Source organism: Corylus avellana, chromosome ca7 (genome assembly GCF_901000735.1).
Source record: "Corylus avellana chromosome ca7, CavTom2PMs-1.0".
Taxonomy (NCBI): Eukaryota; Viridiplantae; Streptophyta; class Magnoliopsida; order Fagales; family Betulaceae; genus Corylus; species Corylus avellana.
Genome location: NC_081547.1, coordinates 1,889,154 through 1,957,078, shown reverse-complemented (window position 1 = coordinate 1,957,078; position 67,925 = coordinate 1,889,154). Strand labels below are relative to the sequence as shown.

At 36.4% G+C, this 67,925-nt stretch overlaps 10 protein-coding genes across 16 annotated transcripts; 5 read left to right on the top strand and 5 right to left on the bottom strand.

Annotated features, from left to right (window-relative positions):
- Positions 1-4,245: 4,245 nt before the first annotated feature.
- On the top strand, positions 4,246-5,103 carry LOC132186490 (ethylene-responsive transcription factor ERF087-like). The gene has a single exon (XM_059600468.1). It carries the CDS (start codon positions 4,246-4,248, stop codon positions 5,101-5,103), a length of 858 nt encoding a protein of 285 aa, XP_059456451.1.
- Positions 5,104-7,046: 1,943 nt separating this feature from the next.
- Positions 7,047-11,671, top strand: LOC132187424 (serine/arginine-rich splicing factor RS41-like). Of its 2 annotated transcripts, none has more exons than XM_059601729.1 (6): positions 7,047-7,176; positions 8,075-8,214; positions 9,864-9,976; positions 10,457-10,689; positions 11,055-11,318; positions 11,444-11,671. In XM_059601729.1, the coding sequence occupies exons 2-6, from the start codon at positions 8,109-8,111 to the stop codon at positions 11,478-11,480; spliced, it is 753 nt and encodes a 250-aa protein (XP_059457712.1). In that variant the 5' UTR covers positions 7,047-7,176; positions 8,075-8,108; the 3' UTR covers positions 11,481-11,671. The 2 variants fall into 2 exon arrangements, with proteins under 2 accessions (XP_059457712.1, XP_059457713.1); XM_059601730.1 differs by lacking the exon at positions 7,047-7,176 and adding an exon at positions 9,441-9,681 and having other exon boundaries at positions 8,126-8,214.
- Positions 11,672-14,824: 3,153 nt separating this feature from the next.
- Positions 14,825-18,520, top strand: LOC132187035 (vacuolar protein 8). Of its 2 annotated transcripts, XM_059601186.1 has the most exons (3): positions 14,825-15,398; positions 15,571-15,684; positions 16,603-18,520. In XM_059601186.1, exon 3 carries the CDS (start codon positions 16,639-16,641, stop codon positions 18,322-18,324), a length of 1,686 nt encoding a protein of 561 aa, XP_059457169.1. In that variant the 5' UTR covers positions 14,825-15,398; positions 15,571-15,684; positions 16,603-16,638; the 3' UTR covers positions 18,325-18,520. The 2 variants fall into 2 exon arrangements, with proteins under 2 accessions (XP_059457169.1, XP_059457170.1); XM_059601187.1 differs by lacking the exons at positions 14,825-15,398; positions 15,571-15,684 and adding an exon at positions 15,715-16,307.
- A 1,992-nt stretch (positions 18,521-20,512) lies between these two features.
- Positions 20,513-24,344, top strand: LOC132188554 (peroxisomal membrane protein 11C). 3 transcript variants are annotated; one of them, XM_059603044.1, is made up of 9 exons: positions 20,513-20,615; positions 20,803-20,951; positions 22,392-22,608; positions 23,029-23,103; positions 23,182-23,256; positions 23,352-23,432; positions 23,544-23,618; positions 23,741-23,914; positions 24,094-24,344. In XM_059603044.1, exons 3-9 carry the CDS (start codon positions 22,417-22,419, stop codon positions 24,127-24,129), a joined length of 708 nt encoding a protein of 235 aa, XP_059459027.1. In that variant the 5' UTR covers positions 20,513-20,615; positions 20,803-20,951; positions 22,392-22,416; the 3' UTR covers positions 24,130-24,344. The 3 variants fall into 3 exon arrangements, with proteins under 3 accessions (XP_059459027.1, XP_059459029.1, XP_059459028.1); XM_059603046.1 differs by lacking the exons at positions 20,513-20,615; positions 20,803-20,951 and adding an exon at positions 20,958-21,051; XM_059603045.1 differs by lacking the exons at positions 20,513-20,615; positions 20,803-20,951 and adding an exon at positions 20,958-21,059.
- Positions 24,345-25,692: 1,348 nt separating this feature from the next.
- On the bottom strand, positions 25,693-30,491 carry LOC132188655 (F-box protein At4g00755-like). Of its 2 annotated transcripts, XM_059603174.1 has the most exons (6): positions 30,418-30,491; positions 30,014-30,198; positions 28,946-29,347; positions 28,689-28,861; positions 27,080-27,198; positions 25,693-26,108 (listed from the first exon to the last, which is right to left on the bottom strand). In XM_059603174.1, exons 2-6 carry the CDS (start codon positions 30,138-30,140, stop codon positions 25,874-25,876), a joined length of 1,056 nt encoding a protein of 351 aa, XP_059459157.1. In that variant the 5' UTR covers positions 30,141-30,198; positions 30,418-30,491; the 3' UTR covers positions 25,693-25,873. The 2 variants fall into 2 exon arrangements, with proteins under 2 accessions (XP_059459157.1, XP_059459156.1); XM_059603173.1 differs by lacking the exon at positions 30,418-30,491 and having other exon boundaries at positions 30,014-30,298.
- Positions 30,492-31,909: 1,418 nt separating this feature from the next.
- On the bottom strand, positions 31,910-36,807 carry LOC132188841 (F-box protein At4g00755-like). 2 transcript variants are annotated; one of them, XM_059603404.1, is made up of 6 exons: positions 36,735-36,807; positions 36,130-36,301; positions 35,029-35,448; positions 34,759-34,931; positions 33,158-33,276; positions 31,910-32,239 (listed from the first exon to the last, which is right to left on the bottom strand). In XM_059603404.1, exons 2-6 carry the CDS (start codon positions 36,254-36,256, stop codon positions 31,951-31,953), a joined length of 1,128 nt encoding a protein of 375 aa, XP_059459387.1. In that variant the 5' UTR covers positions 36,257-36,301; positions 36,735-36,807; the 3' UTR covers positions 31,910-31,950. The 2 variants fall into 2 exon arrangements, with proteins under 2 accessions (XP_059459387.1, XP_059459388.1); XM_059603405.1 differs by having other exon boundaries at positions 36,130-36,305; positions 36,735-36,797.
- Positions 36,808-40,176: 3,369 nt separating this feature from the next.
- Positions 40,177-42,492, bottom strand: LOC132188842 (F-box protein PP2-A13). The gene is made up of 3 exons (XM_059603406.1): positions 41,551-42,492; positions 41,322-41,440; positions 40,177-40,820 (listed from the first exon to the last, which is right to left on the bottom strand). The coding sequence occupies exons 1-3, from the start codon at positions 41,860-41,862 to the stop codon at positions 40,394-40,396; spliced, it is 858 nt and encodes a 285-aa protein (XP_059459389.1). The 5' UTR covers positions 41,863-42,492; the 3' UTR covers positions 40,177-40,393.
- Positions 42,493-47,426: 4,934 nt separating this feature from the next.
- Positions 47,427-49,047, bottom strand: LOC132188169 (mitogen-activated protein kinase kinase kinase 20-like). The gene has a single exon (XM_059602574.1). It carries the CDS (start codon positions 48,802-48,804, stop codon positions 47,578-47,580), a length of 1,227 nt encoding a protein of 408 aa, XP_059458557.1. The 5' UTR covers positions 48,805-49,047; the 3' UTR covers positions 47,427-47,577.
- Positions 49,048-56,767: 7,720 nt separating this feature from the next.
- On the top strand, positions 56,768-61,143 carry LOC132186911 (probable methyltransferase PMT15). Its single transcript, XM_059601028.1, has 6 exons — positions 56,768-57,639; positions 58,651-58,861; positions 58,977-59,274; positions 59,750-60,142; positions 60,396-60,473; positions 60,743-61,143. The coding sequence occupies exons 1-6, from the start codon at positions 56,953-56,955 to the stop codon at positions 60,993-60,995; spliced, it is 1,920 nt and encodes a 639-aa protein (XP_059457011.1). The 5' UTR covers positions 56,768-56,952; the 3' UTR covers positions 60,996-61,143.
- A 349-nt stretch (positions 61,144-61,492) lies between these two features.
- On the bottom strand, positions 61,493-66,067 carry LOC132186912 (plant UBX domain-containing protein 8-like). The gene is made up of 11 exons (XM_059601029.1): positions 65,924-66,067; positions 65,150-65,211; positions 64,625-65,048; positions 64,456-64,539; positions 64,261-64,374; positions 63,683-63,823; positions 63,375-63,569; positions 63,179-63,298; positions 62,334-62,477; positions 62,166-62,222; positions 61,493-61,884 (listed from the first exon to the last, which is right to left on the bottom strand). Exons 1-11 carry the CDS (start codon positions 66,005-66,007, stop codon positions 61,777-61,779), a joined length of 1,533 nt encoding a protein of 510 aa, XP_059457012.1. The 5' UTR covers positions 66,008-66,067; the 3' UTR covers positions 61,493-61,776.
- Positions 66,068-67,925: the final 1,858 nt, after the last annotated feature.

Genomic DNA, 67,925 nt, shown 5'->3' with positions numbered 1-67,925 from the left:
TTGGAGGAAATTAATAAGAGAGCCCCTACTATTAGGTCTATTCTAATAACACATTTTTTACAACCTCCAATTACTATGTGACACACCATCAATTTAAGAAAAATGCAAAAAATAAAATTGAGAACAATCACACCAAATTAGAGAAAAAAAACCCGTAGCCAGCAAGATTAAAGCCAGACCCACGAGTTTGGCCGGCGGTGAACGCCTCAAACCCCGCCGGCCGTAACTCGCCCCAAAACTTATTTCTAATGCATCAAAACCCGTTTCTAATAAAAGGTTTTCTCTATTAATAAATGTACTATTTTTATTTATTTTTTTATTTTTTTATTTTTTTCAGTTGAGTAAGTCTTTACTTTAGCGTCGATGAAGATGATTGATAGGGCTGGGCAAAAATCCTCCCAACCCGCAAACCCGCCCCACCCCGCGCGGATTTTAAGTGTTTTTTTGCGGGTGCGGGTGGACTTTCCCCAACCCACGCGGGGCGGGGCAGGTTGTGGGTTTTAAAATTTTTTCCCGCACCCCGCCCCGCCCAACCCCATATAAGTATAAAACAAAAAAAACCTTAACCCTAATCATTTTTTTCTTGCGCCATTTCTCCTCTCTCTCGTCTCTCTTGCTCTCTCTCCATCTCTCGTCTACTTCTCTCTTCGTTTACGCCGCCGCTTGACATCCTCCGGCCACGGGCTACTACGCCGCTCCCACCTCTAGACCACGATCTAGGTTTTTTTTCTCTCTCTCAAGAGATCTCAAGTTTTTGGTCCAGATTTAATTCCAAGTTCTTTGGTTTAGGTTTGATTTAAGGGTTCTGATGTAGGTTGTGTAACTTGTGTTTGTTTAGGAGGAGAAAAAACCTGTAGAAGAGATGAAACGAAAAAGAAAGAAAGAAAGAAAGAAGAGAAGCCGGCGGAGGAAAGAAAGGAGAGGATCTGAGAAAGAGAGAACTCAACCCGCACAACCTGCCTCGATATACCCCACCCGCAACACCCGAACCCGCGCGGATTTTCTTCATTGTGCTCAGGTGGTGGGTTGAAATTTCCAGAACCTGCACTGCGCAGGGTGGGTGAGAAAAATGGCGATACCCGCCCCGCCCCAACCTATGCCCACCCCTAATGATTAAGATCTAATTAGATCAATCTCAGCTGATCATTTTGAGAATGGACCACGTCGGCCAAGATAGAAGACATAATGAAAAAACTTCAAAAAAATTATGGTAGGGTACCCGCTTACATGGGTTTGACTCCTCACAATAAGCATTATTTTATTTTATTTTATTACCAATCCTACATATAATATATTCATTTGACTATCTTCAATTAAGATTAATGCAGGCATGGGCCGATCGAGTAGTTCTATATGCCCAAACCACAAGCCCCTACGAGGCGAACAAACCAACAAACTAACTAATCAGACAACCACGAGAGATACAAGGCAAAAAATAGTTGCCCTTCGACCTCATTCTAGCTATCCCTTTAGTCTTGACGAGAAATGGTCGTAACCTATCAGTAGGCAAGAAATTCGACACCACTCCTTTGTCAAGACCATACCCCCATCAGCGAATAACACCTAAAAAAAAAAACGTATCTCACTAGAAGACGTGAATTTGACATCACAACTGGTTAGGGTTGAGCCCAATCAGAGGGCAACACTTCTTTCATTATATAATTATTAATCTATCATTCTTGCATTAGATTATTCTTCTACCTATCACGATCTCGTTCTCTCTTTTACCGGCGTTAATTCGTTATCTTAGGTTAGCCGTACGGTCGACTGTGTTCGGCCTGCGCTCTCCGGCTCCAATTTCTACTTGGTATGGTGATAATTTGTCACAATTATGACAACTATAATGAGAAAACTTCCATCAACCAAGATTAAACGAAAAGGCCGTACGAGATGAAAAAGCATAAAAGGTTTTTTTTTGTTGGCTATTATCGTTTATGGACGCATGTAATAAGTCTACTTTATTATATGCTTTGGGGAAAGTAGGTAAGATGCCGTTTGGTGAGTGAGAAAATGACCAGTCAAGTAGAAGATTGATTCAACTCGATCCGCAGCTCACTTATGATGACTTGGTCATTTGTTGATATCATCGATGCAATCATTAAATTTGCTACCCAACGTTAATTAACAAACAACATCACTTGGTGGGTTGCTAAACTCAGTTTGCCTCAAGTGGAACACTCTGCCTCTTTCTTATACATATTTATTATATATAATTAGCCTCTAAAATCCATTTTGAAGCATAAATAGGATTTTTTGGATCAAAATATGCAAAAATTTATGGCAAATTTATATCATAAAAGGGATTTTTAGCAATCTTACACCATGTAAATGGCCAGAAGACTAAATTAGCAAGTTGCTAATTAAGTCAGTTAACTTGAAGGAGAACATGCTGCATGCTTATTCCACGTATATATCTGATTAGGCCTTATACAAAGCTCTTTTGAAGCATAGGATTCTGTGGATAATCACCTATTTGGATCATAAATTGGTTCCACGTGCCATTCCACACGTGTCTTGTGCACAACATCCACGTGCTAAAAGACAAATGTCTCAATTCCACCTTGAAAGGAACGGAATTTTCAATTTTGGGTATCAAAACCCTCATGATTAGGACTAAATAGAGTGTTGGGATCTTTAGTAATTTAATTTAGGCAATAATTGTGAAACCAAAAATTATACGAGATCTAGTGATCCACTTGTCCGAATAAATATTAAGCAATCCAAAATTTATTTTGGCAGATGAGCGGGCTTCTTATACGTTGTTTCACAATTACTGTCTAAATTGTCGGAAATATTTTAATCTCATGATTAGCAAAACAAATAATAATAATTAAAAAAAGGGTACTTCCAATCAACCCACAAAGCCTTAGCAGTACATGATTTAATGTTAAGAATTGCTTCAAATTTAAGGGATGATATTTCATTATTTCACTAAGAAAATGCAAACAGCACAAAGGACACGGTACGAAGTGTTGGAGCCCACAAATCATTCTATCTCCAACGACTAAAATCCAACGGTTACCTCCACGTCGCAACCATTAAACTAAACTTGCCCGCCGGGTTTTAAAAAATTCCGATGGCAACGTTACAAATCCGTTTTTCATTTACTAGCCGACAAACTTTGACCGCCATTTTGTGTCGGCTTCTCTCTGTATTTTTCCATGTTCGGCCCGTTTGGCTCGGGTCTGATTGCGCCGCGGCTTTCGAGTTGCTCCATGGTCGATCGCCTTGGTTGAAGGATGAAGAATTTGGTGTGCGATGGAAATAAGTACAAATCATTTTTCCAGAATCTTCTTTTCACAAGTTCGTTTCAATTCCCACGTACATAAACAACCTCCTGCAAAACAGAAAAAGCAATCATCATTAAATCATAGAAAACATTACACTATGTAACAGAGAATTTAGGTGTAGTTTTAACCAACGAGCCAAGCTTAAGCTCATTGAGCCCAAGACGAGGCAATTTGGAAGTACATTATGCACACGATTGAAGCTTAAAAAAATGGTGGTTGAAGAGTTAGAAAATTAGAAAGAAACAAGACATGATAGAGATAGGCATCTGCCTGCATATAGACTGCATTTTTCATCACTCCTTGCAGCCGTCTAATACTTAGAACAGAGCTTACGCGTATCGGGCCAAAGCTAGCTAGGCAACTTGCAAGTACATTATGCACACGATTGGAGATTTAAAAAGTTGTTTTATAAACTTATTCTAAAAGTTTAAATCAATAAAAAACAGTTGGTTTGGTTTGATCATGTAGGTGATGACATCTCTCTCACATGAAAGTTTATTACTTATCCAAAAAGCTCTCTCATATGAGAGTTTATTACTTACCCAAAAGGCTTTCCGTTACGTGTGGATTCAAATTTTTCTTTAATAAATGAAGCTTAACACGTAAATATTTAGCAGAAATGAAATTCGAACTCAAAACTTTTGCTATGAAACTAAGCTAAAATTTTGAACTCATAGCAAAAGAATGATTTAATTTAGTTGATATTCTAACATGAAAGATTAAAAAATAGTAAAGAAACAAACTAATAATAATAGAGATGGGTATATGCCTGGATCCATTCTTCTTGGGGCTATCAGCTACCTTATATATATATATATAGCGCCAGATGATACCATCTATACCAATGAGCTTAGTTTTCAAATGCAATAACAAATTCCTCTCTTAATCCTTGCTGATCAACGGCCAGAAGAAAACTAGTTAAAAGCTAGCTCAGTTTATTGCGATTTTTGTGTCAATGGCAGGAGGTTCTGAAACCACGAAAACCGCTAATATTGCCACCGCCACCAACAGCAAGGTGCAATCAAGCAAACCGGCACTCCGTAGGTTTGTCGGAGTTCGACAAAGGCTGTCAGGGAGATGGGTGGCAGAGATCAAGGACTCGTCTCAACGAGTAAGACTATGGCTCGGAACTTACGACACCCCAGAAGAAGCGGCTAGAGCGTATGACGAGGCGGCTCGAGCCCTACGCGGGGAAAATGCCCGAACCAACTTTGCATCGGTTAACCCAAATTCGAGCCTATCGGGTTCGTCATCCCCAATCAACGGGGGGTCGCCGTCACAATCTGAAGGGAGGCATGGGCTCAGCTTCTCTTCGTTGAAGGCAAAACTGAGCAAAAATCTGCAGAGTATCATGGCAAGGAATGGCGACAATAAATCCTCGAAAAGTAGGGTAAGTGATCACTTCACTTTTGCTAAGATATTTCACTTCAGAAACTACCAATTCCAAAACCAAATGGACATCAACAGCGTTGAGAAAGTGGCGGTGCAGCCAAGCATTATCGTGCCCCATTTCGGGAACGAGGCGCCCTCTTCTTGGGAAAGCTCTACTAGTGTTTCGGAAAGCAGCGCTGAGTGGCTCGGTTTCGGCCGCCAACATGGGCTGGAGTCAGATGGGTCGGATATTGGAGAGGTTAGTTTTGGTGAGAAAGGGTTCATGGAGCGAATGATGGGGTGGAACATGGATAGCCCAGATCAGATTGGTTTTGATGATGTGGATCTTGATCAGGGCACCAGGAGTAAGCGGTTCAAGGTTTCTTCTTCTGTGGTGGTCCCTCCAACCTTCAGCGGCTCCCCATATAATGGAGAAAATTAAAGCCAGCTAGGCATGGATCACCATGGATGCTAATCTGCAGCAATCAAGTGGTTGCTAATCATGTCTTATGTTGTATAAAACTTATATGAAGTTGCTGTTGCTTTCAAGTGATACTATAAGTTCTTCGCTTGAAGAGAGAAAGAGAGAGATAGAGATGTGACAACATATATGTTTTTTTTTTGTTGTTGTTTTTTTATATATGACATTTTCCATTATTATGGTACACAATAATAATCGAAGTCCTAAATAATTTTTTTTTTTTTAGTAGAAAAAAGAATTGGCCGATTCAATTTTTTTTTTCAAGAATAGTTAGGCCACCTTCAAATAGCTGGGTTGGGTGGCCAAACTTCTCGTAATAAAAAATGGTGGTTAAATCACCACAGCAACAAAATCACCCATTTTCTCTCTTGTATATGTTGGCCGGTATTGCACCGATTTCAATTTCCCATTGATGTTTTCATATTAGCTCTCTTTACTGAGCTTGGTAATCATTATGGAGAGTGAATTGGTGAAATGGGGACAGATTTAAAGTTGACATTTACACTTGAAAGGAGGCTGGAAGATCTAGTTATAATAAGAGAAATTAAACAAACAAAGAAGAAAACAATGCAAACTACAAAACTAGCTTGTCTCTCTCGACAAGTTTGCCCACTTGTCTCTGGTGTTTGGATTTTCCATGAACTTCATGAAACCTGGATCAATCGTAATCATGGTTGATAATATTATATTATTGGGATCTAATCAAAGTTTGGTACTTCCCCAGCAGATGAGAAATGATAATCAATGCCTAAGCCGTAATCAAGTTGAAGAATGTAGATTTGTAAGTATATGAAATAGTTTTTTTTCAAGATTTTTAAATTTTTAATTTTAATTTTTTTTGGAACCATTACTTCTTTTGGCCGTTTTATGGGGAATCATAGCATGTTGTATAGGTATATTCAATACTTTTTAAAAAAAAAAAAAAAAAATTTATGTAGATATTAGGTGAGCATCCCACCAACTTGCAATGGAGGTCGCTTTGCTAAGCCTTGGCCCATGGCCATGACTCAAGAGGTCTTCTTGATTACACGTTGACCCCATCCAGGAAATATATGTTGGAGTAATCATATTTTTTTATTCTTTTAAAATTTATGTTAAAAAATAGTTTGGAATTTTTTTTAAATAAAAATAAAATCGATGAAAAATTAGTTAGATTTATGGATTATTTTTACATTTTCAGATGTTAGAATAATAATCATAAAATTTTCGTTCCCAATGAGTAGCTCAATTGGCTGTGAACCACATCTCATGAAGCGGAAGTCATTAGTTGGAATCTTTCATTTCTCAAGTCTCTCCATTCCCTTGTATGAACATGTAAGAAAAAAAAAAAAAAAAAAGATTAGTGGTTTACTTGATTTTAATTATTTCTATAATTATCTCTATGAACTCAAAGGTCCCTGAAGTATGTCAAAATGTCAATATAGTCTCTACAATCAAATTCCGTCTACTAATTTAACAAATTCATTTAGTATGACACTGACTTAAATAGTACAAGTATCACAATTATATTAGCTCTAATATTTTACGCTATTAGAATCTGTTAAGTCAGTGAACGGAATTTGACTGTAGAGATTAAATTATTTTTTTGGCATACCTCAGGGACCTTTGAATTCATTTTAATACCACAGGAAATTAATTGCAAATCAAGTAAACCACAAGGACTGAATTTTCATTTTTCATAAAAAAAAAAAAATAATAATAATAAGAATAAGTTTTTTCAGGATATATATACGCAAATTCATTTTTTGGCGGCTTAGTATACATCTCCCGAGTAGGACAAGACAATCCCTATGACCAAACACTACCCCAAGTGTAGATTGTTGCTTCAAGGACGCCGTCGTTTTACTGACTTTTTTTTTTTTTTTTTTGGCCCTTTTATCTCTGATGGTATGTCTCTGTCCAAGCTGTTTTCGAACTAGAAAAGAAAAAGACATTTCTGAGCCACATTTTGTCCAATTACACCTAGGGTTTCTCTGAGACCTCCACCCGCCTCCGTCGCAACGCTTCGTGGGTGCGAAACTGAAACCTTTTCCGGTAATATCAACGGATCCGACTCTGTTTTTTCAGACTTCCAATTCTTTTGTGGTTTATTTTCATTTTAGTTCGTGTGCTATAAACAATTATTTCTGTTATCTGAGCTAGTTGTTTCGATCTGTTTGCTGTTGACTTATTTTTATTTAGTTGAAGAACTGAATGGCGTAGTGCTTGTAATTATGTGCAAGCTCGGTGGGTGAATGTAGGATCAGAAATTGTGTGCTTGTCGCTTTGTATGGATCTTTTGTCTGCAGTTGTAGATTGGGTAGCTAAGTATTGCGTAGATACTTGGCTTTGCAGCCGACGGGTTTTGAACCCACAACTTCACCCTCCACTCTGTTCTTACAGTGAGGAGGTGCTGTTTTAGCCAGAGCTCATTTCAGCGATTCAGATTTTTTATTTTTGTGTGGCATGAATTCTTCTTAAGAAGGTCCTTTTTGTTTTGTTTTCTAAGTATTGGGAAAATAGGATTTAGAAGACTGATCATACTTGTACCTTGGAGTTGATGATTTACCTAATGGGAAGGCATAGTTCATTGCTTGCAATTGCGTATTGCATTAGAATGTATGGTATCAGCATTGTGTATTATTGTGTGGGTTCTTTCACTTGAGCTGTTTGTGTATGCATATGCAAGTTTGATAACTGAAAAATCTATTTTAAGACGATTTCAATAGGATGTGCTTGTTCCTATGTTTGTAGATCAACTTTCTTAAGAATGACTAAGCTTGCTAGGTAATTAAGTAAACCTTTGTATCGTCCTCATTCTCCCCCCTTCTTCTCACATTATTCTTAGCAAAAATAGAAAACAAGTATACCTTTTTGCGGTCCTTTTTGAACGTTGTTTTGATAAAATACTTGTATCCTTACTCCTTTTTCTTCCACATGTTTTTCATTAAAGGGTTAAAAAATTTGATTCTTGGAACTTGAGGAATATGAAGCCCATCTTTTGCGGTAACATTGAATTTGATGCACGGCAGTCTGATCTTGAGCGACTTTTTAGAAGATATGGCAGGGTTGAGAGGGTGGATATGAAGTCTGGTAAGATTTTTTTTTTTTTTTTCCCTACAATGTTATTGTTAGTGTTTTGATCTTGCATTAGTCCAAGGTGACATTTGTTGTTCAGTTACTTGTTTTGTTATTCTTTGTTGATCTACCTAATATAGAATGGTTAATTACTTCCCACTGGCTTCTTTTGTACACTTCTGTTCTCTTCTGTGGATGTTGAGCTCACATTGAGTGGTCAAGCTATTAGAAAAATGAAAGATTCTTTGGGCTGTTGGTTTTGGTGATTTCTCTTGATTACATTTTTATATGTGGGTTTCTGAGCTATGATGCCTAGTATCTACTTCTGCTTCCATCAGTGTGATAAAGGTTTGCTTTACATTGATGTGGTGAAATCTGGAAAAGTGTCGTTACTGAGTTATCCTAGTTCCTCATATTCTGTACGGGTGAGTATATATTGAAGTTTAAACACATGCATTGATGCCTAGGTTGATTTTTATAAGTATGGTAGAATACAGATTTTATGTTCAGAAGTCCTGATGCAATGGAAAAACCTAACAGCAACTATTTCCCTGAACAAAGGTGGGCATGAATAAACGCTATTCGGACTACACAACTCAACGATGAAAATGTCCTGTTATGTTGAGTCATAGTGGGGTTTTGACATGTTTAAGAAAGGGTAAAATAGCATACACCCATTGAAAATGATAATATCGAAAGAACTCATTGACCCTTTTTGTATATCAGTCATAGGACCCAACAATAATACTGACCAGTTACATTATCGATTTATTTCTTCTCAGTTTGGTCAGCTTTATTATTTATCAAAACAAAAACAAAATTTTTTTGTCAGTTTTATTGCCAAATTACTTTTTGCTACTATATCAAAATCTTGGCATGACATAAATGCCTTTTTCCTGTCAGTTGAAATATTATAGTATTTAGTTTAAAAAGAGACAGAAGCTGAGTTTGTGGACGCAGAGGGTGCACATATGTGATGGCACCTTCATGTTTAATCAATTGAGCTCTTTCTTCTGGCTGTTTGGAGTACCCTTAAAAATGGCATTTAATGTCATCTTTTCGATTCTCATGAAATTCATGATCTGATAGCTGTTAGAAAAAGATAGCTGATATTCAAGAGGGTCAATATTTAATTTTTTTTAAATAATCATTTTCAAATGGGTGTATATGTTATTTTCCCTCAACAGAAGCAAGTTTCATTAGAGTGTAAACCCCCATACTCAACCATTTCTTTGGCGCAGGATTACTTGGAATGTCCATGCTCTTCTTGGGTGGATGTACTTCTCTGCATTTCTTTTCTAGCATGTGCCCAAGCTTCATCTTCTTGTATTTTTCCAGAAGAATTAATCTGATCTGCCCTAGCCCTGCCATCCTACACTACCTCAGATACCATTGCTTTTTCATTCCTCATGATTTTTGCTCAGTGTTCAGTTTCCGACACGTTTCAACATAGAAATCATGATGATTTTCAGCCAGTGGCAGGTGTTGTGTTACTTTCTGACAGTTTTTTTCTTTTTCCTTGTAATATGAATATTTTTTGGTGCTTGACGAGTCAACATTTCCCCATTTTCTAAACTGTCCACGAGCAGAATTTTTTGCTTTTGGCAACTTTTTTACATAACTGAAAATTTCCTGCTCTGGTTCTTAACATTCTGGTTTCCTAGGGTTTGCTTTCGTCTATATGGAAGATGAACGAGATGCTGAGTATGCAATTCGAAGACTTGACAGGACAGAATTTGGTCGAAAGGGCCGCCGACTTCGTGTTGAGTGGACCAAGGTGATTTAAGATGCTTGTGTTGCTTGGGTCTGAACATTGATATGTGATCATTTTACGATATTTGTGTCGCATATTTTTGGAGCATGTTTGTTAGGCATGCTCTCTCTCTCTCTCTCTCTCTCTCTCTCCCATACACATATCAGATTTGCATGAGTTATTTTTTAATTAAATTTATCTTAAGGTTCACAAATGATTCATTTCATAAAACATCACCACAGAAGACTTCACCTCAACGGTTATGATGGTTTTGGTTATTACATCTCCACATACCCTTCCCTGGTGGTGCATGCTCATGCTAAGGCACACACTTGTGAATGTTGCATTTCTCTTTACTCTTGTCAGAAGGATAGTTTTTTTTGTATTAAACATGATGAAATCATTGAAATGGACAAGCGTTATACCCATTTAGTGCCCAACAGTTGTTGGGTGTTTTTACTCCAAGTGTAGCCTTCAAACCAATCACCATATATTGTATTGCAGCATGAACGTGGCATTAGAAGGCCTGGTGGTTCAAGATCTTCAGCTAGCACGCGACCATCAAAAACCTTGTTTGTCATTAATTTTGACCCAAGTTATACGAGAACAAGGGATCTAGAGAGGCACTTCGATCAATATGGAAAAATATTGAACATAAGGATTAGAAGGAATTTTGCATTTATTCAGTATGAGTCACAGGATGATGCTACCAAAGCATTGGATGCAACGAATATGAGGTTGTATTTTCCTTCAGCAAATGCTTAGACTGGTAGTATACTTGATCAAGAAGTTATTGGATATCAATATAGTTGCTTTTCAAAAGAGCCCTATGAAATAAAAGAAATGCTATGGATAACAAATTTTTTACTGAGAGATGAATATCAAGGAGCTTATTCATTGGTACCCGTAGCATTTTTTTTGATTAATTATTTTGATCGTTTCTAATGAATAAGCTCCACATCATTTTGGTACTCATATCTTGGCAAAAGATTTGGTACCGCTACCATTTCTTATGAAATAATTAGTTTTATGGGTGCCTAACACTTATTTGCAAATCTGCTCACTATATTAACTATGGCTTATTCATATTTGAGGTGTGCAGTAAGTTCATGGATCGGGTCATTTCAGTGGAATATGCAGTTCGAGATGATGATGATAAAAGAAATGGCTATAGTCCTGATAGAAGAGGCCGGGACATGTCTCCTGATAGGAGAAGCTATGATCGTGTGCGATCCCCAAGTCCATATCGTAGGAATAGGGATAGCCCAGACTATGGCCATGGATCAAATCCAAGTTCCAGACCTGAAACAAGGGGAAGTCCCAAGTTTGAAAGACCTGAGAGCCCAGTCAATGGGAGATATGACAGGTTCAAACTTCAAATCTTTCTGAGACATTTGCTTTTCTCAGTTGTTTGTCCGTCTGTTCAACCAACCTTGTACGATATGTTAATAGATGATACTTGAATCTTGACTATACTATTTGACAATGCAGCCGTTCACCACCACCACGGGAAAGATCCCGTTCCTGAACAGAGGCAGAATAAAAGTTCCAGTCAGATGGTTGGTAGGTTTGCTTTTTCTTTCACTTTGTAGTCTGTTGTTTGGTTGCAGACATTGCAGGGCTCAGTTATCTACTTGTTATTTGTATTTTTGTACGGTAATTGTGAACTTCCATATGCTTTTGAATTGGTTAGCAAGTTTAACATAGTGGTCACATCAAGCCCTCCCCCTTCTCTCTCTCTCTCTCTCTCTCTCTCGCTCTCAGGAAAATAAACATTCTCAGTGGTTACGCTGCCCAAATTTCTTTGCTTTTGGGAAATGTTATTGGGCTCACCTCTTTGCTTTTGTGAAATGTTATTGAGCTCACCTGTTCTGGACAGTCTAAGAGGTGGAATCTACTTGTCCAAGACAGATGGGCTCTACAACATCTTCTCTTAAGTTGCCCAAATTTTATACGCTGTGAGTTTATGATGTGTACACTCAAAGCATGTAATTTTCATCATCTCAAAAACCGTGCTTTGCAATCAAAGTAGATAAGAAATGATAAAGTTGGTGGGAACTAAGGAAAGAGAGATGGTTTTTTTTTTTTTTCTAATTGAATAAGGAAGAAAGGACTACAAGAGAGGATCTTTCTCATTCCTGATTTGAATGGAAGAGAGAATAGGAGAGATCCTGTGAGAATGCTTCCAAAAACAAGATTGGAAAGAGAGATGGTTGAACAAGTGTACAATTTCCCCATTTTTGGTTGGGTATGAGTAATGCAATTTAGTAGATTGTTATACAATTATAATGAAGTGGTAGTGAAACTCAGCTCATGTTTTTATTTTTTATTTTTTTTATTTTTATTTTATATGCTGATCTAACGGTTTAGTTTTATTGTGACATCATTAAGTTGTAAGGTAATTGTATAACAATTTACTAAATAACATTATTCATTGGAGATTCATAAGGAGAGATCTTCTTTGAAATGTATAATTTACCCTTTTTTATTTGTCTGGTGGTATTTATCACATTACGAAAAAAAAAAAAAAAAAAAAATAGAAAGCTCTTGGGTTTATTTATTTATTTATTTGAGCATAACAAAAGGTTTACTATTTTTCCATCACTTCTCATCACGTTTGGTGACAAGTAGAAAATAGGCCCTCAAGGAAGCTTTCCATTTACTATTTCTCCTCTCTGGTTCTCTTCCTACCGCCGCCTTCAATCCATTTTGAGTCATTCAATCACTTTTATGCCCTTAAAACTGTCTAGCAAATAAATAAAGTTTTCATACTTCTAAAGGGTATACATGTAACTCAGCTTAAAACCAGGAAATAGTATCTAGGGCAAAAAAAAAAAAAAAAAAAATCTATTCATTATTAGCCTCCAATCTCCCTCATGTTTTTTCAAAACTTATGTGACCAAAAAATCATAAAGATCTTCATGTACCAAATGCTGAGGGGACCATTCTATATAGGCTTTAGGAGGGGTGAAAGAGAGATAGAGAGTGATGTATACCCTTACTCCTTTTACGGTGCATTCAACTTGTAGATTATATGTGTATTTCTTATAAGCAAGGTTAACAATTTTTTATAAGACTTACAAACTTAATACGAACTTAATATTAAATTAACATGTTATGGTTTAGTAAAATAGAATTAAAGTCAAACCGCCTTGATCCGATTAAACCTGATTAATAAACAAGTCAATTTTGTGTCAACTTGCTTAATTCATGATTCACTTGCATAATTCATATATATATATATATATATATATATATATATACACATGGGTCAAGTCGAGTTAATTCCACACGATTTATATTATTAAATGGTATTTTGGGTCGGGTTGTATCATCCATCCCTATTTTAATGGCTTGTGTCATAATTAAGGTGAACTCAAATTTAAATTAATTTATATAATTTTTTATACTCATATTTTTAATATTACTCAAATTCAATGCAAGTGGTCGAATTACCACCGGGCTACGGCCCTACTTGTAAAGTTGAAAGCAGTGGGGGTTGAAGGCAAAGTGGTGGGTGGATGCAACATAGGCCACCACTACTCGGAAATACAAAAAATAAAATAAAATAAAATAATTCGGGAAAATTGTGCGTAGTCGACAGGCAACATCGTCACGTCCTGGCTACGCAACGCCAAAGCCCCACCCGCACCCTGACCATCCTCACGCGTCCTGGTTCACTCACCCAACCCTCTCCCTCATATATTTGATTATATTATTATTGTTGCATGGAGCTCTTGTTTGTTACCGCAGCCATTGGGAAGTACATCACTACCTCGCCCACTAAAAACATATCAAAGAAAAAGTGGGTACAAATTCAACAATAAAAAGGGATAAGTTGAAAGAAATGAGATGGGTATGTTTGTCGTAGAGTCAATGTACTAGTGGCATGGACCAATTGGTTGGACACTTTGGCTTTTTATACTGATAATGATATGTCAACTAGAGATGAAAAAACATGACTCTCATGAGCCATTTAATCATTATTTTCCTTGGTTTAAACATTCAAAATGCATTAGCTTAATCATTCGGTGTCCACATCTTCTTCTTTCCCACTAATTACGAGATCAATATTATAACATCACACTATTTGATTCTTCTCAAGCTCATGATTGCATTCTTTAGTTCAAAACTATAACCCATTTGTCACTTAATTCAAAAGGTGTTTTCTTGGAGTTGTAAGATGAATGCATATTATGCATATTTGTTGAACGAGTGACTTCCGTTTCATGAGGCGTGGTTCACATCCAATTAAACTATCATTTGAGGCTTTGAGAATGCATATTTGCATTTGATGATCGAGAAAAATCAAAATATACTAATTAAAAATAGACTTGTTGTCACATTATTTGTTCTTTTTCAAATGCAACAAATTCAGGTTGGTCCACATTTGCATTTTAATTTTTAAAAATAATTTAACAATTACACGTTTAAAACACAATATTATGGAGCGTTCATAGGCCGGGCCCTATATATTGCTGGACTCTCCACAAACGATCCGAATTCAAAAAAACATTACAAGGTCAAATAGGTAAATCCAACCGTCTGAAACACACTTTCCCATGATCTGTTTCCCTCGCACGTGGTATCTATCTCAATCCTCAACCTATGCACCACTTTGAAAAGTCATAAACCGTTCCACCGCACACGTGGCAGCCACGGCCATCTCTTCACATTGGTAACGTAAACTTTCGAAAAGCATATTCAAAATTTACCCAATCCCAACGGTCGGATACTCTGTCTGAACCTCAACCACAGCCGTCTGATCTCTCATCGTGTTCGGCATTTACCTTTAAAACATGCACAGTAAAATAATGCGTTATTTTACAGAGAATCTGAGGGAGACATTTCCTTCCATTAACCCACAGAGACAGAGACAGAGACACAGAGAGAGAGAGAGAGAGAGAGGAAGTTTGATTTTTGAATCTAGTTGCGATTGTTATGCACTATTTCTGTGTGTGTCTTATAGTGGAAAAAGCTGAATTTCTTTAGGAGCGTTTTTCAAACTTGGATCTCTTCCTATTCTTCCAGGTGGAAGATTCTTCTGCATATTTTTCTTGGGTTTTTTTTGTTCCTTTTAAATGATTTCGACCGTTTGATGTCAGTTTCTTCGTTAGGGAACAAAAATTAGCCCTAGCTATATCTGATTCTGAGAAATTGTTTTCCGGGTCAGTGTCGTCTGAAAGTGAGAGTGAGAAGAGAGTTTTTGAAGATCCAGCTGTTTTTTGATCGCTGATTTTGGAAGCATTTCTGGGTTTTCTTTGTAGTGAGAGAGAAAGAGAGGAGAAAGATTTGAAGTCAAGGTATGGTGGGTTGCTGATTCCTTGGAAGCATTTCTGAGTTACAGCTTAGTGTGAGAGAGACAGAGTGAGGTTTGAAGATGAAGCTATGTTGGTTTGCTTTCTGCGTGAAAAAGGGACACCTTCTGAGTTACTGAGTCTTAAAGGTTGGTTCTTGAAGCTGATTCAGCTTCCTTTCTTTGATGCCTAATTCAAAAAAGGCAATTTTGTTTTACTCGTTCTTCTCTTTTGTTTTATATTTTGGAATTTAGTTTGTTTTCTGCTACTATGGAATTATTGCTCATTATGTATCATTTTTATTTTACCTTGCTCCTACAGAACAATTCACAGAGAGAGAGAGAGATAGAGAGAGAGAGCGAGAGGGGCACTGTTTGGTGGCTGTTAGTGGTGGAAGAATCCTTTGAAAGTTAAGGAAAGTCAAGTCAATTCGAGGTAAAATTTTGTATTTCTTATTGATTGCTTAGAATTTTCTTTCCATTTTCTTTTTTTCTGTGGGGATTGTCCATTTTGATTAAATTAAATACACTCAATAAAATACACCTGTAGATAGAGACTTCTACCTTCTCTTCAAAGCAAAGTCTCTCTCTCTCTCTCTCTCTCTCTAACCAGGAAGCTCCATCTATGTGAGAAACATGGAAAATACAGCTAAGGTTCCAACTTTTCCCAACCTCTCCAAGAAATCTTGACCGTTGAATACAGATCAGGATCAGCTTTGCAAAAACTCAGTAGATAAACCTGATAAAAGATACAGTATTCAGTATTCACCACATTCTGGTTGGAAAAGTAAAGTTTGTAGCTTTAGTTCATACTTACCAAAATACCCTCATAAATTAGTACATCCCTTAATTTTAAAGGGCTATTTTGGTGATTGGGGAGAAAAAAAAAAATCGTGCCGACGGCTGCTTAAATCTTAATTGGACGGCACTGCTTAGCCGTTAAAAGTAACTTCTTTCATTTTCATCACAATACTTTGAATAATCAAATCCAGTTGTGTTGGCATTAAATGAGCACTTGCATTTACAGAGCAGTGGAAAGGACTCGTGGGGCATCTTTAGGTACTTCCATTTGGTTGGTCGGGTATTGTTTTCAGCAAAAAAGCTGTGTGTGATCATACAAGATTCTCGAAGCTCTTGATGTTGTCCCATTTGTTTTCTAGTTTTTTTTAATCCCTGATTTTTTTATTTTTTTTATTTTATTACAGTCTTAATTTATAATTCATGTGTTTATGATTGCAACTGCTCCACTGCCATCTAATTTTCTATGCAAATATCATATCCTTTCCGAGTTTTCTCATCTGGGGTTGTTAGCTTACAACAGGCCTTGGTTTTCTCTGAATTCCATTTCTTGTAGCTTCCGCCAACAAATTGGATCGAGACTGATATTGAAATGATGGTGGAAGAGAGTGGAGCTGAGGTTTTAGCAGATACTCAGACTGCTGAAGAGTGCTCGTCTCATGCCCAAGAGCTCGTTCCAGTGGCACTTATTAAGGCTAGGGAGGTGAAGGGGTTCCCTGGTAGGTGGAAGATGATAATATCAAAATTGGAGCAGATCCCATTGCGTTTATCAGACTTGTCGAGCCACCCTTGCTTCTCAAAGAATGCACTTTGTAAGGAGCAATTGCAGGCCATGTCGAAGACGTTGAAGAACGCGATAGAATTAGCTGAGTTGTGTGTGGGGGAGAAGTATGAAGGGAAGCTTAGGATGCAGAGTGACTTGGATGCTTTGTTAGGGAAACTGGACTTGAATTTGAGGGATTGTGGGCTTTTGATCAAGACCGGGGTGCTTGGTGAGGCTACTTTGCCTTTATCTGTGGTTGGTTCTTCAGCTGAACCAGCGGCTGCAACTCATAGTAATCTAAGGGAATTGCTTGCGCGCCTTCAGATCGGGCACTTAGAAGCAAAGCACAGAGCTCTTGACAGCCTTGTCGAAGTAATGAAAGAAGATGAAAAGAATGTTTTGGCTGTTTTGGGGCGGAGCAATATTGCTGCTTTAATTCAATTACTCACAGCAACATCTCCTCGTATCCGGGAGAAGACGGTCACTGTAATTTGTTCGCTAGCAGAATCAGGGAGTTGTGAGAATTGGCTTGTTTCAGAAGGAGTCCTGCCTCCTCTGATTAGGCTTGTTGAGTCAGGTAGCTCAGTGGGCAAAGAGAAGGCTACAATCTCTCTTCAGAGATTGTCTATGTCACCGGACACAGCTCGTGCGATTGTTGGGCATGGTGGCGTTCGTCCACTGATTGAAGTCTGTTGGACTGGTGATTCTGTTTCTCAGGCTGCAGGTGCTTGTACTTTGAAGAATCTATCAGCTGTCCCGGAGGTGAGACAAACCCTAGCCGAGGAAGGGATTGTAAGGGTTATGATCAATCTTCTTGATTGTGGAATTTTGTTGGGTTCCAAAGAATATGCAGCAGAGTGCTTGCAGAATCTCACTGCCAGCAATGACAATCTAAGAAGGTCTGTTATTTCAGAAGGTGGTGTTAGGAGCCTGTTGGTTTATCTTGATGGTCCACTGCCTCAAGAATCTGCAGTTGGTGCATTAAGAAATTTGGTTGCGTCGGTTTCCATAGAAGTCTTGCTTTCTCTTGGTTTCCTGCCCCGGTTAGTTCATGTGCTTAAATCTGGATCATTGGGTGCACAACAAGCCGCTGCATCGGCAATTTGTCGGGTTTGTAGCTCAACAGAGATGAAGAAAATGGTAGGTGAAGCTGGGTGCATTCCTCTGCTTGTCAAGATGCTTGAGGCTAAATCAAACAGTGTTAGAGAGGTTGCTGCGCAGGCAATTTCAAGCCTGATGATCCTTTCACAAAACTGCAGAGAAGTTAAGAAGGATGATAAAAGTGTGCCGAATCTGGTCCAATTGCTCGACCCAAGTCCACAAAACACTTCGAAAAAGTACGCCGTTTCCTGCCTTGCATCTCTATCCTCAAGTAAGAAATGTAAGAAGCTGATGATCTCTTATGGAGCAATTGGGTATCTTAAAAAGCTTACAGAAATGGACATCCCGGGTGCCAAGAAGCTACTGGAGCGGTTGGAAAGAGGAAAACTAAGAAGTTTGTTCAGCAGGAAATAGATAAAACTTTCCAGTGTCTTCTGTATAATGATGTTTTCCCTTCTATTTTTTTCTTTTATGTTTTGTATGATCGCTGTTTCATAGTCTATATGAAACAAAGTAGTTCCTGATTTGAACTGGAATGCGCAAGCTTATTGATCTATGCAGTGAATGTACTATTTATTCAATATATGGTCTCTATATGTCCCCTTTCATATTTTCCTCTCTTCTCTATGCAACACAATCCTCTTGCAATCAAATTTCTTCTTCCTCTTTGGTGGAGTTGTGTGATCAAATTTAAATTTCGAATTTTATACTGTTCATAAATGAATATCCATTCTGCTACAATGTCTGTGAAGCCATAATAATGGCAATTCCCCGCGTACATCAAAAGCTAGCTGTTAAGCGTCTGAATCAGGGAAAGATTTTACAATTTATAGAAGATTGTTCATGTGCTTCATAAATTTTCTTGTCTTTGTGCGTGGTATATGATTCACCATGGTCCATCTTTGTTGGTAGAGAATTTAAGGATTTAAATAATTGAGCATGACAGCTGCCAGCTGGTTTTTGAACCTTGATGGCTTCATTGCTGTGCATTTAACTCTCAATTCCGATGGTTGTACGGAATTAACCTTGTTTGGACAGGAGTTTAAACAGTTTGAGTAAGTGTTAAAGCTCCTAACCGAACAAGATGGATAGGGCATACAAATAAATTAACTTTGCATTAAGGTTTAATAGTAATAGGATGTTTCAAAATGCTGCTTTTGAGCTTCCCTAAAATAAAAATAAAAAAAAAAGCAAACATTTTATCATTCATGTTGAATGAGAAAACTAGTGACAGGGAATGGTGCCAAAATCCTATGTGTTAAACCTTTGGATATGACGTTGTAAAGATTTGTTATCTTCCTTGATGATAAGATAAAGTAACATGACATCATGGAAGATTTAGTTTGTTTATGCAGCAGGTAGACTGCTTTTAGGTCTCCGATCTCACAACTTTAATTTTTCCTTTTATATCAAATTTAAAACTAAAGCTTTAAAATATATTATGAAAAAACTAAATTGGAGAATGTTTGTTAATATGTTTCAAACTATTCTATGTGATATAAAAGGAAAATCTGTGTTTTACAAGTGTTTATAGTGAGGTCAACATTTGAGAAAATATTTTTTATAAAATACACCTTCTTATAATGTTGAGAAACCAAAACAGAGCTTTACTCGTAAAAAAAACTATAATTTTCATTTTCTTTTAATTATTATTATTATTTTAAAAAAATTAGGATGACTAAGCCTAAGTGTATAAGTACCATTTACCACCTATCAACTACCATCGAACTGTTATTAACTGACAACCGACTTCGGTAGTTGGTAGGCGGAATAAAAATACAGTTTCAACATCGGTGCGGTTCGGTAAGTGGTAGAATTTCTTTTTTGTCGGTTAACCAACTTAATCTATTTTTTAAGTGAATTTTGAATTTTATTTTGTATGTTTTCTTACTGTGCTTGTCGAGCTGATTTGTGGTTATTTTTTTAGTGTATGCTCTATGAATTTACTTTTTATTTTCATTTATAAACTAATAAAAGCATATCTTTTGTACTAACCGACTACATATTAATTGATTAACCAATTAACTAAAAAAGTCGAAACTATTTATTGTCGGTACGAAGTCGATTAATTAACCGACTTAACCAACTTTCATGAATCAATAAGTAAAAATGCTCCAACCGATACCGACCAGACCGTTCCCAGCCCTATGAGGGATGGCTGTGCATCCAAGCCAACTTACCCTTTTTTTTTTTGAATTTTTTGAATAATAAGTTGGCTACATGTTTTATCCAAATATTCAAACAATAAAGAAAGAATACAGATTTATAAAAAAAAAAAAAAAAACAAAATATTGAATTATTTGTTAATGTATAATCTAAAAATAGAAAAAAATAATAATAATAATAATAAATAAATAAATAAATAATTAACAAAAGACTTCTGAAAATAGTTTTAAAAGCAAAAAAAGAAAAGGAAAGGAAGAATCAAAGAAAACCAAGTATAAGAATTCCATTGTGCTTGTGTCCAAGCACCTCCCTGCGTACGTAATGCTTGTCTGGGAAACTTGTCCGAATGGAGTAGTGGAGTGTCAACAATCCAGATAAGGATGAGAGATGACAAATCATGAACGGTCCATCTATATCTTCCTTAAGATACGTGCTTGACCAAAATATTACTATGGCACCCCGAAATTGAATCATTCAGGAACCAGATACTAGAGATCTCATCACAACGGCGTAGATAATAATTTGCTGAAGCGGCCCAGGTGATGATCCATTGCCTTCATAAAAATACTGATATCGAACGGTCAAGAATAAACTTAAATTATATATTGAATGTACATTGGAAAAGCTTGTGTGTGTGTGTGTGTGTGTGTGTGTGTGTGTATATATATATATATATTATTTTTTTTGTGGGTATAAGAATTATATTATTTTGTTTGTTTGTTATAGGAAAGAAGGACCAAAGAAACCCTTATCAGAGCCTATCAAAGAGGAAAGCTAAACGATTCACAGAGAGAGGTGACGCCAGAGAAAGCTTCTGAGGTTCACGGAGAGCGGTTTTACGCTTTTCGAGGCCAATTCATCGGCCACTTGCTTCGGTACCTTTCTCTCTCTGTCTCTGTCTCTCTCTCTCTGTGTGCATATATAGAATTTAGAATTCCCAGACCCCAGGTCTTTTATCGTTGATTTGCACTTCAGGTACACCGGTAATGGGAAATTTCATTTTTGTTTTTAAATATTTGAGTATTTTGCTTTTATAGGCAAAGATTTGAGTTTTCAGCTGGGTATTCTTTTTCTGCGGAAATGATTCTTTTTTTTTTTTTTCAGCTGGGTATTGCTTGCTATTTGGTTTCATATTGGTACTTTTGTGTTACTGTGGATTGAGATATTTTAATTTGATTAATTTGGTGAATTCAAAATCGTCTTTATATCAAGATTTGTTTCCTGTTTCGCTTTTTTTCTTTTTCTTTTTTGTTATTGTTGTTATTGTTTTAGAGTAGAAGTTAACCGGGAAAGCCATAGCCTCGTATTATCCGGAAAAATGAAGGAATTTCTCTCTTTTGGTGAAACCCAATTAAACAGAAAATTCTTAAATCCGAGTAATTGATTTGATTCATTCCTCATCCTACTCTTTTTCAGCAACGAAACAGACTTTAATGAATATTCCCAAAGACAAAACAGTTTGGTTGGTCTTGGATAATGTTTTTCATACTACTGTCCTTGTATAAACGGAATTGATTTTCTGATTTCAGTTATTGAGCAAGATTTAGATACGTTGTATTGATTTCTGAGTTTGGATAAGTGTACAAATGTTCCTGTTCCTGTAGTGGGTGTTGTAGTGATTCTTTCGTGGGAAGACGATTTTGGGACTTTCCTTTCTGCATTGTTTAGTGGCTGCTAATAGGCTGTTATTTATGTGCTACTGAGGGTCTGCTTGGTTTAGCAATTTCAAAACATGCAGTTTGAAAAGTAGCAATTTCAAATTGCAAGTAATGAAAATGTGATTTTTAAAGATGCAGTTAAGCGTTGAAGGTAAATCGCGGTTTTGCCTTTAAAATTGTGCGTTTTAAAAAACACACCTTCTTACCTGCAATTTGAAATTGTGACTTTTTCCATGTTTTTAAACCATCATTCTTTTTTCAAGCCCATTCCCAAATGGGACACTTTTCGCAAATTTGTTTAAAAACACACGTTTGGCTTACGAAATCGACTCTTAAAGTGTTCACTTGACATACTATTATATGGAAGTTTGAAATTTTGATTCTTATAGTGTATCTTATTACAGAATTTATTTTGTCGGTTGATGTCGTTACTTCTAATTGACATGTTATAAATAAATCGTTGGTATTGGTAAGAACTGTTACTTAGTGACTTTTCATTGCGAGAAGAACCTGTTCTTCCCCTTCCTCATGTATATAAAGTTGATTATTGTTCTTCTTATATTTTGGTAATATAATGCTAGAACATGACCTTATGGTGTTATTCTTCATTTTATTGGTCAGTTACAATGAAATTAACTGGGACCTCAATTTTTTTAGGTGTATTCACTATTCAGCATAAAAGATGAGTACGCTGGATGTAGCTAGGGCAGAACTTGCTCTCGTTGTTTTGTATTTGAACAAGGCAGAAGCCAGGGACAAGATATGCAGGGCAATACAATATGGTTCCAAATACTTGAGTAATGGAGAGCCTGGTACAGCCCAAAATGTTGACAAATCAACCAGCTTGGCACGGAAGGTCTTCCGTCTTTTCAAGGTTTGGTTTTACCATGTGAACCAACTCTTTCTATTTAGTTTCATTTGGAATTGTTGCATAATTTGATACTTCTTACTTTTAAGCCCAAGAAATTTCTTGTGTTCTGTCACCTACCTTTTTGTTCATTTTATAGATAAATGTTTATCTATAAGCTTTATTTAATTATCGATGCTTTGTTTGCTTCCTAGAAATAATTAGATGAGAGAATCTCCCCTTTTCCCTCCCTGTGGGGCTAATTACTTACTTTAAAAAAAAATAAAGAAAAAGAAAAAGATGAGAGAATATATAATTCATAATAAGGGAAGCTTTCTTGTTGTAAATTTTTAACTACTTTGTGCTACATAAGAAATCTGAGACTGATTTTTCTTTCTAGTAGTTTTAAGTCTGGAACATCTTATGGTTCACTGTGTCGATTTGCAGTTTGTCAATGACTTGCATGCTCTTATCAGTCCAACTCCGGCAGGAACTCCCCTTCCCCTTGTTTTGCTCGGAAAGGTATGAATGAGTCTTTTCACCTCTAAGATCTTGTTCATACTCTTCTTCTTGGTGACCCTATTTTAATGCTTGCTACAGTCCAAAAACGCGTTACTGTCCACATTCTTGTTTCTTGATCAAATTGTGTGGCTTGGGAGGACAGGCATTTATAAGGTATGGAGTGCAACTTTCTTTCTTTTCTGTTTCCAGGTGTTCTATATTGATTTCTGATTTTTTTTTTCTTAATAAAGATATTTGGTTTGTTGTAGAACAAGGATCGGGCTGACGTGATTGGCCGCATCTCTCTTTTCTGTTGGATGGGTTCTTCGATTTGTACCACTTTGGTTGAGGTTTGCTGCTGTCTGTTTTTTTCTTAACAATTGGCTTCTATCCCCACTCCCCCCCACCCCCAAAGAACTGGAAATATTGGTATTATGTGTTTTTGCCCCATCTTATATCAGCTTGGGGAGCTTGGAAGACTTTCTGCATCAATGAAGAAGATAGAAAAGCAACTTAAGAAAGACGATAAATATCAAGTAAGTTTACCATTCCTTTTACAATGGATTGCTCATCATAATTTTTTTTTTTTTAATTGCCATTCTGATTTCTGTTCCAATGAACCCCTCCCCCTTGTATGCTTTGGTCTCCATGGATGCAGAATGAGGAATACCGTGCCAAACTTAAAAAATCAAATGAGAGGTCTTTGGCCCTAATTAAAGCTGGCATGGATATAGTGGTAGCTGTTGGGCTGCTTCAATTGGCACCTAAGAAAGTTAACCCCCGTGTAACTGGAGCCTTTGGATTTGTTTCCTCGCTAATCTCTTGTTATCAGGTGCTTATCAATTCTTTGCCACCAATCTTGTTCATTATTAAAGAAAAAAAAGGAAAAAGAAAATCCATTATGATGAAAAAATTAGCTTTGATATTGATGACATTAAGCTTCTCTAGCAACTAGTGCTTGCAAATCTTCCATATTTTGCTGATGTAGATTTTCTGGTTTCTGCTATGCAGTTGCTTCCATCGCCGCCAAAGTCCAAGGCATCCTGAAATGAGAATCATGCTTTCCTCAATGTGCTCCAATGTCATTCAAATAATTATTTAGACTCATGAGATAAACTTGGTTTGAGCTTTAAGCAATTTGCCTCTACTGTAGCACTTCATTGTGTTCTTTCACAATCGAAATATCACATGGTCATGTCTTGTTTCATAGTTTAACTAATAATTAGCTGCTGGTAATTGCATGATTATATCAGCTTATTGTATGGTGGTTTTACTAGTGATCATACAAACTTGCAAATCCATAATGCTTGATCATATTTCTATATCGTATGGTAGGAAGCATCCTAACCCGGTGCAGCCTAGTGGTTAAAGTGCCCGGCGAGGTGGGTTATGTATTCGGGGTTTACTGCCCAGGGTAGGTCTTGCCTTGGTGAGGTTTTACTTCATCAAAAGAAAAGCATCCTATAATTTTCTAATTAACAAGATTAACCCTTATGAGTGAAACTTTTGAATCATTGGATGCTGCTGGATTGCTATATAGGTCATTTTCTTGTGTGTTTTTATGCAAAATTCTACAAATTATACATGAGCCTCTTGGATTTTTATTTTATTTTATTTTTCCCTTTATATAATTGAAAAATCCCACAGCATCCTGAGAAACGAATCAAACGATGTGCAGTATATAGGAAGATAGGATCCCAAACTTATTTGGAAATATTATTTACCTGTGACTACACACTTTTGAGATTTTTTGGGGGAGTTACAAGTGGGTCTTTCCGCTTACACTTTAAGATTATTAATTGAAGAAGAAAGACTTTAATATAAAAAGTTGTCAAATGTAAAACTGTTATCTTTTTCGGAAATTCAGATTAAAAAAAAAAAAAAAACCATGAAAAGTTTCATAAGCAAATAAAAAGCCTCTCCGTGAAAAACTTTCATTAGGCTGTCTAGAGCAGTGGCCGGACATCATTTGGCCATCAAGCTATTATCATATAATGAGAACCCTAAGTTGCCTTTTAGGCTCCAAATTCTGTCGATTTAGAAAAGGGTGGCGATTCATGTTTGCGTGTCACATTTGAGTCGTATCGTATCAAGGTTTGAGTGTGTAAAACTATTAATAATTGTAAATGCTCATCTTTCATTTCACTCTCAATCATCGGGTTGTAGGGACAATATTTACTAGCACTTGATTTATTTTTTATTTTTAATTTTTAATAAAGATTTATCCAAAAACTAATGGTCACATCAGCCAAGTGGTATAAGAGTAAGATAAGAGGCAAGTATATAACATTACTCTAAGACTATATATCTCAACTTTAATACAAGGTCTAACCCCTCAATCCTAACTAACTAATTTCATGTTTGATTTGCAAAAGTCATGCAAAAAATTATCAATCCACATCACCTTGATGAGGCAATGATACAAGACTATATAGGTCAAATTTAACCCGTCTTATTTAATTAAACGGGCAAACTCTCAAACCATAACAAGCTACTTTTGTGTTGAATTTGTGTCATGTACGCGTAAATCGTGTAAAAATCTGTCGGGCCTACATTTCAGCCCTATGACTAAGGGCTGCCCAACCCAAAATTTGAAAATAGACGCTCGACTCTAATGGGAAAATAAACTTATATTAAGGTAATACCACTACACAATCCTTCAAATGAAAAGTTCTAAAGAGGTGAGGAAACTGGCTCCCCCGGTTAGGGGGGTGGCTGCTCATCAAATAGACGAAACAATATAAAAAATTCAGAGAATATATTCTTCCTCAGATTTGTCTTCTTCCTCACCCTACTCAAATCCATCAATTGGATCTACTAAATTTCCCTGCAACCTATTCACAATTTGCCACAAATCTCCGGCACTACTCCGCACGATATGAGCGGCGCTTTCAACAGGGTCGTTCGGTTGGTCATAAAATTTCTCCAGCTTGTTGTGTAGCAAGATAAACTTCCCAGATGGTTCAAGATTTTCCACACCAAATGCTGGAGATAAGGATCGCCCCACAACTTGAACATAAGTCATGCTGCAATTTGAAATAAAGTGCATTAGAAATACCAATTTTTACATTAGAGTAATGCTACTCTTTACACTTATTTCACACTAATGGACGTGGTGTGTTTTAAAGTAGTTTTCCTTTGTCTTACAAGCAGCACACGGAGATTGAGATGCATTAAATAAGGAAAGAAAAAAAAAAGCCCGTATACAATATCATATCAATAAAAGTAATACTACTCTAATACTTTTTATATTCATTTATCACACTTATTTCACACCAGTTGATGTTACGTGTTTTAAGTGGCTTCATAGTTAAAGATAAAAAAGAAAAGAAAAAAAAAAAGACATTTAAAATATGCCACGTTAGCTATGTAAAATGAGTGTGATTGATAAGTATGAAGGGTAGTATTACTCTACCAATAACTTTGAACCAAAGTTCATTCGTACACTCCACAAGTTCACATTCCACAGAAACTAAAAGAACCAAGCCACCAGCTAATCCAGACCCTAGTCATTTCGACAGAAGCATAGGCTAACATTAAAAGGAAAGTCAAAAAACAAAACCAGATCTCCAAGAGCATGAGCTGTTACTATAAAAATCTCTACATATGGAACGAAATAAATTTCCAAAAATTCCTAATATATGTCAGTGGCCGAGGTGCACCAAGAGCAAACTAGTGACAGAAAAGATACGAATCTTCTTGTACAAAAAAAGGGGCATGTATATAAACCAAAAGCAGTAAGACAAATACATCAACTTTTGAAAATTATTTAAGCCTATACATAATGGTACATACAATATTATAATTTATAAAATAGCAGTGCAGGAAAACAAACATGTTTTTTTTTTTTTTTTTTTTTTTTTTTGTATTTTGGCCTTGTAATACTGATCTTGTTGATCAGTAAAATTAGTATTTCAAGGCTTTAATAAGTCATCCATAGAATAACCACAAATGAATATGAAACAAGACTAAAGAAAAAAGAGTTTATCGAACAAACCATATATAGAATAAGCCATCCGCTTTGTTTCTCTGAACCCTACCCAGGAGCTCAATCTGCAAAATTCCACCAACGCAAAGAACAGGTTCTGGAAGCTTGAACTTTTGAATGTCACTTTTCTGTTCGCGAAGAAGCCATTATAGAAGTCAGCTTTTTCTAAACAAGCATAAGTTCAAGAGAGAAGTATCATTCAGATAGTGCTCAGCTAAAAACTATTGAGGAGATATAAATAGCAAGAAAGAGTAAGTGACTAAAGAATTTATCTTATCAACCTAACTTATCATCAAAACCAAAAAAAAATTAAGAATTTGTCTATGTTATCTTAGACCAGTCCACTTTCCTAAAACAGAAAATTAGTTCTTAATGTCTGGATAAGAAGGGCACCTCTCACAAAAGGACGTAGTTATGATGGAGATAATAACTTCTATAGGGACTTGGCACAAACCAAGTCTTTTGTGCCCCCCATTAAGAGGATAATACATCAATATGAAACAACAAAAGTGAGTGTTATGAAAACACCAAATCTTTATTTTTCTCTTTTGATTTCTTCTTTATTTCATGTTTTTTTTTTTTTTTGAATTTTGCGGAAAAGTGACCGATTTGATGTTTCCACAACAATTGTTCCATGCTAATGTGTCACCTCTTAATGGAAGGCACAAAAGACTTGATTTTTGTACGAAGTCCTTATACAAGTTATTTTCTCTGACGGAAGGATCCATAATGTGAAGAAATCCACTGTTTTATCCCACAAAAGGGTGTGCGTAAAATCCATTATGTTATTTTTGTGGTATAACAAAAATACAAACAAACTGAAACGCAAACAAAAATTGTAGGAAGTAGAAGATTCACAGAAACATATATTTCTGTGTCACTATGCCTTAAGGGAATTGCAGTCTCCAACTCCATTTCTGTATGAGATGCTGATATTAATGTCTGCTTCATAGCTTGTGATTGATTGTGAGAAGCCCGAATCAGGTCTCACAGAGCAGGAATACTGAGGGAATCATTAAATTGCATGGAATATCCTAGTAGCTTCAGCATTAATTCTACTGACTAAAGCGAATACGTCACATATGCGCAGATATCAGGGAGGCTCTAAACTCCACTGTTGAAGCTTTGCAGAGTGGAATGTCACATATGTGCAAAAATCAGGTTGACTCTAAACCGTTTTGTTGCTGAAGCCTTTGCTGGGGATTTCATTTGATGACTGCTGTCAAATCCAGATTCCTCTCGCTTCAGGTTCTTCATGCAACAAAGGGGGGTTGGGGACAGGCGGCCTATACTTATAGTTGCACTCCTAATTGGCAAGTCATACCCACTATCACCTTTTCAATTTTGCTGCAATCATATATAAGCATGAACAGTGTTTCACATAGGGCAGCTAAATCAAAGGAAAAGCATATTTTGTTGGCAAAGGACATTGCATTTTTAGCTCAGTGTTGACAGAGCAACTTCTGCTAAAGATTCCACTTCAGCTTCTTACTGGTTGTAATGAAATAGATACCCCTGATCCCTAACAATCCCCTCAGCCCAGAAATCGGAAAAAAAAAAGAAAAAAAAGAAAAAAAAAGTGGAGTAATATAATATAGAAGTTAGTACTACAACACACCTGAGCCATTGGAAATTCTTGTGAAGTGTAGGTCCAAATGAACTTGTCATCAGCAGAAGGGTATGAGTAAGCCAGACGACCTTTCCCTACATCATCAGTACTGGTTTTGGAATAACCCAACCGAAATCGCACAGATTTGGCTGAATATATAGGTGAACCCGATTGAAAGTAAGCTGAAAAAATAAAAATATTACGTCATCATCAAAAAATGTTTAAACTGGAAAAGCACATATTTTGCAGAAATTTTGACCCAATACCTTGGAAAGGGCAAATATTGATTTCAGTAATAATACAAAACTTGCTGACCAACTCATATGTTAGTGCCTCAGGCATTGCAGGATTGCTTTGTCCTTTACTTGACCAGTAGAAAGCTCTACATGCTGACAGAGTATTCTCAACTCTTTTCCCTGGATAACTATCAGTGCTAGAAGCACAAATTGCTCTTTGAATGCAACCGTAGACGTGAGATGATCTACAACCTCGAGCTAAAAAAGTGTACACCCTATGATCCTTTTCCAAAGTTTCCAATTCCACTGAATAGCTAGATCCAACTGCAGGCTCTATTTGTGCGCATTTGTTCAATTCAATAACACCAGAAACTCTAGATAACTGAGGAAACATTCTCAAGCACAACTGCTGACAAAAACCATTCGCAATTACTGCAGAACATTAGAAGGAGGTCAGTATCTTTAGATCCTGCAGCAACTGAAACCCTTTGAAGAAGAGCTTTCAATTATTATCATTACTTAAAAAAGTTCAATCACATTGGGAATGAAGTAGTGATTAACACAACTTTCAGAGTTCTCAAAGTATCAAATTGATGGAAACACAAGGCCTGCAAGAAGTATAACATATCAAACCAAAGGATTACACCATAGGCATGGTATCCGGTAACACGCCACCTACTATTTCAAAGCTGTAATCAGACTACAACTCTAAGAGCAGAGGTTAAAAAACTGCGTTTTCAATGCCTTTCTCATTCTCTTTCTTATTATGAAGAAGATGTATACTAACACCACATCATGATGGAACGCTCTCCTAATCAAAATTCTACCACCCGTAATCCATCTGTTCTCAACCCATTCTTACACCTTAAATCGTCTATTCCCCTAATCTAGTAGGTTACCTACCAAACCAGTCATCTTTCTAATTGTTTCTACATGTTGCAAAGACTACCCATATGATCAAGTTTCTACATACATCTTTATCATATGGTAATCACTCATAAAAACCCTATATTAATTACTTGGGTCAAAATGAATTAGGGTTATGTGTTTTAGAAAACTGAGTCCATGGCATTCATGACAGCAGAAGTTAGAGCTCACCAAAATGTCGCCAAGACCGTGAGACGGAACTAACACGGACAATATCAGATGGATCCTCCAAATTCATTAGAATCTTCGACGAAAGGTCGACGCCGAGCCGATCCAAGAAATCCATACAAGCTTCCATATCAAGCAACCACTCCAAATTGTAACCCAAACCCAGTTGTCCGTTCTGCCTTCAAAACCTGAATTGGCATTGTAAAACACGATCTGTTAAAAGCATACAGTGATAATTCAGTTCCCTAGCAGAATCACCCAAACTCATCATAGACCCTTATCGGTATAATATAATTACTTCAATTTGTCATTATTCACGAAAAAAAAAAAAATCAAAAATAATAACAAAATAAATAAAAGGAAGAGGCTAAAAAAAGGATTGCATGAATAAAGGGCAAGAAGCGTACTTCGTTTTGCCGCAGAAAATTCAAGCACAGAAACTCCGAGATAATATATATTTTTACAAGATGTTTAATTATTTCTCTAAACTTGGGTTTACGAGATACAAACCCAAGGAGAGTTTCTTTTTTAAATAAGGGTTAAATACCAAATACCCTATGGGGTTTGGTAACTTTATTTTTATCTCTTTGGAGTTTTATTTTTATCACAGGACCCCCCTAGGGTTTTGATAAAAGATCAAGTTAATCCATTCGTTAGTTGACCGTTAGGACTGACACGTGTACCAATCAGATGTTGACACGTGGCACATATTTATTTATTTTTAAATTAATTTTTTTTAAAAAAAAAAAAAAAATTTGGGGGTGGCTCCTTGGCCATTTGGGGGTGGCTCTTTGGCCATGCACCATTGGGGGTGGTTTCGGCCACCCCAAGGCTCCATGGGGGTGGCTCGGCCACCCCCAGTTTTTACAGGGGGTGGTTTCGGCCACCCCCTTGGAGCCCAAAGCCACCTCCAATTTTTGTTTTTTTTTTTTTTTAATTTAAAAAAAAAATTAAATATGTGCCACGTGTCAACATCTGATTGGTCCACGTGTCAATCATAACGGTCAACTAACGGATGGACTAACTTGGTCCTTTATCAAAACCCCAGGAGGGTCCTGTGATAAAAATAAAACTCCAGGGGGGTAAAAATAAAATTACCAAACCCCATGGAGTATTTGGTATTTACCCCTTTAAATAAATATAAAATACCCAAGATACTTTATTTAAAAACTATTCTTCTGACTTTTTATTTTATTTTTAATTCGAAAATAACAGGAAAGACGCAAATAATAAACTTTGATTCATTCTCTACTTCAATTACAAAGAATTTGAGCAGAAAATGAGAAAGGAGAGACCCTATACTTTGAGGTGTCCGGCAAGTCAGCTTTGCACTCAGGCTGCTTGAGAAATTACCGAAGCACTTTAAGGTTGACGCCTGAAGGTCCCCGGACCCCTATCATGGATTCATGGGAGTCAATGTAACTGGTAGGAGTAGTATATTTAGGAGTCTTTATATTAATTGTTGTGAGGTGTCGTGTGAATTTCTGTTGTCCTATCCACTTAAATCAACAAATTTCTTTCTCCCTTTAGTTTTCTATTTTCAAACGAAAAAAAAAAAAAAGCACTCTTCAAAGTATATTAAAAAAGGGGAGGGGGGGAGCCCTCATCAACAAAGCAGATACGAACAATACATGTATTCAGAGATGAACAGTGATGACTGTTTGTCACAGCATGCACACTCACCTTATATAGACGTAATGTCTTGACAAAACATCTAACAGCAAAGAGGCGGTTACAATAGTACAGGAGAAGAAACAATATTCAAGGCTATGCAACTCTTGATAGAAAGACAGCATTGGAAGAAAGAAGGATTTTCTGACATAATCCTTCGTACGGAAAGGCCTTAAGAGACAAGAAACTTAGCGAAATTCTGTTCATTCAACAGCCCCCACTCCCCTGTTTTGGAGGTTGCGATTAAGTAGATACAATATATGACAAACTCAGAGATGATCTGCTTCCAAGGCTTCGTTGTTCTCTTCACCAAATTCATATTCATCAAGATCTTCTACCACATTTCCCTGCAACAGATTCACAATACGCTCCAAATCCATGAGACGTCTCTGCAAGTGATCAGCATAGATTTCGCCAGGCTCTTCCTTAGGTAAGCTTGGGTGGGTATGAAACTTGTGCTTCAAGTCATTCTTCAAGACAAACTTCCCAGATGGTTCAAGAATTTCTACACCAAATGCTGGCGATAAGGACCGCCCCACAACTTGAACATGAGATATGCTGCAATTTGCAATAAAGTGCATCAAACTAGAAACTATATACAACTTTCAGCCTTTTGTTTATTTGCAGCACAAGAAGAATGTCATGCAAAATATTAATTTGGAAAGAAAAAAAAAATGCCCCCTGCAAGCCCTTCTTTTGTAGGATGCTGTGAGGGCAGAAAGGCTGGATCACAAGCATTGATTATGTAGAACCATGCATCTTATGTATATAATAGCATACCAGTACTGCAATACTTATAATCCCTTGCAACAAAGTCCATTGGTATACTTCTCTCCACAAATTCATATTCCACAGAAACTAACAGAATCGAAGCTTAGATATGTGCCAGTTAAGCTAGTCCCTAGTCATTCTCACAAAAGCTTAGGCTAATATCAAGAAAGTGTTATAACATGGAAGTGAAGATAAAACTAGAGAAAAAAAATAATCAGACTTCCGAGAGCATGAGCTATTACTATAAAAATATCCCCATGTGGAAGAAACAAATTTCCAAAATTTACCGATATATGTCGAAGTGGTGGAGGCAAACCAAGCAGCAAACTGGTGACAAGATACTGATCTTATCCATCCTCTCCCCCTTTTATTTTTTTAATCCTATCTGGGTATGCCTTATCCTTCTCTCTCCAGGGGTGACCTTTACCACGTGTTGACCAATTCACAAAAATGACCATGCATGAACCGGTAGTATGAGACAATACACATCACCTTTTGAAAATTATTTAAGCCTACAAATAGTGGTGCATATAATAGATTATAATTCATACATAGTGAAGGATTTTTGTGTGTGTGTATTGACCTTATGGTACTGATCTTGTTGATCAGAAAATTTGCACTTCATGGGCCTAATATGTCCTCCGCAGTATAACCACAAATCAGTATTAAACATAAATCATGGAAAAAGGAACGTATGAAACAAACCATATATAGAATAGGCCATCCATTTCTTGTCTCTGAACTCTACCCAGCAACTCAATCTGCAAAATTCCACCAACACAAAGAACAGGTTCTGGAAGCTTGAATGTCTGCAACTGACATTCCTTTTCACGAAGAAATCATTAAAGAAGTCAGCTATTTCCAAACAAGCATAAGATCAAGAGAAAGAAAAGATTTCAGATAGTGAAGATTTAAATTGCAAAGAGTAAGTAACTAATCCAAACTATCATTAAAACTGCTAAAATTTCAAATGTGTCTACCAGTGTAATCTCATATATCATAAATAGCTTGCTTCTATATTATCCTAGAACGGTCCACTTTCCTAAAACTGAAACTTGGTTCATAATGTCTCAATAAGAATGGGAGTGCACTTCTCATAAAAGGAGGCAATTACCATGGAAGGATCTGTAATGCCAGCTTTTATGGGTTGAAAACAATGCTATTTTCTGATCAATGGTAAAATCCACCATTCCTTACCACAAGAGGGTGTACATCAAATCCATTACGTCTTTTGTTATATATCAGTTAATCCATATGCTAGTTTACTAACTAGGGTTCTTTCAAGCACACGAAATCAAACACAAACAAAAACTTTAAAGAACATAGAAGATTCACAGAAACATATATAGCTGTCATTATGCCTAAGTTCACAGTATTGCTGTCCCCAACCCCATTTTCTGTATCAGATGCTGGTATTGATGTCTGTTTCACAGGTTGTGATTGATTCCGGGAAGCTCTAATCAGGTCTCACAGAGCAAGAATACTGATGGAACCATTACATTGCTTAGCATACCCCAGTAGCTACGGAAATATTGCTATCAACTGCCCGGAGCATGTCATATATGTGAAAACTCTAAATCCTTTCATCCGAAGCTTTTGTGGAGGGGGATATGTCATATATGTGCAGACATCAGGTTCACTCCAAATCCCTTCATTGTTGAAGCTTGTCCTGAGTGGTATTGTCAAATCCAGCAGCTTCTTGAATTCGCTTCAGATCCTTGATGTGATGAAGGAGGATGGAGATAAATAGTTTATATCTATAGTTATGCTTATAATTGACAAGTCATACCCACTCTCAACTTTCCAAATACATTGCAATAAAATATAAGCATAACCAGTGTTCCACATAGGACAGATAGATGGGCTGCTACTTTCAGGTTCAGGGAAGGTGATCAGCAATGGACTTCCTAGTTGGGTTAAGACCTCTGTCCCTTTCCTGATCCTTAGTCTGCTCTCTTTTTTCAGTAGAATAAGAGAGGGGAGGAGGGCTGATTAAAGTGCTTACAAACTATTATGACAGAATGGAAAGCAGACCAGAAGAAAGAAACATATTTTCATGCTAAAATCAAAAGGAAAGCAGATTTGGACGGCATAGCACATTGAACTTTTAGTTAAGTGTCAACAGAGCAACGCCAGTAAAGATCACACTTCAGCTCCTTAATGGTTGTCATCAGAAATAGACACTTCTAATCCCTAACAATCCCTCACCCCAGAAACCACCTAACATAAAATGTAAAAGGAAGGAAAAAAAAAAAAAAAAAAAAAGAAGAAAGATATAGAAAACAGAAAGTAGTCCTAGAACACACCTGATGCATTGGAAATTCTTGTGAAGAGTAGGTCCATACGAACTTGTCATCAGCAGAACCAGGCAAAGAGTCACCAGGGAGATCACACGCTACATCCGCAAGGCTTCTGGGATGGCCCATTCGAAATCGTACAAATTTGGCCGAATATATAGGTAAACCAAATTGAAAGTAAGCTGGACAAGTAAAGATATCATATCATCATCAAAAGATGTGTAAACAGTCGAAACAAACTGGAAGAGCACATAGTTTGCAGAAATTTTGACACTATACCTTGGAAAGGGCGTATATGGATCTCACTAATAACACACAACTCACTGGCCAACTTGAATATTAGTGTCTCAGGTACCGCAGGATTTCTTTGTCCTTTACTCGACCAGTACGAAGCCCTCCGTTCAACAATATCCGCTGGTTGCAGAGTATTTTCAACGCTTTCCTCTGGATAATTATCAGTGCTAGATGCACTAATTGCTTCTGAAACGCAATTCCCATCAAGAAATGATGTACAATATTGAGCTAAAAGAGCATAGACCCTATCATCCCTTTCCAAAGATTCCCATTCCATTTGATAGCTACATCCGACTTCCATAGGCTCTTCACCGCTGCCATTGTTCAATTCAATAACACGAGCAACTCTAGATAACTGAGGAAACATTCTCAAGCATAACTGCTTCCAAAGACCATTTTCAATTACTGCAGAACATCAAAAGTGCAAACCAATCATTATCTTTAGTCTCTACTGCAAATGAACCCCTTTGAAAAAAAGCTTTCAATAATTATTTTTCCCTTAAAAGTTGCATAGGTTATGCAAGAAGCATAACATATCAATCAAAGGATCGCCTCGTAAGCATAATATCATGTAGGAGAGTACTTACCATGTTAAACCTGAACTCAGACTACAACTCTATGAGAAGAGGTGAAACAAAAAAAAACAAAAAAAACTGGGCATTCAATTCGTTATCTTACTTTTCCCTTTAAGAGAAAATAGAAAATACGCATCTTACAAAATGCTCTCCTATCAAATAAAATTCTACCACCCATCATCCATCTGCTCTCCACCATCCAATTTTTACAACTTCACTTGATTCATCTATTCCCCTAACCTAACCTAGTAGGTTACCTACTAACAATGCCTCTTTCTAATTATTTCTACATGTTACAAAGATAACCAGAATGATCAAGTTTTCCTTTTACAGTTATGTACGTACAAATAGACAGACCAGGTTCATCAAATGGTACTTCCTCCCTTCGTAGCAAGGCGAAGGGCGAAGTTGTGGGTTCAAGTTTCATTGGGTGCATGTGTAACTTACCAATGAAAAAAAAAAATTACCATTGTATGCATAACTAAAAAGACATTTAACTGTTTTAGCTCACCCAAATGTCGCCAAGCCCGTGAGACGCGACTAACATGGAAAAGATCAGATGGATCATCCAAATACATTAGAATCTCCGAAGACAGGTAGGAGCCAAGCCGATCCAAGAAGTCCATACGAGCTTCCATGTCAAGTAACTACTCCAAATTATAATCGAAACCCAGTTGTCAGGTCTGCCTTCAAAACCGGAATTAGCATTTACAAACACAATTTTATCAAAGCTTACAGTGATAGCTTCGAAAATCACACAAAAGCCCCCACTTCATGAAAATGACCATCAAACTTCAACAGAATTACCAGAATTCTCAACCTCATCACAAACCCTTATACTCTAGGTTACAATTACAGTAAATTTTCACTAATTCTGGAAAATATCAAATTTAAAATAAAGAAAAAGCAAGAAGCTAAAGGGATTAATTGCATGGACAAAGAGAAAGAATTGTACTCTGATTTTCTAGAAAGAAAATGAAGCACGGACACTTGGAATAAAATATTTATGAAAGATCTTTATTTATTCGGAATGCGAAATAGAGCAAATTAAAGCAAATGATCACCAATTTTCACATGGATACGAGGAAAAGTTGGGAGTCTTTTTTTCTTTTTTACCTTTGTTCATGAACAAGAAAGTATGACTCTTTCTATCTCAAAGACGCCCAATCTCACAGCGAGGTGGTGGGGGTGGTGGGGTGGTGGTTGGCGATAATCGCAGCGGAGAGAGATGAGATATTGAGTGGAAGGCAGAAAGCGACACCGAGGAAGCCTATTTGGCGATCAGACTTGCAATTCTTCCGTCTCCAATTTATTTCTTTTTTCAAATTTATCATTAAATTTGTAAATCCTATAAATTTAATGTGAATTTAAAATATATATATACGAGAGATAAATAAGAGATGAAAAAATAGCATTTTTCATTGAATTATTTCTCAGTTCCTTAACTTCCTTTCTTTGTGTTTTTTGTTTTTTATAATTTTGTTAGAGAAATATTATATATCATAGTTGAATTTTTTTTTATTATTTAATAATGATTAATCTAACAGTTAATTAATTAAGAGGTCAAAATGGTAAGATAAAAATGTAACTTTTAATAATAATAAAAATTTGTCTTTGTTTTCTGAGGCCAGAACTGAGGAGAGAATCTATTCATAGGTAGATAATATTTCATTTAAAAGAAAAGGAAATAATTTATAAACATACCAATTTCAACCAATTATTGTGGGATTACACACGTGTAGAATCCATTGCCTAGACCCCAAAAAATAGCTCAATCGGCTGGAACTACGCTTAATGAAACTGAGGTCACTAGTTCGAATCTTCCTCCTCCCTCTTGTGCGAACATGTAAAAAAAAAAAAAACCTATTGCCTAACCTGTTGGGTATTGGTATGGATATCATACAAATCTCTAAAATTATTATTCATGATAAACACGAAAAAAAAAATTTAATGAATTTATTTTTCTTTGTCTTTAAACTATTCATGGTGGATTAGATTGTTTATTTATTTCAAAGAAGTGAGTTTAATCTCAAGAAAAGTTAGGGAAAAATTAAGTCTTTAATTTTTTGTTTTATTAGACATGTTTTTGGTAAATTGTGCAACGATTAGGTTTAAAATTGTACTTTTTGTCTACAAAATTGTATACCCAATACGAAACTGAATAGGATCCTCTCAATTTTCGTTAAAATGGAGAATATCCATTGAGTGTAAAATGAGAAGTAAAATTGTAATCTCAAACGTACCCAATACGAAACGGAATAGGATCCTCTCCATTTTAGTTGAAATGGAGAATATCAATTGATTGTAAAATAAGATATAATATTCTTCTGGAATCAACACTGGCTGAAGCGATTGCAACTTTCTATGGGGCATCTCTCTATCAAGTTCTGCCGGTTCAACATATCTTTTTATAAAGTGATTCTCAGGTGGTTATTGATGCTTTAGTCTCTATTGGCCGCAATGGGAGTACGTTTGGGCATATTGTGGATGATACAAAAGTGATGCTTAATTCTTTCTCTCAATGGAAATGTGGACATGTGGGTAGAGATGCAAATAGAGTTGCCCATCACTTAGCTAAGGAGGCAACAAAATATGTCATGGATAGAACTTGGTAGAATGAACTCCTGGGTTATATCAATAATATTGTAAGGCTTGAGCAATCTGCTCAGTCTTGATTTCTTTGTTTAATGAGAAGTTCTAAAGTATTATTTTCCAAAAAAAAAAAAGGAAAGTTAATATTGTCTTAACATTAAAGTTGAATAACAAAGTTTATAATATTATCCTTGATTTTATACTAAATGGATAATGGAAAGGATCCTATTCTATATGAAACTCATTGCAAGGATGATAAATTCCATTATATATAGTATTAACACCTACCATGAGCACAGGAAAAAAAGAAAGAAAAAGAATTCTCCTTTTTTACTGCTTATGACGGTGTTTGAAGAAGTGGGTCTTGTTTTTTCTTTTTTCTTTTTTTTTTTTATAATATTGTACGTCTTCATAAGTTGCTTAATTTTTACCAATAGGCAATTTTTTTTTTAAAAAAAAAATTACTTTAAAAAATCTATCTGTGTTTGTGTTTTGATTTTCTTCCCCTTGTAATAGCAGTTAGAGAAGAACTTGCTACTTGGAGGGAAAAACTTGTTTGGATAATTGTTGATGAACCACCATTGACAAATCAGGGGGGCAGAAGGCAGGATATGTTTCATGTTCTGCAAATACCTGCAAGAACACCATATTGCAAGCATTATTGAGAATCATGGAATCCTAAAACACCCACTTTGATTTCATTGTGCTGTTTGTGTTTATGTATTGTGGTGTTACAATGACTGAATTTCAATTGATTTAACAGTCTTCTTTCCTTCTACTGTCAGATCTTTGTGTGAAATCTTGATCTGTTTTGGCGGCTGCTTGAAACAGAGGATCAGATCTTCTTATAGGATTTTATTGGGGTGTTGAATGATCGATTTCCTATTTTCCTGGTGTTATTCTCATTAATTCTCAGAATGAATAGGTTGGACTTTATTCACTCCATTCTAATCCAGTGGTAGCTGCTTGCCCTAGACGAGCGGTACAGTTAGAGATTAGAGGCAATAACCACCGTCACCACTTGTACAACTCTACTTGTTAGGTTGTTCCGGGGAGAGGTTTTGAAATATCTTAAATCATATAGTAACATATTTAGGTCCGATTCCATTGACTTAGAATCAAACTATCAACGACTGGTATGTGTACCACATGCCGCATAAACATTATTTTAATTTTTTTTTTAAAAAAATAAGCTAAAGAAAAAAAGGAATTGTGGGAGAGATTCACCCTGATACTCACAAGGGGTGATTCACTATTGAGTGGCAGGGTGAATCTATCTAAGCCGAAGTTCAGCCAATGCCGAGTTCAAGCCAGCTCTGTTACCCAACAACGTGCCTTATCTAAAGGAATAAAGGAAATGGAAAACGCGCAGAACTTTTGTCACTTGTCAACACTGCAAACGATGTGGTTAACGATTATGGATTTGGAGCTAGTAAACAAAGTACAGAGTAAGAGTGATGCAATCACTGCTGATAGCCTGGGAAAACATACCCTAAAACTTCCTCGGCAGAAAGAACAGAAAAAAATAACAAAAATAACAAAGAGCAAGGCCAAAACTACTAGCCGCAGCCACAAACCTCTAGGCGTTGAGCAGTACTTCAATTGCCATCCTCAGTATTTCCAAGGCCAGCTTTCAGTTTCCAGCCAACTGTAGCTCCTATAGGAAATCATTCCCAAAATATATCCCAATTCCCCATGTACTGCGATGAACAAACTCAACCACCTGCAAGTCAATTCCCCAAGGACAGTGAGAGTGCCTGCCATTACTATTGATCGAATGCCAGAAACACAATTCCATAGATCAGCTTCGCTCAGTACGTACAATTCTTAAAACAGTTTCATTCAATACCCTAAGAACATGTTGAAGGAGCCAAAGGCAGTCAGGCATTCAAGCTATCCCTTTTAATTTTATGAGTAACAAAGCAGGGGAAACCAGAAACAGAAGGGAAATCTAAGATGGGGAAGCAAAGATAAAGCACGCATTTGACAATCTTATTAATTTGGTCAAAAACAACTGCAAACAATCCAAATAACTAACAATATATAGAAGCAAAGATTACACAATTATACATGGAAAGAACATTATGGGCCCCTAAACAAGACCTCTATTTGAATGTCCTTCCTTTTAGGGAAGCCAAGCATCTATTGGGCGGCACACCTATATATTTTTACAGCTCTCCTGCCTATAAAAACAATCTAGACTCTTTCCCTACATTTTTGGGGTATATGAACACAGAGTCTACACAGAGACCACCTTTGGTGTGAGTACAATCGATCTGAGTCAATGAAAATTTGATCTTCATCGATGATGCATTGGTGCTCCCAACAACAAAGTCTCCCGCATGGTAGTTGACCCAGCTCCCAGGATTGTCCAAATAGCACTTGGACACAGCATGCTGACCATCAGAAGTTGTTAGCTGGAAGCTTACAGGTTTTATCTCCCAGCCATGGATATGCTCGGAATTACAAACCCGACGTCCCCTTCTCTTGGAGGACTTGCCAAGCTGGAGTCTGAAGTACAGACTGTATGTGCCAGCAGGGAATTGGAACTCAAACTCACCGTCTGCTTCCAACCACCAGATTTGTTGGAGATACGCCACCGTCTGGAACCTATATGCGAAGAAAACATGACAAGTTAATCATCTCGAATTCTCATAACACAAGGAAACAAGACCATAATAGAAAAGTACTACAGATCAGTAAAATAAAAGTTAGATTGATCACATGTATAGTCTGTGTAGTTATAGATCAACATTAGAATGTTGTCAATAACAAGTTAAAACCAACTTGTTATTACCTTAAAACCCAAAAATGGTATCAAACTTGGCAATTCATCTATCATATTTCACTTGTGGAGAAAATCGAGGGGATGAGAGTTTACGGAAACCGAGATACCCCACATTTTCAGAAAGGAATATCAATTCGAAAGTTGAAACAACACAAAAGCATGGAGACGATCGATATCTGCGTGGCTGCTTAGCAAAATGATTATCATCTGTCTAAAGCAAGCCTCATGCAGGACATATAAAAGAGTTACTTTATGAGATTATTCCTCAAACATGAAACTGAAACAATGGCATAATCACATCGTCTTTATGATAATTATCCCACCTAGATTCCTCAGTTGAAATGTGATTCCAGTATCTCCGGTCATCTATTCCGGTTATTCGAAGACCCTTCGACGAAATCGACAAACAAACGCCGCCCGTACTTTTATCCAGCCAAAGTTCCTTCACAAAACAAAAATTCCCAACAAATCAATAAAATAAAAATAAATCTTAACAGCTAGACACAGAGAGAGAGAGAGAGAGAGAGAGAGAGAGAAAGAAAGAGAGGGTACCTTTGTGCCATTATCAAAGGGATTAGGTCCGCAAAGCCTGGCGTAGATATCCCTTTTCCCCAATTTCACCAAAGTTTCCTCATCAAACACTTTCTCCACAATATACCGATAGTTCGGAGGCAATTTCGATTCCCATATAAAATCCGCCGAAGAAGCTGCCCGAAAAGCGCGGTTCAAAGGCGCCAATTTGCAAATCTCGGGTGGGTCCAAGTACATCAGAACCAAGGCCACACAACTCTCAGGCATATCCCCCAGCCTGAGCTTCAACGGAGGATCCGTGTCCGACACGCCGACAGATATATTACCACCCATTTCAACCCCGGAACCTAAACCCCCGAATTTGGATCCAAAAGTTTAGATCTTTGATCAAAGAGAACCAAACCCGGAAACTGAATTTGGGGTTAAAGCTTGAATTTGAACCTGAATTTGTAAATTTTCTGGGAGAGATTAAGGGAGAGAAACGCAATGTCAAACCCAGAACTGGAATTCAAATTCATGGAATTTCAAGTCCCAGAATCAGGGAATTCAATTCGAGGATATTTGGATAAGGTCGAGTGATACAAATGGCATCGGATTTCAGAGGAAGCCTGAAAACCCAGGAATTTAGCCCAACTAGAATAACAAAAGAGCAATCTGCGCTCAAAGCCCAAACGGTGACTACTTTGTCAGAAAGAGATGTACTTTATGGTGGGACAGAAAGGTTTGGGCAGCGACGAGCAGAAATGATAAATCTGAAAAATCAGTATTTGGAACATGTATTTTGTGGTGGAGCTCAAAGGGTTGGGTGTGGATGAGCATGAATCCAAGGATACGGTACTGTGCGGATGCGTACAGACCCACACGAATACACAGCCAAGATACAGAAAGTTCCAGACAGATAGAAAGAACACGAGCTCCTGAATCTGCTCCTGGTTTTGTTCTGGGATTAACAAGATTCTTAATCTACTTATCTATCGCCAAAATGTTGAGAAAAATGCGGACCGTTCGTATTTGACATACGGCGGCTTATGCGTTACCACGATGGTGCCACGTCAGCCAACATAAATATTTGACAACAAACCAAGTCCTTCATGTCTACTGTTTTTTTTTCGTTGTTGTGTTATCCTGATCTAGATTAGTGAGTTAAATTTTTTTTAAAAAAATAATATTCATATATAATTAGGAGAACACCATAAAAACTATAACAGCAATGGTAGAATAAATACGCGCTTAACCACCATTTATCAAGCGCTAACAGTGACAATGCAAATGACATTCATTGTGATGTTTGTGGATAAGTATAAGATACAATGTGCTAAATTGACGTGGATTTAGTTTTTTGCTAATATTTAATTAAGTCAAGGCAAGGATCTGATTTTGATATTTAACAGATTAATATTAATCAACCAACTTTGGTCACCATTGAAATTGTCAAACCAGGATATAGAATTATATAAGGTGGTCATAATTTATCTCCACAACCCATGCATTATTATGTTAAATAAAATCCCTTTTCTTAACTCCTCTCTATCTTTTCAACAACTTTGTATTAATTAAATTAAATTAAATTACTTTCCTAATCCATCCATGGCGTGCTATGAGATTAAATATAAAATAATTATCCCTTTTTGTCTCACTTTGTGCTGTGACCAAATTTCGGTCATGCAGATAACCACAGAAGATCTCCTGATGGATAAATTCGGAACATTTGCCCAGGAAGATTTATGGTGTCACATGGTTCCAGATAATTTTTGTTGCATTGGGTGAAGGAACCATGTGACTCATGATGTGCCACATTAATGCCCATTAATGACTTTTAAAATTACAGTTAAATTTAAAATATGATTTATTGACTTTTAATCTATTAGTAATTTTAAAAGGTATATCATATTTGAGATGACTCTAAAAAAACTTATAAGGATCCGATTTACATTTTGTTATTGTATATTGTAGTTTAAGCAACAGTCAATATTGAATATCTCAAAATCTTTCTCCATTTTATTTCTCATATCAAAAATTTTTCAAAATAAATAAACTTTAAAATTTAATCTTAACCGTTACTTACACTACAAAATCCGTGTTGTAATCAAAGAGTCCATCATTTTCCCATTAATTTTCCACTTTCTCTTTCATGGGATTATGGGAAAAGGATGTTGGTAGCTTAAAGATAAGTTGGTGTTACGCTAAATTCTGAATGGAGAAAATCGAGATCAAGGAGCACAAAGTGTTTTGTCGGATTTCGACAGGGTCAATAGATCTAATAGACTAATACTGAAGTTAGAGTTTGTAGAGAAAGAAGTATTTGATTAGTGTGAAGGGTTTGTACATAGTCAGCAAGTCCCCCCTTTTCTCTTTCCGAAGTGTTTTTTTCGTAAAAACAAATGAGTTTATAAGATAACTGATTTTTTTTATTTATTATTATTCAAAAAAGGTTAGAGAGGAAGACTAATTGTAGCTATACCATCTGAGTGTGATTATAATAGTATCAACCCGTGGAAGACTGCTCAGGAGGAACTTGGCCGACAAAAATTGCAAGCACACTCTCAAAATCAACCTTAATTTTGATTATATGAATGTCCTTTTATCCCTAAAAATAAAAGAGCGTTAGAAATACAAGAGATGGTAGTCAAATACCATATGCATGTCATTCGATTACTTGTTCATCCATCCATTTGAACCTGGTTGAGTTTAGTCGATTCATAAAACTCATTAAAAATGGGGTTTTCAGAACTAATTTTAAGTCGAAAATTAAGGCTCATGTTTTAGGGATTATTTTTGGATAAACCACTACCTAATTTTCCTTTAAACCACTAGTTTGGTTGATTACAAAGATAACAGCTTACTTTCAAGAAAACAAAGAACAAACTGAAGTTAGAGTTTGTAGAGAAAGAAGTATTTGATTAGTGTGAAGGGTTTGTACATAGTAAGCAAGTCCCTCCTTTTCTCTTTCCGAAGTATTTTTTTCGTAAAAACAATCGAGTTTATGAGATAACTGATTTATTTATTTATTATTATTCAAAAAAGGTTGGAGAGGGAGACTAATTGTAGCTATTCTATTTGAGTGTGATTATGGTAATACAAACTCGTGGGGGACTGCTCAGAAGGAACATAGACGACAGAGCGTTAGGAATACAAGAGATGGTAGCCAAATACCATACGCATGTCTTTCGATTACTTGTTCGTCCATCCATTTGAACTTTGTTGAGTTTAGTCAATTCATAAAACTCATTGAAAATGGGGTTTTCAAAACTAATTTTAAGTCGAAAATTAAAGCCAATGTTTTAAGGATTATTTTTGGATAAACCACTACTTAATTTTCCTTTAAACCACTAGTTTGGTTGATTACAAAGATAACAGCTTACTTTCAAGAAAACAAAGATAAAAGCTAACAAGGCAACGTTACTTTGTAAGCAATTAAACCATTAAGATAATGAAAAAGAGGAGCTGTCGCAGACCAGCACAATCATGATAAAGCTAAGTGTTCTCTCCCCAGCTGACTCAGCAGAGAGCCTGTGGGCCACAGATTAGTGATCATCAATTATCTCTTTCTTTTACTGTTGAAAGCTTTATACATTTCCATTTGTTTGTGTTTGTGTCTCTGTTGCTTATGGAGCAAAGTTGTTTGTCAAGACTCGAGAGTTTCAAAAGACAGCAAATTAGGAACAATGAAAACAACAAACTCATAACTGTGTTGGATCTAAAATGTACACGGACACAAAGCAAGCTCAAAAACTATTCAAATCAGGAATTTCAGAATGTCATCAAGTGAGCTCTTAGTGGAGGAAAATTCTAGAGGCTCAAAGAGCTATCCACTATGGATGGGTGGATGCTGCATGATTACCAAGTTAGACACAAGCGATATAATTTTTTTGAAAAAAAATAAATGATTTGAATCCCTTGTCATTTCCTGCCCCAAAAAAGAGAGCAGAAATAATACAAGAGTTGTGATAGGGGGCTTCATGGCTGACCAAGACTCCTCTGTTAGGGCAGAAGAGCCCATCTCACTTCTCACTTATCTTTATAAGAAAAGGAGGGATAAATATAATGAGCATGAAGATAAGAGCATACCTCTCCAGAGAAGTTTAATTATCAGGTCCTTATCCAAATGGAAAGGTCTTAATTGATGACCTTTGACTTGACGTTTCACTTTATTCTACTGAAAGATTCCATCCTTTTTCCTTGTAATTTTACATCTCCAAGGAGTGTTGTTTTTCTAATCCCCTTTTAAATACCAAGCTAACCAAGTGTCTTCTTTACCTACTATTTCCTCTAAACGGCTACTATTTGAGGATTAGACAAAAAAAAGCAACAAGGCAAGATATCTTTAAACATACTGATTAAATTATGAAGAAAGCGACAGGCCGTTTCTTTTGCATAGTTAAATACATGTGATAATCCTCAACTTCTGAATTAATCACAATAATAAGCACTAAAATGGTATTCTCCATTTGGACCTGAGCCTGCGTACTCTCCCCTCCCAACAAAAAAAAAAAAAAGTCAACCATTTGCAACGAACTCCATTGCTGAGAGAGAGAGTCATTCGTTTCACTTATGCTTCACCCACTCTACTATGGCTCACGAGGCCTTTATACTAGAAACACAATGTTACTTCCTCAATCAAAATATAAGCCACCATCTCTAACACATACCCAACCATCAGTTTTGGTTCATGTGATAGTACTAATAAACAACCATATCCATCAGTTTTGACTGCCTCCTTCACCTCTGCTAGAGTTCTGCTGGAAGGGGACTCTTTCTCCCTCTGTTATTACGGCCATCAACAACACCATTCTGTGCTGATTGGTTTCCGGCTCCTATTGTTTATGACATTGTTTGCCTTTATTTTTTTTTTCTTGGTCTGCAACCAAGGTTTCGAGGAGAGCTAATCTCCGGGCACACTCCATTACTAAATGGGCCGCTTTACATTGTTGTTATTGAAGCGAACGACTTATTTTTTCTTCTTGACATCTATTAGAATCAAGAGTGGGAAAGACCCTCCTTGATCCCCTCACCTATTTCCATATTATTCAGGGGAAAAAAAAAAAAAACAATTTAGGATTAAATGAACACATATATTACTTTGCAGTAAGCATGGGTATATGGCTTATGAGTTATTGGAGGTATAACTTCCTTTATGGGCTCTATACTAGAGTTCTACAAATCGCAGTACTAAAGAAAACATTTACATTCAATTATCCTGCTTACTTAAACTAAGCAGAAAAATCTTAATTTGACAATGTTCTCTTTCTGCTTTGGCCATTGATTAGATCATATTCACTTGAACATTTCATCCCAATTTGAAAGGCAATTCTCTTATTGTGATGCTGCTCAAATTGGCTTGGAGTGCTCACACGGATCACCTTTGGATTGAAAGAATGCCAGACACCGTACAAATATATTCAGAGATGAGGAGGAATCCATCTTTAAGTCCAATATTGCAGATATCAGACTAAGAGTAACTCCACTACAAATTTGTTAGGTGGATCTATATGATAGATAGCACCAAGAACAGATTCCTCTGCTGCACATTTGCATCTGGAGAAAATCAAATGGTGAAAGAAGAATTCTTTTGAGACAGCATTCTGGAAGCAATTTTCAAGAATTAAGGGAGGCTATAAACTCCATTTCAGCTTATGTCATACTACACAGCAACAACAATAGCAAGAACAATTGCAATGGCTATGTATAAAAGGCAAACAATGCTCTACTAGATTATGAAATGAGAATAAGTACATAAGAACTCCTAATACTCTCTCTCTCTCTTCTGTGAGGTTCCTAATCTACATTATAGCAACTCCCAGCAGAGATCTTACTTGTCAAATCTTGCAAGACAAGTAAAATTGCAAACTAGCTAAAATTGTTACATTTCAAAATTTGGAATAACTAGATAACAATGTACAGTTAAAAAGTTAATACATATTTTTGTGGTTTGTCACTGCTAAGCCCCAATACAGGTATGGTTGAAACCAGGCAGTTCAAAGAGCCTACAAAATACGCATTTTTATCTGATATCCCAATGAAATGCAGAACCAAAACTGAATATTCTTGTCATCTTGTGTAGTCACTGCTATACTCCAATATGTAGGGTTGAGTGATGCAGTTCAAAGAGCCTAAAAGAGAAACTTCTTTATCTGAGCTCCCAATGAATTGCACTTCTACATCTTCAACTTCTTCCGGCCAAGAACAAGAGGCCGAATCAATGCCATCATCATCATCATCAGACACCAAGCTCCAATCACCCGAAAAAGAAGAACCACTAAGCTCAGCGTCAGTCTCGGTCGATGAAGAACTAGAAGCAGCAAGTGGCTCTTCATCATGAATGTCCAGCAAACCTTCACCCCTCTCTTCATCATCATGAACGTCCAGTAAACCTTCATCATCATGTTCGCCTACACCGGCCAGAAATGTATGATCCATTAGCATCTCAACTGTGAATCTGAACATGGGTTTCCTCACAAGACATGCCTTCAAGAAACCCCTTGCGTCTTCAGATATGCCACTCGGAATTTTGGGCAATTCACGCTGATCACCAATCAAACGCAAAAGATCCTTTGTGTTCAACTCTTCCGCCCTATCCCAAGGGGATTTCCCAGTAAGCATCTCACACACAACACATCCCATAGCCCATATATCAGAGGGAAGCTCCTGTACGTTCTCAATCACCGTTTCAGGGGCCAAATACGGTGGAGTGCCTCTCAAGTAAAGGTCCAAGTCGAACCTCCTCTTCTTACTCTGTGCTGACCTCTTCGACAACCCAAAATCCCCGATCTTTGCCACAAAATTACCACTAGAATTAATACTTGGCACAAGTAAAACATTCTCAGGTTTTAGGTCGCAGTGCACATAACCGCAGTCATGAATGTGACGAAGCCCTTTGAGAATCGATTTGGTGTAGCGCTTAACATCGGATTCGGGCAACCCACAACCACCAGATTTCTTGATTGAATCGGCTAGGGTTCCTCCAGAAGCATACTCCAATAACAAATTGTAAACCATCTCACCGTCCTCTTGGGTCGTAATCTCCTCCCCAAAGCAGTCAATCACAAAAGGGCAGCCTTTGACCTTGTCGAGAACCTCTTTCTCCTTCTGAAGCGAGGCCGAACCAGATACCTTTGCGGATTTCACAGCCATGGGCGAAGGGAAACAAGAGAACCGTGATCCGGGGTTTTTTGAGGTGGCAAGAAAAACGGACCCAAAACTCCCTTTGCCGATCACTTGCCCTCTCACCCAACTTGTTCCATGGCCACACACGAGATCCTCTGCCTTCCTCTTCATTTCTCCTTTTCTTTTTCTGGCTCTGCTCACCAAGAACACCCAAAATTCTAAATTGATGTCGGTATTTGAAAGACTTATGGCTAATGGAAAATCTTCTGAAGGAAGAACTGGAAAGTAGAGTACCCTTTAGGGTTGCGAAACAGCTTAGGCATTCTCCTCTGGATTTCTCTCGGCAAAGCAGTAGGGTTTATGAAAAGAAACGTAGAGAGAATATGATAGCAAACTGATTTTAGGGCTTCAACGGTCGAGTTCTTATAATGAAACCCGCATACCAAGTCATAGAGAGTGACTAGAAGTCTAGTTCCTTTATTTTTCAAAAAAAAAAAAAAAAAAAAAAGTCTAGTTCCTTTACTAATACGAATTAGATACAAAATTAAAGGAATATTATTTATTGAAACTTATTTAAAAAGAACATGGTGCACATTCATCTCCATAAAAGAAGAAAAATGTTAGAAACTTTTTTTAAAAAAAAAAAAAAAAAAAATTTATCTCGTTTTATTTACCTGATATTCTAGATCTGCCATTAGATTGGAATAGGAAGAAATGGAGACGAACCGGTTGGTTAAAATTTAAGGGATAAATTTGTAATTTCACTTTTTGTGAACAATTTTGCCCCTCAAAAGTAACCAAATCGGTTCTTCTCCTTTTCAAATGAAATGGAGAGCATCCATTTGCCATTAGATTAGTCTTTGTTATGACAAAAATAAAAAAAAGTTGATTGATATATCAACAAAATGATATCAAAGTATGTTATATATAACATTACTCTAAACGTAATAAAGGGTTAGGACAAAATCAAAATATTAGGGGTCATGTCTAATATTTGGTTTATATTTGTCTCATAATGCAATTTATGTAAGAATAAAGTTTTTCTCCCGATTGGGTTAAAAAATAATTTATTTTATTTAGTTTATTAAACTAAAATATTTATTTTTAAAGCATGTAATTCTCTTCTTAAAAATATACGTGAGAATCATATATTAAGTTAACAGATTCTATTAAAAAAAAAAATTGTCCTTTCTTTATTATTGCTATTTCAATGGCCCAAATTTAACATCTCTTTTCTCTCCTGCTCATAAAAAAAATAATAATAAATAAATCTAAACCATTAAAAATATAAATTCCCATATATTGTAAGTTTTTTTTACAGTACCTAATTCAAATCAATTTTCAATTGTTGAATAGGAGGTTATTTTCAGTTCCTAAATGGGATCTAAAACAACAAGAGGCTGTGGAGGAGTGTGAAATGGGCCTAGGTTAGGCCCAGGAGGAACAGGTACACCTTTGTGTAGTATCCCATAATTCAAATCCTTGGGCAGGTTGTTGGAAACTTGTTTTCCATCTGTTGCATCGAGCTTTCTGGCCTCCATAAGAAAAGTAAATTAGGGTTCTTTACAAGTGTCGGAATTGTTTAAGAAGAAGGTTGTGAAACTCACCTATTTCGGGCTCGGGCAGGTAGGTATTGTAGCTCAAACTGCCCGAAACAGGACGAGTCCCGTTAGCCCCTCTTATGTGAGATTGTTGGAATTGTACAGAATCCTAATCTTATACACATCAATTTTTGAAAGGCTACCTCCATCTTGTTCAATGTTCCAACTCCAAGTTTGTCTGGGCTTTTTAAGGCTCTCACGTCCCTATTTAAGGAATTTCTTGAATTTTGATTGATGTCATGTTCCCCACAATCTACCTATTTAATTTTTCCACGTACTTTATTATTATTATTATTAGCATTAACATTTTCTTCAGTGTACTCAATTTTCTGAAAAAGAAAAATTCATGAGAGATCGGCCTCAAATGAAGCATGTTGATACTCACTTATTAAAGAAGAGAGTTAAAATATTGATTAACAAATGGAGCGTTTTCCCAAAAATTGACAAATAGTTTGAGCCATTTTACATTTTGTTGATGATGCATGATTAAACAAAGTATGATGGCCCAAATCTCTCTTTATTTAAACAAGAGAAAAATCATTAAATTACAGTGGCCAGGATCCATATATGAAAGCCCAAGATTGTGAGTCCAGAACATGTGTGCACTTTCAATCGGTCTCTCAGACAAGTTTACATCCACTCATGCATTGACACAATGGCTTATCTTATTGGAAAAGAACTAAAAAAGTGTTCACCACATTATTTGAACTCAGCTTTAAAATGGCTGTGAATTGGTCCCCTCACGTGTGAAGTAGACATTTATCAGGTAATTAAGAAGCAGAATGTCCAAGTTGTCTCTTTTGCATGTGATGAAGACATTCATTAATTTTTTAAAATATTTTAATTCTGCCATACCAATTTAATTACCTTCCTAAAAAGTTCCATGAGTTTGTGGGACTGGATCAGAATTCTCTATATATAAATTCTTTAAAATGGTAGATTCTCGCATCGAAGCACTTAAAACTTAAAAGATGCTACATGTTAAAAGGGTGACGTGTTATCGAGGTAATCAAAAAGATTTTTTCTCCAAAAAAGCTTTATCTTTACTTTTGTAGAGATGCTTCTTCTTCATGAGATTATAAGACAATTTGTAATATACAACTTTTTTTACAACATAGAAAGCAATAACCTGATAAAAATATATTCAATTCTCAACTATAACATACTATATTTTTAATATATGGTATTTTCAAGCATTTCGATGTCTAAAAATGACTAAAATTGCGTAATTTAAAATTTTGAAATTGCAGAAGATCTTAATCCAATGCTAGGATCCTCTTTGTTTTAAGTGAAAATTAAAGAAAATATTTCATAATTCATTTTAGATTTTACATATTTTAGTGAATATGTTGTTACATCATTTAAAATTTCTTAAAACGATGCAACCTAAAGAATACGCAACAAAACAAAATTCTAGCCATAAAATAGTTGGATCTCTTAATTTCACTTGAAATTGACAACATCTTTTTCCAAGTTGATGGGGGTAGGTTCCACCCATAATGGTTCATTACATTAATTGAAATGTGTGAAGTGTATATTCATGAGCCATATACATCATCTCGATCAATTTCTCGACTTAATTACACGTGTCCTTTTGTTCCTTTCTTTCGCTTTCCTGCCCATAGCCCCTCTGTAATTAACAAAATCTAAGCTGTAATCTTTTTTAATTGCATTGTTTAATTTGTAATCTTAAGATAGACAAAGAGTAGACAGACCTTAATTAACAAAATCAACGGTTCTTAGAATCCTAGTAAAAACCAAAGAAACTACAAAAGAATAGGTCTATTTTGCGAGTATTAATGAAATATTCGGAAATTTTTGACACAGCCAAGGGTTACAAATAGACAACCATCACACCTTTGACGTTTCATATATATGTACACATATATGTCTGTCTTTTTATGAGCTTACAAAAAACGCGGTTGAAAAAAAAACAAGTTCGGTTCGTTTGACAAAACTTTTTAGATGCATCATTGTTAAGTAAAAATAATTTTTAGATGTGTTGCTAAACAAAATCATTGTATTTGAATCGATAAAAGACAAGGCATGACGTAGTGCATGGATGCACGTTCCAGTCTAGAGATAGCTCAGCAAAGTTTGGAAATATTCCATCAAATTAATAACGTTGATGGGCGGGCGGGCGTCAGCATCAAGATATATCTAATTTCCCAACGAAGCTTTTCAAGCACATTTTATGTCAACCCATCCTGCAAATCAAAAACCCTTATCAAAGAAAAGTATATCTTGCCTTTCTAAAAGGATGGGACTTTAATTTATAAAGTAATTTAGTTCGATTTCTTGGGGGCTAAAGTACTAATAAAAGATTATTATATATATGTCCTTAATTAAACACATATAACTAAATATATAATTGGGTAGAAATTAATATATAATTTAACACACAAACGAATTAAATGAACCTTTCTATTTACAAAAGATTTTATACAAATTCCTTCTAAGGAGTAAGGACGATCTCTTTTCAATCTTGGTCAATCTTTCTTGATTTTTTTTTTTTTTTTTTTTGAGTGATCTTGAATTGTTATTTCATTTAATTTAATTAAATGAATTATTAAGCAATAAAAAAAAGATATCGTACCTTTTTTTTTTTCTAAGAAAAACGATGCCGTACTTTACAATGGATTAATGGCTATTAAGCAAGAAATAGCCTAACCAGTATTTTAAAACGATCGAGGCCGAGAGGGTCACGCGCCAAGCGCGTGGTGTCTGCCTTCTCTTTTCGGTTTAGTGATTACTTTATAATTTTTTTAAAGGAAATCTGCTTAAAATCTCATGCATGTGAATAATCAGGTGCCTCGTTGGCCTACAACTTTACACTGCTCCAGGTGTCATCATGACCATTAATCTTTTACGGGGGATTGAGATCCCATGCATGCAGTATTGTTGCTATTGCATGGATAGGAATTAGGAATAGGATACAATACCATTTTTTTGGACCATTCATTTTAAATGAATGTCCAAATCATGATAACAAATGTAACCAAAAAATACAAATAAAAATGGAAGGTGGCCTTTTTGGTGACAAAGGGTAATGGTTCGGAGGTTGTTACGACCGGTACTCTCAATAAATTTAGTGGCCGGTGGCTAGAATTATTGTCGAACCACCCTCTAGATTATTGCATAGGATCTTAATCCCTTTATGGGAAGTTATTATATGTCTGAAAATGGCTTGGGTGCTTTTTTGAGGGCGTTTGGCCTAGCCTCACAACTTCGTAAACGTTTTAAAATAAAATCATAGAAACATATTCAATTTAGGAGTGTATTTTTAAAATTTGTGGTTTACTATAAATGTTAAATTACGATTTTATCAAACGCTTAAATGCATTTTCAAAAATATAATTTTAAAAAATCTTTACTTTTTCAAACCCCATGTTTTAATACTGCTAAACCTACCAAACACTTGGTGTGTATAGCCAACACAACAAAAAATAAAATAAAAACTTTTTTTATTTTTTTATTTTTTTTTACAAGAATCCTAAATTGTGATTTCGTGCATGAGAGTGACTTGTCAATTTTATTAATATATATATGTCGTTTGGAGGGTTGGTAGATCGTTAAATTAGATTAGGCGTCAGACGACTTATGTATCCTCAAAAATATATGATTAAAAATAATAATAAGAAATAAATGGAAATGAAGTTGAAATACAAGTTATGTTGAGGGGGCCAGTTTAAATCTTTTAGAATTAAAGCCTATTTAAATAGATCTAAGTAACAACCAAAAATTAAATAAAAGCCAGTCTGACAGCCGTAATCTAACCGCCCTTCAACTAATATTTTCTTTTTTATAACCAACTAATATTTTAATGTCAAATGTCTTTGTCAAAATCATATATATATATATATATATATATATATATATAAAGTCCATTTAACCCTTTTAAACTACTATTCCAATAAGAATATACCCCTAATGCTAGTAAAATAACGAAATTACCCCTATAAAATTTTTAATAAGACAAAAATACCCTTAAAATTAAAAAAATAATAATAATTTTTAGTATTTTTAGTTTTTATTTTAGTAAGGATAATTTTGTTATTTTTTTAAAATTTGGGGTATATTGTCATTGTTTTTGTAGTTTGAGAGGTAAATTATCGCAATTGATAGTTTGAAGGTAGATTGTTATTGGAGTGGTAGTTTGAGGGGGTTAAATGAATTTTATATATATATATATGCCGTGCAAGTTTGGGATGTCCTCTAAATTTTTTAAGCCTTGCAATTTGAAAGGGAAAAACATTTTGTGGCAAAATGGGTACCTGACACGACAAAGTATATTTTTTAATATATCGTGAAAAGTGTATAATTTGAAAGTATGTTTGAAAAAAAAAAAAAAAAAAAAAGTATGTCTGAAAAAGTGAAAAAATTTACGCACGATTTTAAAGGTCGAATCACCATTTCACCAAATATTTAATTGAGTTTTAAAAAATGGAATTTTCATTTACTGTGTTTTAAACCCGATATTTTTTTAAACTTCATGTTTTGAAACCATTAATCGAACTGACCCTAAGAGACAAAGCTATTGAAATATATACTAATGTTTACACAAATACAATTAAAAGTGAAGTTAACATAAAAGTGTGTGCTCTCTTTTCATCTAAACAATACTAAGAATAACTTGATGGAAGATTTAGATCTAGATCGTCTCTCTTCTCATTTCATGGTAGCAGTGCTTGGCGTCTTCTCTGTAGGCTCCACCAATCTCCGTGCGGGTTGCTTTAGACCTAGTTTGTAGATCTAGATCTATATCCATATATAGTCTCTTCAACCTTAGATTTGATTATTTTTTTCAGCCAAAGCGTGTCTTCTGAATGGATGTTTACGATGTCGTGTTTCTCCACTGCTGCTTGTGCGGTTTTTTGTTTTTGTTTTTTTGTTATTGTTTGTTTGTTACTGTTGTTTTTATTTTATGGTCCTAGCCGTTGGGTTGAGGACGTGAATAATGCTTCTGGCTTTTGGGTTGAGAGGGAAATGATTTGGATGTGAGTTTTTTGCTCATACTTGGGAAATGATTTCCTGTGTTCCCGGAAGGAGTCTGCGTTAGCAAATCTGTTCTATAATCTAAAGATTGAGCTAGGATAGCGGATGTTTGACATCATAGATTGATTTTTCATTGTAAGATCTGTTATGTTTTCGATTTTATGACGTGTAATATTTTAGCTTCAGCTATGATTTTGCAAAACTGTATGCTCTGTTATTGTAACAGCTTTTATGTTCTTGACAACTATTAATGAAATCAAATTGATTTTTCCTAAAAAAAAGAAAAGAAAAGAAAAAGTGATATAAAAACGCAAGCATAGTTTTCTTTTTGGGTGTTGAGTGTAAGCATAGTTAATGTAATTAAAGGCAAAATTCTCTAAATTTGGGAGGAAGATAATATGCTACGAAATCCCTACATTTAGATTGGTGCAGATAACATGCCATGGACTTGTAAAATGGCGGTTTCCTAACAAAAGTTGAGAGTCAAAGATGAATGATTCTAGTGAACAGAAAGGAACAACTACCTGGGCCCCCTTCTATCTAAAATGGGGCCCAATCGACCTACAAGAAAACCCCACATACAAATGAAATCAATTAATCGATCAAGAAAACTCCAGGGCAAGTAAGGTTTTCTGTCTAGGAAAAGAAGAAGAAGCAAGATTGGGTTGTTGGCACATCAAGTTCTTGCTGCAATTATCATCAGATAACTTCAAGTTGTGGTTAGCTTATGGGTAAAAATCATATTCCACAGGTTGCTTGTCTGTTACGTCGGTTCAAAAAAATGCTTAGGGTTTCAACGGGCAATTAGAATGATAGAGATTCTTAGCAATTTTGTCTTTTGAATTTGGCAACAAATACGAGAAAGCATGGCTACCTGTTTGAACAGGTGGATCTCATAAAGACTCTCTCAAATTTTATGTCAGAATTGTTATCAATCCAACCAATAACTTTTCGATATTTAAATCCATCTTATATAGGTAGATACTAATCAGTAATCAAGATCTTTTGTAATTGGACTGTCCAAATTTGTAAGATTTTTTTTTGCAATTATGAGAGACCTTAATGAGACCAAGTTGCCTGAATAAGTGCTTAGATTATCCAAGCACCAACTCCGGCGAGTATGTCTCATTGGGACCTCTCAAAATCAAAAAAATTCTCAATTGCAAGAGGTGTTCATAAGAGTTTTCTTATATTTACCTAATTAATCCAATAATCCCAACGGCAAATTGTTGGAAATCAAGAACGGCGAATGCTTAAATTGAAAATTAAATAATAGGTGAAGTTTTTCTTCGTAGTTGACCACCGCGTATGTGATCAAATCTGCTTACATAGATGAAAACGAGTCTGGCATGTTTTCCATCCGTTGGATGCAAAAGCACGGTCAGGATTTAACAATCAGAAATTGGATGGGAGCCGATCCGAGTTGAACAGGGGAGGGGGCGCAGGAGAAGGAGGCACTGAGATTCATGCTATATATTCTTCCCATAACAAAGAAGACACGTTATGTAGTAAAGTGTGCATTAATTCAGACAAACACACTCGTGGAGGCGCCTCTTCTTTGCGATCCTTCAATTCATTTCAAGCGCGTCTCCCTCACGCGCAACCTTGATAACTCCACTCGTCAACCCCACAATTCATAAATAAACACACGCTCTCTCTCTCCCTCTGTATCTCTCTCGCTCTCTCTCTGTGTGGTGGCCGGTGGCGGTGGGGGTTGATTTCAATGGCTTTCCAAAACCCACTGTTGCATTTGCTGTGCTTGAAGAGCAAAAGAGCCAGCCTCTACTACTTGGGTTCAACAGCCATCCTCTGCTCCCTCTTCTACCTCGTCGGTCTCTGGACCCACTCCTCTTCCACCACAGCCGCCGTTATATCCTCCGCCTTCTCCGGCGTCTCATGCTCCGACCAACCCCGCAACGCCACCACCACCACCACCACTGTCCACCTTGACTTCTCCGCGCACCACCAGGGTCCGGACCCTCCTGTCAATTACGATGAGCGTCGTGTCGACCGAATTCCCCCCTGCGACGCCAATCTCTCCGAGTACACGCCATGCGAGGACGCCCAGAGGTCCCTCAAGTTCGACCGCAACATGCTCATATACCGAGAGCGGCACTGCCCCGAGCCGCACGAGGTACTCCGGTGCCGGGTCCCCGCGCCGACCGGTTACAGAGTTCCCTTCCGTTGGCCGCAGAGCAGGGACTCGGTGTGGTACGCCAACGTGCCACATAAGTGGTTGACGGTGGAGAAGAAGAAACAGAACTGGGTCCTGTTCGAGCGCGACCGGTTCAGGTTCCCCGGCGGCGGGACCATGTTCCCCAACGGTGCGAATGCGTACATTGATGATATTGGGAGGCTGATCAATCTCAAGGATGGCTCTATAAGGACCGCCATTGATACCGGTTGTGGGGTACGTACGTACATTTCAGTTCTTTTTTTATTCCGTTATGACTGCCCGTCTGGTTAACTCTCCGAACCGGCTGGTTCATTTCATTTCTGTGGGGTTGATTAGGATTAAAGATGGGTTTATTGGGATAAACGTCTGCCATTAGTTGGAACAGTTTTACAGGTAAATATTTCATCATTACTTTTTGTGATTATCGTAGGCCGGTGACTACCCAGTTGACTTTTGAACCAGATGGTTCACGGAGTATGTGATTCAGAGTTGGGAAATTGTTGACGATGGAAATGGCAATTGGGTTGGACGAACGAAATTATTATTAGATTTATTATTTTTTTTCTTCTAGGATTTTAAGAATAATTAGGTAAATCAAGAATATCGATCTCATTAATTTACATAAATCAAATGCGGGTGTGATGACCTCATAAAGGTTAATAAAAGAAAAATTCAAGAAACAAAAGTTAAAATATTTTTCCTAATTAAGTAACTGTATTTACTGAGATTTGCTCAAATCCCAAATCTGGCAGACTATTACTGCCAGTGCCAGTAGACAGAGTCGACAGACTAGGTATATAAAGGCTGTCATGAATATTTTAGGTAATATATTGTTGACTCTCCAAATTATATTTAGGTAATTTCTTCAAATTGAAGCAAAGTATAATAATGCATGAAAGACCGAAATTTTTTGAGTATTTTATATTTTTAATTTATTTGTTCGTAATCTGTGGGAGCGGTTGATTCAATGCACACGGTAATTACTATCTTAATTAATACCCATTAAAACACTAATTAAATGTTAATAGAACGTAGGAAAGGAGGAAAACATGTACTTTAGACCAAAGTCCCCATAATCACAGCACCTTGTAACTACTCCATATCCACCCTTTCTTCATTCAATACTTACTTTCTAACTAATTTCAAATTCTTTTAACATGTGATTTTCACGCTTTAAAGACAGCTGTTAATATTTAATAGACGGAATTTGAAGAAAATGTATAATGTCAATTTTGTTTGTTTCAGGTGGCTAGTTGGGGAGCTTACCTTCTTTCGAGGAACATTGTGGCAGTATCATTTGCACCAAGAGACACACATGAAGCTCAGGTCCAATTTGCACTTGAGCGAGGGGTGCCTGCATTGATTGGAGTTATTGCTTCAATCAGGCTTCCTTACCCTTCAAGAGCCTTTGACATGGCTCACTGCTCACGTTGCCTAATTCCCTGGGGCCAGAATGGTAAAATCCCAATTCCAAAGCCTATCATCATCGTCACGTCTACATTTTCATAATTTCGTTTATCAAAATATATATATATATAATGGGTTGTGAATTTTGAATTGGGATTATGCAGATGGGCATTATTTGATCGAAGTTGATCGAGTTCTTCGTCCTGGTGGGTATTGGATCCTGTCGGGGCCACCGATAAACTGGGAGAAACACTGGAAAGGCTGGAACAGAACACGCGAAGATCTTAGAACAGAGCAAACCATGATTGAGAATGTTGCCAGAAGCCTATGCTGGAAAAAATTGAAACAAAAGGATGATCTTGCTATTTGGCAGAAACCAACTAATCATGTCCACTGCAGAATGAACAGGAAGGTTTTCAAACATCCACGGATGTGCCAAGCTCAGGATCCAGACAAGGCATGGTAATGCAGATTTTTTATTTTAATGTGTTTGAATTTTTGTGTTTTTTCACAATGCTTCTTACATGGTAGGAAACACACGGCAATTTCATAAACTAATTTGAAGAAAGTTCCTCCAATCCAATTTGGAGAAAAATTCTGTTTTGCGCTTTTGACGCCTCTGCAGATTTCGAAGCACATGTTTAAATGCTTAAAGCAAATTCTTCTCACTGCAGCTGAACACTTTAGCAGTGATACCAAAACCAATAGAGTGGTAAAGGCAGTGGGAATTAGATGTGGGTATTAGGTAAAATGTTTGCTTATTTGAAATGAATCCTTTGTTAGTTAATCCATATCCAACCACTGAAACTTTTGATGTGTCCTTTTCTCCTTTAACTCCATGCTGCTTTTGGATGCTTAAGATATAGAATTTTTTTTTTTTCTTTAAAAAAAAAAAAAAAAATCATTTACTGTTCCTAAGAGTTTGTCATTTCTGCAGGTACACTAAAATGGAGAGTTGTTTAACCCCACTTCCTGAAGTTTCCGACATTAAAAAAGTGGCAGGTGGGGAACTAGCAAAATGGCCAGAGAGACTGACTGCAATTCCACCAAGGATTAGTGGAGGAACTTTGGAAGGAATTACAGCTGAGATTTTCAGAGAGAATACAGAGCTATGGAGAAAGAGAGTAGCTTATTACAAATCCCTGGACAATCAATTAGCTGAGCAGGGGAGGTATCGGAACTTGCTGGATATGAATTCTTTCTTGGGAGGATTTGCAGCTGCATTGGTTAATGATCCTGTGTGGGTTATGAACATTGTTCCCGTTGAGGCTGAGATCAACACCCTTGGGGCCATCTATGAACGAGGATTGATTGGAACCTATCAAAATTGGTAAGATAATTTGATAAGCAAAAACAAATAGGATAATAAGTATCATTGATTGTGTTTATTTTGTTAGAAACTTCCAAAGGGTCTTATCTTTGTGGCTTTATTTTATTTATTAAAGACAACTTACTTTTCAGAAATAATAACAAATTGTTCCTTGTTTGACAAACTATATTGGCATGACTTAATCTTTAACTGAAAATTTGTCGCTATATTCAGCAGTTTCAGAGGTTGTTGCTAATATCTTGTCTCATCTTAGGTGCGAGGCCATGTCCACTTATCCACGAACTTACGATTTTATCCATGCTGATTCAGTTTTTAGCCTCTACAAGGGCAGGTATTGTCAGTTTAATAGTAATTTGTTGTTCGAATCATTAATAAAGTCTTTATAAAGCTTACTTGTCAAATAGATCTCGAGCAGCCCACTCTCTTGTTTGGACAGATAAGCTATATAAGAATTCTCTCACATTTATTGCCTATCAATCTAGATAGCAAATTGTTGGGAATCTGAAATTCTGAATATATATATTTTCTATCCTGAACTTTATAACATTGCACATTAAAATATTCAATACATGAAAATAACTAAGACATTTTGTATTACAGATGTGATATGGAAGATATACTTTTAGAGATGGACCGGATTTTGCGGCCGGAAGGTAGTGTGATTTTCCGGGATGATGTAGACTACTTGGTGAAAATCAAGAGCATCATAGATGCAATGCAATGGGATAGCAGAATTATAGACCATGAAAATGGGCCACATCACAGAGAGAAGATTTTGTTGGCATCCAAGCAGTATTGGACAGCTCCAGCCCCTGACGGGAATAAAGGAGGAAGTAAAAGTGCTTCTTTATAAAAGCTATTCTTCTTCTGCTTTCTTGAATCAAATTTTCAATTTTTCTGTTAATAACTTTATCAGACGCTGATTCTTTGACGCCCACTATTTTTTTATTGTTTGGGCAACGGGGGTATATAACATTTACATGAAGGCCTTGATTTTGTCCTTTCTTTGTCTAAGGGTTTTTTCCTTTTGTTTTATCTTTGCATTCATCATTGAAGCTCGTTTAATGTGGGGAAGACTCAAAGGGGATGCTTAAAGCCTTATAAAGAGTTAAAGGGGATGCTTAGTTTTTTCCTTTTTGTTTTATCCCTTAATACTCATCAGTACCTTAATAATCTATCAGCTCTATGTGAACTTTTCATCTTCCTAATATTGGAGTAAAGTGTTGCAGAAATTCTCTCAAGAATTCTGTGGTCCATCCAATCCATGCCACCTAGCTCTCTACAAGAGCTTTTACAAGGAAGTTTGGAGGTCACCCAAGTTTTCAGATAATTGAGCAAAGAGTTATGCTAAAAACAGAAAACCACAACCATTGATTTCAAACACTAAATGCCATTGATGTTGCAAATGGCATGGAAAGAACCAATCAAACCACCGATAGTTCATCACCATCATTAATCAAAACAGGCCCTCTTAGTTTGGTATCCACTTGATCGCCATCAGTTTCTATAGGGTAACCCATCTCAGATTCTAGTATTCTTACCAAAGTATACGAGCCACAAACAAGTACAGGCCATATTTTGTGATAAACGGTACAGCTTACCGGGTGAATTTTCAGTACAAAAGGGCGGTGATGTTAAATCAACTCCAGAAACAAAGCTTCCTGTTTGCTGGTCAGGCCTAGTTCGCGGAAAGTCAATGAACTGTCAGCAATGCCAAAAGCATGCCGGGGGTATGGCCTAACCTGCTCATCATGGAAACAAAATGAGAGTCAGAAACCCTATCAATTCAGCTCCATTTTTCACATTCCATTCAATCTCTGCTTCAAGCGTTTCCATCTTAAAAATACTTGCCAAACACACTTGTTGGAATATTAATTAAATAATTATATTAACTATTTTCTATTTTCGAGATAAGTGGTAATTTGATAACTCTTAATGCTATACATGCCATCCTAATCGGAAACCTAACTGTTTACAGAATGTAAAATCATAAATCAATCCAGAGGAAAAGGGAAACACTTACCACTCTGTAAGTGCCAGGCTTCACCAATCTACCAACATCAATGAAGTCAAAAAGAAGCTAAAAAGAAAAGAAAAAACAAAAAGTCAGTGGAGCGAATATAAAATGCATGATTTTTTTTTACCGGGACAGAAAAGCCACATAAGCTTCCATATGTACAATCATGTTTACCTGAAGCTTGTCAGACTTGAGAAAGCGACGGCCATGGCGGCTGCCATCTGGCATCCGAACTAGGAGAGTTACCGCATTCTCATCATCTGCTGCTGGTTCCTGAGGAAGCGAAGCTTCTTTTGCAGCTAGTATTCTCAGCAATTTCTGTCATCAATGAGAGAGAGAGAGGAATAAACTGTCTAGCCTTATCTATACAAATACAATTATAATGGGACTTCTCTGTCTGTTAATGAAATATACAGAGCTACTCAATTAGCACTTCCGATTTAAGCGATACATCTAAGGCTGATATCATCTCGATGTTTTAATGCAGGAAAACACATCACGTTTATTACTACATGCTCAGAGTTGGCAACCATCAGTAACTCACCAGGCAAAAGGTTTCATTATTTTTGGCAAAATCAAAACTTCTACTTTTCGCATCAACATTTCCACTAAGATTAATTTATCTACAGGTAGCAAAAGTTCTTTTCATCACAGAAACATTGCTCAACCTCAAATTCAGGCAGCAGATAAGGATATAAGATATTCTCCGCCCCAAAAAAAGAAATGAAAGATAGATTATATATATATATATATATATATATATGTATGTATGTATGTATCTGGGAAAAAGTAAAATCATTGCATTTGAATTGTAAATGTAAGCCACATTTTTCATCTCACTTCTTCTACTAATAGAATTATCATTGTAAAACTAAGAAAATAATTTCTATAAACACCTAAGAACACTAGTGTCATGCGAAAAAGCGGAGCCTGGAACCTGGCATACAGTGACATTAATTATAGTTTTGTAAACACTAGGCTGATTCATTCAGTAACGCCAAAATTAACAGATCCACAACCTCTTCCTCAAGCAATTTGTTGCAAGCTTTGTCTTCCTTTAAGTAATGACTTTCAGCTTCCTTAAGAGCATTTATTTCCTTTTCCTTGTCAGCTAAGAGGGAAGCAAGATATTCAGCATCCTGCACACAAAATCTGACCAATCAAGCCATACATAATACTACCATCAAACATTAATTGCAAAAGGCAAGTTAGAACCTGTTGTTCTCTTAGCAATTGCTGAGCTGTTATAGAGGGTGATGGTAGATTGGGTACAGAATGAGGACTGGAACTCTTATCTTGATTAATTTGCAGATGAGGTGAATAATGAAAGTGATTTGTACTCCCTTCACCAAAAAGTGCATTTTCAAGCATGACAGCTTCATCAAGCTCTTCCGAAGAAATTTCACCCCACTTCATTGCAAAAAGATGCAATTGGGTGGATTAGTGTACCGGCCGTAACTGTTACAGTATTATTTTATTATTCATTCAGCTGATTTCTATTGCCCTTAACAAATACGTCATACCTCTTCAGAGTGAAAGGCATCTTTGCTGCGTGGAGGACAATTACCAATATTACCAGTATCCGAGTTGGACCCCCGATTCACCAGTGGCTGTTCTTTCACATTTCCAGCTCCTTCCTGGAATGATGAGCTCCCAGGCTTTAACTAAACAAAATGTCTCTTTGTTAGAAACCACATCCACACCTTCACAATGGAAAATTAAGAAGCACATAAAATTTTATTCTGTAAGTCAGAGAGCTTTTATTTATTTCCTTAATTTCTCGTTTCTCTGTAGTGTTGTAATATGCAGAATATAGGCTGCAGACTCTAAGAAGAGCTAAACCCAAGAGAGATAGGGTTTAACTTGAAATTTTAAAACCTTTTTTGCCACAATATCAGAGATTAGTTTCTTCCATAAACAAATTGATGCCTGAAACTGAAATTATGCTTGCACTTCCCATTAACCAATGCTAATCAACTCAGATGGCATCAATTAGCAGAAACATTATAATGCATTTAGATGAACACCATGTTTGTGCAAGTATTTTATGTGTGTCAGCGTGCATGACTGACAAACATAATCTGCCATTTGAAGTACATACCTTCCATCCATTAACCTTAGCTTTCTCATTTCTACGAGTTAAATCATAATATCCGACTTCTTCATCTTCAGTTTCCACTTGCTGCTCACGCAATGCTTTCTCTTGCTCCGCTGTCTGAACTCAATTCATCTTAGAAACCAAGGACCACGGATATAGGGAAACAAATAACAAACACAAAGACAAGATCTGAAATACCTTCAAAGACAATGAAATTGCACGAGAAAAGTCATCATCTTCTAGGTGCATTTCCCTTTGCAGAAGCCCACTCCCAGAAGAATCCTGCATCAAAATGTGGATAAAAAGAACTTCAAGGAAACATTAAACAAAAATATAGGCCAAGGCAGTAAAATTAGCTGTAACATACGTTGGGAGCACTTTGTTGCTGATTTAGATAACCCCTTTCAACCTCCTTCTTTGAAGCCTCAATAGCAGCTTGAATCATTTCTTCCTCAATATGATTTCCATAAGTTCCCTGACCAGGAGATAATCCACTCAGATCCTCGGTCTGCCTTAATCCTGAATGATGAGGCTGCTCATTCACAGTGTTGAAGCGCTGAGGAAGCCTCCCTACCTCTCCCGATGGTGAAATAGATGGCCCACGATTTGTAAATGCAGAAGCACCAATCCGGTTATAGAGATCTCTCCTGTAATTAGGGTCAAGCAGTAACGAAGGCTTGAAACTTCTAGCAGCGGAAAGAAATGGTAAAATTCCACGTGATCCAGCCTGATTCCGATCATTCATACCCATGTGACCATATTGCTGGGGAGCAGCAGGTGTTGGGTTTGTCCTGGACGAGAAAGCACGAAAATATTACAGGTAAGCTAAAATGAATAATAATAGAGAACTAAAAGAAATTCAAAACAAGTGAAATGAATTGACATGCCATACGTGTGTCTATCAACTTCACCAAAATGTGCATCAACAGCTTCATCGAGATTGCCTCCATGTTCCTGTTTACCAATCAAAATATATCAAACAACTCAAAAAAAAATGTTGGGACTCAGGAGTTGCTCCAAGACCATCTTAAATCACCCTTTATCCCAAAAAAATTAAATTAATAAAAAAAATAGTGAATTTAATGATTTAAATAATATTCTAAATTGATGCAAATGTCACATACAAACATCGCTTTTCTTGCTCATACCAACTGAAATTACAACACCGCCACAATTAAACGATTCACAAGCAACATTTGGTCCAATTGACTGCAAAATTAAGTCCATAATTAAACTGCTTGTGTACCATCACTAGAGGCGACTCTTCCATTTTCTTCGACAGCACCACTCCGAAAACAGGATAATTGACAGATAATGAAATCCAACCGCGTCCTATAGACGCAAACACACATACTGACATATATATACTTATTATATATGACAGAGTCACTGACCTTGATGAATCTGCGCATGAATTTACAAATTTTCACTGCGCGACGGATCACATTCTTTACGAATAAAAGACTAATAATTAGAAATTAAACAACAACAAAAAATCAAGTACTAGATAAGTCCCTAAGCAAGTGATAGAATGCTTCCTAATCTTGAAAAGAGATGATAACAAATAGTCATAGAAGCATTTCGTACATGATCTCGAAAAGGAAATAGATAATGTGAGTGAATAACTTGATGGATAAAGACGAAATGGTAGATCGGAGAAGCGCACCTCCAGTTTCCGAAGCGCGAGGGACTCGGACGCGCCGGTGATAGCCATGAACGAGTCGATCGTAGCCTGCGATGGCCTCGCCATTGCCGTCGATTTTCAGAGAGAAATGAACAGAGAAAGAGAGAGAGTGAGTGAGTGAGTGAGAATTAGAAAAGTATTCTCTGGGACCCAAAAGGTGTACAATGGTATTTATACGTATTGAAATGAAGCACAACGGAATTGCGCGCTTTTACTTTTTGTTCGATTTTCTCACCAGGGAGTGCATTACAGCAATGAGTACATGACTACGTGGCGCTCTGTTAGCATTATTCGTGGAGAGTACTGTCCCAAAATCCATATCCGACCCATATATTTTACTAGAATTTCAATTAACTCACCTACAGGTTACAGCAGGCTACAAGGCTACAAGTTTAAAATTACAGCAATTAATTACTATATTAAAGTGTGCTTTAAAAAAGTGGGTGGTTTAAAAAAAAAAAAAAGGGTTACTTTTGGGTATTTTGATGATTAAAATTTGCTAAGATCGCTAAGAATGCTCACTATCACTATCTGCAGTAAGTATTGTTCACTCACAATTTTATTTTAGTTAAAATGATGAGCTAGAAAAGTGAAGATTTACATCACTTTTATTAAATTGTCTTACCAAAATAACCAAAAAAATGGTTTTGATGAGACTGCTAGGAGTGCTCTTACATACATTTTGTTAGAGCTGCACAAGCGGTTACGGTTAGCGGTTATTGGCTATAACCCCAAGCGCCTAAATGGTTAGCGGTTATTCAAATCAGCAATCGGTGGTTTTATAACTACTTTTTTTATGAGTTTTTGAGCTTTTTATGTGTTTTTAGCCATCACTGTGCCTATTTATTGAGCTTATTTTAAACGTTTTTGGCCAAAGTGTTTTCAAAAAGATGAAAAGAACATACTTTTTTTGGGCCAAGCAATGTTTTTGAATAATGCTTTGCCCAAAACATCACATACTACATTATATTTTACATACATACAGTCATACACGGCCAAAACGGCGTCGTTTTGTATATATATATATATATACACATATAAGGGTAAACAGTTACCGGTTATTAATCGTTTTTTCCTACCCTTAAAACCGCTAACCGCCTACCCTATCTTCTTATCGTAAATGGGTGAATCGATTATTGAATTTGTAGGATCCACTTAGAGAGAATAAATACAAGGGAGTCAAACAAGAATAAATTAATATACATAGTAAGATATCATTTCTAGTTCAAAAGCCTAAGTTAATGGGCTTAGTCCATTTAAATATATTAACTATTCTTATTCTTTATATTTTCTCAATATATGACATAAATCTCACAAATGCATGCATAATAATGAATTTACAAAATATATATATATGCTTTGAAGATAATTAAAAGAATGATGTGTACAATGCCAAAAGGAGAGAGAAACCAATAACAAACAAAAGGGCTATTAGCTATGTTTAGTGGATTCAGCTTCCATGTTGTAGTTAGAAAAAACAGGAGATCTGCTATACTTAAATAAACAACTAGGATCGAAGGTTTTGTAATTGTAATGTTGCTAGTTGTTCGGTGGATTTCATTTGGCATGAAAATCTGGGAATTTGAATCCCACTTGGCATGAAAATCTGGGACAACAATGGAATGTGGGATAGAGGAAGAGGGTGCCTGTGAGAGAGCATTTGAGAGTCACTCTCTCAAACTCTGCCATGGAAGCCAAATCCTTACAATCCAAAACTTAAGAGCATCTGTTCGGGATGGGAAAGTGGGGAGCCGGATAAGTTTGGCCTTATCTGTCTTTCTGGCAGCTTGCGTTTTTGGTTTGGGTGGAAGTGAGGAGGAGAAGGAGGAGAGTGAAATAAAATATAATGCAATGAAATATAAAATAAAAAGCCGAATATGTTTGGTCATTGACTTATGTTCATAAATTAAAGTTTTAAAGATTATATTTTGTCCTTATTCAATTGATAATATTAAAAAAATTGAAGTGGATAAATATGATAATA

Excerpts from the sequence above, each read along its gene's own strand:
- LOC132186490 (XM_059600468.1), top strand. The coding sequence starts at position 4,246 with ATGGCAGGAGGTTCTGAAACCACGAAAACCGCTAATATTGCCACCGCC.
- LOC132187424 (XM_059601729.1), top strand. The coding sequence starts at position 8,109 with ATGAAGCCCATCTTTTGCGGTAACATTGAATTTGATGCACGGCAGTCT. Across the intron at positions 10,690-11,054 it reads TTGGATGCAACGAATATGAG|TAAGTTCATGGATCGGGTCA; the intron begins GTTGTATTTTCC and ends TGAGGTGTGCAG. Across the intron at positions 11,319-11,443 it reads GTCAATGGGAGATATGACAG|CCGTTCACCACCACCACGGG; the intron begins GTTCAAACTTCA and ends TTGACAATGCAG.
- LOC132187035 (XM_059601186.1), top strand. The coding sequence starts at position 16,639 with ATGATGGTGGAAGAGAGTGGAGCTGAGGTTTTAGCAGATACTCAGACT.
- LOC132188554 (XM_059603044.1), top strand. The coding sequence starts at position 22,417 with ATGAGTACGCTGGATGTAGCTAGGGCAGAACTTGCTCTCGTTGTTTTG. Across the intron at positions 23,433-23,543 it reads TTTGTACCACTTTGGTTGAG|CTTGGGGAGCTTGGAAGACT; the intron begins GTTTGCTGCTGT and ends ATCTTATATCAG. Across the intron at positions 23,915-24,093 it reads CGCTAATCTCTTGTTATCAG|TTGCTTCCATCGCCGCCAAA; the intron begins GTGCTTATCAAT and ends TCTGCTATGCAG.
- LOC132188655 (XM_059603174.1), bottom strand. The coding sequence starts at position 30,140 with ATGGAAGCTTGTATGGATTTCTTGGATCGGCTCGGCGTCGACCTTTCG. Across the intron at positions 29,348-30,013 it reads ACGGTCTTGGCGACATTTTG|TAATTGCGAATGGTTTTTGT; the intron begins GTGAGCTCTAAC and ends AATGTTCTGCAG. Across the intron at positions 27,199-28,688 it reads AAGAATTTCCAATGGCTCAG|AAAAGTGACATTCAAAAGTT; the intron begins GTGTGTTGTAGT and ends CTTCGCGAACAG.
- LOC132188841 (XM_059603404.1), bottom strand. The coding sequence starts at position 36,256 with ATGGAAGCTCGTATGGACTTCTTGGATCGGCTTGGCTCCTACCTGTCT. Across the intron at positions 35,449-36,129 it reads ACGGGCTTGGCGACATTTGG|TAATTGAAAATGGTCTTTGG; the intron begins GTGAGCTAAAAC and ends GATGTTCTGCAG. Across the intron at positions 33,277-34,758 it reads AAGAATTTCCAATGCATCAG|GAATGTCAGTTGCAGACATT; the intron begins GTGTGTTCTAGG and ends CTTCGTGAAAAG.
- LOC132188842 (XM_059603406.1), bottom strand. The coding sequence starts at position 41,862 with ATGGGTGGTAATATATCTGTCGGCGTGTCGGACACGGATCCTCCGTTG. Across the intron at positions 41,441-41,550 it reads CCTTTGATAATGGCACAAAG|GAACTTTGGCTGGATAAAAG; the intron begins GTACCCTCTCTT and ends TGTTTTGTGAAG. Across the intron at positions 40,821-41,321 it reads ATTTCAACTGAGGAATCTAG|GTTCCAGACGGTGGCGTATC; the intron begins GTGGGATAATTA and ends CTTCGCATATAG.
- LOC132188169 (XM_059602574.1), bottom strand. The coding sequence starts at position 48,804 with ATGAAGAGGAAGGCAGAGGATCTCGTGTGTGGCCATGGAACAAGTTGG.
- LOC132186911 (XM_059601028.1), top strand. The coding sequence starts at position 56,953 with ATGGCTTTCCAAAACCCACTGTTGCATTTGCTGTGCTTGAAGAGCAAA. Across the intron at positions 57,640-58,650 it reads CCATTGATACCGGTTGTGGG|GTGGCTAGTTGGGGAGCTTA; the intron begins GTACGTACGTAC and ends TGTTTGTTTCAG. Across the intron at positions 60,474-60,742 it reads TTTAGCCTCTACAAGGGCAG|ATGTGATATGGAAGATATAC; the intron begins GTATTGTCAGTT and ends TTTGTATTACAG.
- LOC132186912 (XM_059601029.1), bottom strand. The coding sequence starts at position 66,007 with ATGGCGAGGCCATCGCAGGCTACGATCGACTCGTTCATGGCTATCACC. Across the intron at positions 63,570-63,682 it reads ATGCCTTTCACTCTGAAGAG|TGGGGTGAAATTTCTTCGGA; the intron begins GTATGACGTATT and ends TTTGCAATGAAG. Across the intron at positions 61,885-62,165 it reads AGCCTGGCACTTACAGAGTG|GTTAGGCCATACCCCCGGCA; the intron begins GTAAGTGTTTCC and ends CATGATGAGCAG.